The sequence below is a fragment of the Odocoileus virginianus genome, chromosome 7, assembly GCF_023699985.2.
Source record: "Odocoileus virginianus isolate 20LAN1187 ecotype Illinois chromosome 7, Ovbor_1.2, whole genome shotgun sequence".
NCBI classification, from domain to species: domain Eukaryota; kingdom Metazoa; phylum Chordata; class Mammalia; order Artiodactyla; family Cervidae; genus Odocoileus; species Odocoileus virginianus.
Genome location: NC_069680.1, coordinates 71,796,224 through 71,868,312, shown reverse-complemented (window position 1 = coordinate 71,868,312; position 72,089 = coordinate 71,796,224).

The window sequence follows — 72,089 nt, the reverse complement described above, 5'->3', positions numbered from 1 at the left end:
GTCTACTGCACAGTGTCAGAATCATGCAGCCTGCTGGAGGGTGGTACCATCTACAAGGTAGATGCAGGATTCAGAAAGGCAGGATTCTGCTTAGATTCAGAATCCAAGTCCCAGGCTCCAACCCAGATTCAGTAATGCATCCTGCATTGCAGTGTTCATCATCAGCTCAGCTTTTAATGACATAGGGATCTAAAAACTAGGGATCCCATCTAAAAACTAGGGATCCACCTATCTTGAAGGTTATGATGGGATAAATTTTGTTAAAACCAGATAAGGGACTTAGAGGAATTTCTGATGTAGGGTTAGTATAATAAATATATGTAGACTGAATGAACTACCTTGTGAAATTGGATTATTGTTATCCCCACTTTGCAGATGAGAACACTGGAGGTCAGAGAGGTTCTTCCACAGGGAGACAATATTAGAGCCAAAACTTGAACCAAGGCCAGCAGAGTATCCATTGCATTAGCAAATGCTATGTATTTATTAATGGGGAGAATATAGAGAAAAGTTCCTAAACATTTTCTTCCCCAATTCTCTATCACACAATTGAGAAGAGAGAGGGGAAGAAAGAGGGGGTTGAACTATTACTAACATGATATGGCGTCTGCAGATTCATTTCTACATTTGGGTTAAATCAATTGTCAAAGGATATTAAGAATTGAATGGGGTTCAGGGAGAATTGAGTCTGAGTGATTGGTAATGTTGATCTCTGACATAGAGAGTTGCTGACTAGTTTCCCCAAACTCAAGTCATATCAGTAAAACAGGAGGCATGCTCTTATCTGAAAGTGAGGAGGAGGAAGTGAGATTGGGAGCTTAAAAATTATGAAAGAAGCCCTGTTGAGAGAAATCAAATATTGCCTGGAGTCCTGCAGAAAAACCATACCACCATTCATGAGGCAGGTTCCATGAAAGGTAAAGGATGTAAATAGAAGAGGGAAGGAGAGAGAGGGACACGGGGGAGAGAGCAGTTGGGGAGAGGGGGAGAGAGAGAGATTATGCCAAATAAATAGTAAAATTTCCATATGAAAACGTTTACATTTCACTGAAATACACCCAGTAAAAGGCAGTCAGCATTTAGAGTGTAGAATCCTCTTTTTTGACTTTGTGTTCAGGGATAGTCAACAATTTATCATGAGCTCCGAAATTCCCAGGACACACTGCAGCCTTTAAATCTGCATTTTTGTCCCCACTCCCTGTCCTGAGAGATGTACCCACTTTCCATGGCTCTTGGCTGATGTGATCGTTTAGTCCAGCCAAAGCAGAACTGTACTTGACATTTTTCTAAGAGCCAATTTCTGCACAACTGCTTAATCCAGCTTCATAATTTAAAAGTATAACATGGGCCATGCTGAGAGAGAATTTTTAATTTAGGCAATTGTGCTTGATTCACAGAGATCATATGCTTCCTGTCATCAATGAGCTAGGACTTTTGACCTGCAGATAAGCCTAGCTCCTTCATTCTACTGTATGTCTGTAGAAGCAGACATATTTCAGTGTGTTGATAGTGGAAAAGAGATATAAATGTGACCAAAACCATGGCACTCTCCTCAGGATTGACAGGAGCCAAACTCATATGCGCTCTTGTTTAAAAACACTGTGAGGAAATCAATGCACAGGATGTTAACCAGGATCTATGCATTTATCCCCCCAGATGGAAAGGTAATTCAAAGTGAGTTCCAGGTTCCACCCTATGGGTTTTACAGCAGTCTGCTTGTGTCCCTCATTACCGTCTTCCCTTCTCTGTGTTTGCATGGTATCGTTACACAAGAGTACAGCAATGCTGCTAAAATAAAAAGTTAAATCGTGAGTGCTACTTTGTGGGGGATTCATATGAATGTTGTCAACAGGACATGAAGAACTGAGTGGGGCTCTGGGTGAGACCTGACCCTGAGAAACTGGGAATGGCAATATCACTTAGAATTATGAATTTTACTATAGGTCTATCTCACTTTTAACTTCCATAAGACCTGAGATGAGCTCTGAGAACCCTGTCTATGCAACATTATGTTTATTACATCATAAGTTTAGAAGAAGCATTGTTTTTGCATTAGAGAAGTAATGCTGATCCCCCATTTCCCTTGGGTTCTATTGTAGGATAACTAACTGCCCAGGACTTTAGAATGTTTTGGTTTGTTAATAATCTTAGCTGTGTGATGACATTGGTCAATCCATCTGCCACTTCTGTTTACCTCTTCTGCAGTTGAGTAATGGATGATTCAGGAATAGATCTTCAACAGTTTATAAAATTGGCAGTTTGCTGATGAAAATATCTTCAAACTGTAACAAGACACATGGAAAATAACTTATAGTCTTTATAGTGATCTGCTGGCTCTTTATTTTTTAATATCGCTAGACGTGGGTAGGTTTAGTGAATCAGGGGAATTTTTCAGTCAAGAATATTTAGAAAGTGGTATAATTTGGTTAATGGAATAACCAGGATGAATTGAAATTAAGAAAATCATATTTTCCTATTTGTTTCATGTGTTAAAGATACATGTGTGTGTGTGTGTGTGTGTGTATACATATATATATATATATATTTTTTTTTTTTTTTTTTGAGAGAGAGAGAAGTCCCCAGTTTGGTTACACTAAGAAACTAAAGAAGACATTCAGTTTTCTTGAAAAAAAGACTCATAACATAACTGTTTCATTCTTCCTTCTAATATCCATAGTGGACAACTGTCAGGAGCAGAGGTTGAGAATGAACTTGGCTTAGAATAAAGAAGTTTATTTCTTCTTCTTTCTTTTATTCCCATAATTGTTTCTCCCTCCTTACCTAAGGCATGTGAGAATTCTTATCTCTGAAACCTTCAATTTCCTTGGGATTTTACTTTCAGACTTTTACAAAACAATGACTGGATCTGGTTCAGGCTAAGAATGCTAACCTTTTTCTGTGAAATCTACTTTTTGCATTGCCATGCTCTTTGCATTGCTAAGGATTGATATTTTTCAATCCTAAAAATAGATAATTTCCTTATCTTTATTTATTTAAAAAAAACTCTCATTACTAGATGGGCTGAAGAAAAAGAGGTCCATCTCATGTGGGGCCAGAAGTCCAAAGTCTTTGTTGGAAAAAAATGGCAGAAGGTTTTTCAACCTGGACTGCTGTTGTCATGGGAGTTAGAAAAGGCTGTAGACAGGAGGGAAGATGGGGTTGGAAGAGTCTTGTTAAGCCTGTGACTCAACGCAAGCTGAGATGTGGCTGAGCAAGGAGACTGGGATCTTAAGGTTCCCAAGGAAGATGTAAAGCAAGGGAGGTCAAAAGGGTTCACCTTGAACAGAAGGAGAGACAAAGGGAGGCTTCTGGACAAAACAAGGGATGGTTGCCAGTACACACGAACATGTAAGTAGAAGGGCAGGGAAAACGTGTATGTTCAGCCTGAGGTATCCACTGAAAAGCCGAAAAGAATTAGAGCAGAGTAAGAGACTTGAGAGATGAAATACTTTTGTGCCCGTATTGCCTGAAGCTGCTCATTTTTCAATGGTCAGGTGAGAAAGCAGAACAGGAAAATGTATTAAAAAAAATTGTGTTGTGATACATTCTTATATGGGGCTTACCAGATTGTTTCAGACACTGCTTGAAATGGCACACATATAGTGACATCCCTAGGAAGTAGGGGCTGTGATTAACCCTACTTTACAAATGAAGAAGCTGAGATACAAAGAAGTTAAGTGGCTTATAGTCACAGAGCAGGTGCTTGAGCCAGGATTGCAACCCAAGTAGATATAGGTTCCACAGTAAATGTTCTTACCTATTATGTTGTGTCTCAAAGAACAACAAGCAGTGGCCCAATATATTATTTGCAGTTTTATCAGGACAGGATTTCAAAGTCAGGCTTTTATGTGAGTTGCATCCTGAAACTTTTTCCTCCTATTCTATACACAAGTAAACTCCTTTTTAGTTTGAGTCACATGGAACAGAAAATAAACAGTCTTTTATATATAATAAATATGACAGATAAATTTATATTTAAATTTATATTTCTATTTCATAAATATAATGAAAATATATAGTGACAGATAAACCATTATCTGTCAGAAACTCCCAAAATTGTCATTCAAAACACTTAATATTGTACATGTTTCCTGGATGATGCCATAATCTGCTGCTGCATTTTATAAATGCAATCATCTTTTTTTCTCAAAAGCCATAAATCAGCTAAATTTATGTCACTTGTATCCACATGTTCTTTCATATTTTCCCCCAGAAACATTACCACCTTAAAGGGCCCTCCATTTGGGGAGGGTTTTGATGAGTTGTGAGAGCTAGAAACCTGCAAAGATCAATTTATTTTGTTAAAAGGAAAATAATAGCTGTCCAACTCCTTTCCTCCCTGAAACAAAAATCCTAGACACTGGAAAAACTTCTGGTTATGAGTGTTTGTTGTGTGTGCATACTCAGTTGCTCAGTCATGTCCAACTCTTTGCAGCCCTATGGCCTGTAGCCCACCAGGCTCCTATGTCCATGGAATTTTCCAGACAAGAATACTGGAGTGGGTTGCCATTTCCTACTCCAGTGTATCTTCCTGACCCAGGGATCAAACACACGTCTCCTGTATTGGCAGGTGGGTCCTTTACCACTAGCGTCCATGAGTGTTTCTTAGAGAAGTTTTAGAGCTTTTGTATCTTTTCCTCAAGTTCATTCCTAATCCAGTCTGGTTTATGGCAGGCTCAGTCTGAAATCACCGTGGACAATGACTGTGCTGTGAAATTTTAAGATGCTTGCTCTCTGGAAGAAAAGCTATGACAAACCTAGACAGTGTCTTGGAAAGCAGAGACATCACTTGGCCAACAAAGGTCCATATAGTCAAAGCTATGTTTTTCCCAGTAGTCATGTATGGAGGTGAGAGCTGGGCCATAAGGAAGGCTGGGTGCCAAAGAATTGATGCTTTAGAACTGTGGTGTTGGAGAAGGCCCTTGAGAGTCCCTTGGACAGCAAAACGCTCAAACTAGTTAGTCCTAGAGGAAATCAACCCTGAATATTCATTGGAAGGACTGATGCTGAAGCTGAAGCTCTAATACTTTGGCCACCTGATGCAAAGAGCTGACTCACTGTTAATACTCTGATGCTGGGAAAGATCGAGGGCAGGAGGAGAAGAGGGTGACAGAGGTTGAGATGGTTGGATGGCATCACTGACTCAATGGACGTGAGTTTGAGCAAATTCTGGGAGATAACGAAGTACAGGGAAGCCCAAGGAAGCCTGACTCTCTTGCAAAGAGCTGGGCACGACTGGGTCACTGAATAACAATAGTTTGAAATACTGGCCACTGCTAGCCCGAGGGCTAGTGTCACACCACCTGCAGTGATATCAACTCCAGTCTTTGGGAAACCATGAAAGGGAGAACAGGACTGATTGGCATTTCCAGTATAGTGGCATCTGTTAATTAAAATGGCTTAAACTGTCACTGTGGGCTTTGACAGAAGGTCCCAGTTGCCAAGGGGAGTGAAATGCTGCCACAGAATTGAGTGATGTGTTCAGGCACATTTGACAGGGACACTCTTCTGAAAGGATCATGATTAAAAAAAAAAAAGATTTTGGGTTTATGTACAAGTTCTGTGATTAGATCAGTTCAGTTCAGTTGCTCAGTCGTGTCCGACTCTTTGCGACCCCATGAATCGCAGCATGCCAGGCCTCTCTGTCCATCACCAGCTGCTGGAGTCTACCCAAACCCATGTCCATCGAGTCGATAATGCCATCTAGCCATCTCATCCTCTGTCTGTGATTAGAAAGAGCCAAATTACTTTTATCCCTTTGCTTCTCTTCTGCCAAAGCAGCCTGTATAAATATTCTGGAGAGTCTTGCAAGTTATAAGAGATGACAAAGACTTTGGCATCACTGTGATATTTCAGTTGAGACCATTCAGTTGCTGTTAACCTGCTGATAAAATGTGGGGACTGAGAATCAGATACCCCTGGCCTCAAACTCTGGTTCAGACACTTCCTAAATGTATGACTTAGGTACAAAATTTCCAAGAGTAACTTTTTACAAACTGCTGAAAATTGGGGGCATAAGGAAATGGCAACCCACTTCAGTGTTCTTGCCTGGAGAATCCCATGGACAGAGGAGCCTGGTGGGCTACAGTCCATAGGGTCACAAAGAGTCGGACACGACTGAGTGACTTCACTATACACTATAATATTATATATATATCATATATCTCATATATATATGTATGTATATATATATACATATATACATATACATACATACATATATGTATACATATATATATATATAGGCCCCCCATGTGTTACTACTAATAAAGAACCCACTTGTCAATGCAGGAGACATAAGAGATGTGGGTTCAATCCCTGGGTCAGGAAGATCCCCTGGAGGAGGGCTCAGCAACCTACTCCAGTATTGTTGCCTGGAGAATCCCATGGACAGAGGAGCCTGGTGGACTATGGTCCATAGATAGTGAAAAAAAGAGTTGGACACGACTGAAGCAATTTAGCATATATTTGTATGTGTGTGTGTGTATGTGTATATATACTTGTTATAGAATAGATATTTGAAAACTGTTATTCTATTTACCCTTATCTTTTAGAATAGGCTACATTTTGGAGAAAGCTAAAAACATTCACCCCCCCCCCCCCCCACTTTTTAAATTGGAATATAGTTGCTTTAGAATATTGTGTTAGTTTCTGCTGGACAACATGAGCCATCTATACGTGTGTGCTAAGTCCCTTCAGTTGTGTCCGACTCTGTGCGGCCCTGTGAACCGTAGCCTACCAGGCTCTTCTGTTCATGGGATTCTCCAAGCAAGAATACTGGAGTGGGTTGCTTTGTGCCCTGCTCTAGGGAATCTTCCCGAACCAGGGGTGGAACCCTATATTTCTTCCCTCTTAGGCCTCTCTCCCACTCTCACCTCCATCCTACCCCATCCCACCCCTTAGGTCATCACAGAGCACCAAGCTGAGTCCCCTCTTCAGCAGCTTCCGGCTAGCTGTCTGTTTTACACAGTCAGTATACGTGTATACGTATACTGACTATACGTCAGTGTATATGTATACGTCAGTGCTACTTTCTCAATTTGTCCCACCCTCTTCTTTCCGCCCTGTGTCCACAAGTCCATTCCCTATGTCAGCATCTCTATTCTTGCCCTGCAAATAGGTTCATATGAAGCGTTTGTCTAGATTCCACATATATATGCTTTTTTTTTTCTCCTTCTGACTTACTTCACTCAGTATGGCAGTCTCTAGGTCCATCCACATTGCTACAAATGACCCAATTTCATTCCTTTTAGTTGATGGAGAAAGCAAAAAACATTCAAAATTAAGACTTATAAATTAGGAAATATTTCTTTTTATTTTAAAAATGAATAGGAGTCAATGTAGGAATAGTTTGTATGGTTTGATACAGCCATATGATAGAATATTTTGCCAACTAGTGTTTAAAAAAACATGTTGCAATGAATACTTCATGCCCTAAATATGTTTATGTGAGAATTTTGTGAAATTTTTAGCGCATTAAATTGTATATAAAATGTAATCATTTTTTTAATCTTTAAAGTAACATCAAGTGATTTTTAACACTTTTTAATTCCTGCTGATAGGCTTTTAGGAAATTTTAATTTTCTTATATCTTCTATGCTTTAATACAAAATATATAGTTTAGGAAAGAGAGAAAATGTAAAAATGACTCCAAAAATTAGAAATGACACCAAATGTGAATGAAATGGTTTTCCTGGATGGCTTAGAAAATATCTCTGGGAATGATTTTGAGAAAGGGTTAATCTAAAGTGATTTAAGTAGTGACGGTGCCATATTAACGAAGTTAACTATTTTGAAAGAGTCAAAGTCAGGAGTTTTTAACTTTTGATATAAAAATCCACCTTTCTATTTCATAATGGCCTTTTACAAAACTCCCAACAGTCTACAAGGAAGGGGAGTTTTGAGTTCTGGGGGAAAGGACACATATAACCTGGAATCTTCTGTGCTAGGTAATTCACTTACTTTTCTGTTTTATCCTTTCTGTCCTTGAGAAGAATCTTCTGTTATTTAATTTTTAAAGAGGAGGACACTTTTATTTAGCAGTTTACCTAAAGTCATGATTTCCCTGGTGGCTCAGGCAGTAAAGCATCTGCCTACAATGTGGGAGACCTGGGTTCGATCCCTAGGTCGGGAAGATCCTCTGGAGAAGGCAATGGCACCCCACTCCAGTACTCTTGCCTGGGAAATCCCATAGATGGAAGAGCCTGGTAGGCTGCAGTCCGTGGGGTCGCAAAGAGTTGGACATGACTGAGCGACTTCTCCTTACCTTACCTTACCTAAAGTCAGCAGCTAGCGTGGGAAACAGTAGGCGTGGAAAGATTTAACTTTAACCCTGTCCAGACCATCACCACAAAATTGACAGTAGGTGCTTCGGGTGTGCTGGCCAGTGTGTTTATTACTGCCCACATGTGCCTATTTGAATTTAAATTTGTTCAAAATAGATAAGATTTAAAACCAGGTTCAGGCTCACTAGCCACATTTCAAGTGTTCTACAGCCACACATGGATCGAACTGCCAAGTACTGGACATACGTATCCTCTCTGAAGGTCCCACTGGTCAACACTGCAAGTCTGGAAATTCACAGATGGAAGAAATGACTGATGGTGGATCAGAGTGGTCATAGAAAGGTCAGCTGGGGTAAAGGTCAACAACTTTATTTTTAGTATTTTTGCCTCTCCTTTCAGACTCCTTCTCCAATCCTTGTCCCTCACCGATTACCCCAAGTCTTGATATCTATTGCCCTCTTTCCTTGATGACAGGCCTGAGGACTATTATCCACTATTGTCAGTGTCCTTTCCCAGGGAACACAGGTTATTACTCAGGTCTTGCCACTGGTAATATGGAGTGAAGATCATCTTCAAATGTATAATAATAAAAACAAGGCGGTGGATATAATTTCTCAATTAAAAAATTCCATCCATAACTGTCCTTAAACATTTGACTTTCTGTTGGACTACGTGCCAAGCCCCTCTCACCCTGGCCCAGGTCATCTCAGAGCACTAGCTGAGGTCCCTGTGCTAAGAGCACATTCCCACTAGCTAGCTGTTTCACACTGTGGTGTTTATGTGTCAGTGCTGCTCTCTGTTGGCCCCACCACCCCTTTCTCTCCCCATGTCCACACATCCTTTCTCAGTATCTGCATTCTACTCCTTCCATGCAAAGAGGTTCATCTGTACCATTTTTCTAGATTCTGCATATATGCATTCTCTTTCTGATTTACTTCCCTCTGTATGACAGACTCGAGGAGCTCCATCCATGTGTCTACAAGTAACCCAATTTTGTGCCTTTTTATGGCTGAGCAATATTCCATCCGCTGAATGTTTCTAGCTCTTGCCCGAAGTCTACTGTGGTTCCTGGTTTTACCCCAGTTCTCGGGCTCCTCCATTTGCTCCTTCAACCTCGAGGGCACAAAGCCTTCCTGCTGTTGCTGAGTTCTCTGTCTGGTTCCCAGCAATTCATCTCTGCGCTACATTCTGTCTGATGTAAAACATATAGAGTGGCTTTGTTGATTTGACTTGATGTGACTGGTATACTTCATGGCCTGTCCCATGCTGACCTCTCTCGTCTCCTAGGCCATCTTTTCCCCATCAGTTTCTGAGTTCCCGTCACTTGATGCTTTGTTCATGAAGGCATCACTCTTCCCCTCTTCTGGATAATTCCTACTTATCCTCAATAGTTAAATCTTGTCTGCTAAACAACCATCCTGACTCTCCTAGTCTACCCTGGGTATCCTGCTCGTTCTCCCATTGCAGCCTAGCCTACCACTTACCACATTTTCACATAGCTCTGAGTTGTCCTCCTCCTCATGAAGAAAGCAGGAACTGTGAGGGTGTGGACCATGACTTCCGTTTTTTTTTTTTACCACTGTTCCAATCGCTTCCAACACAATGCCTGATACATGAGAGATGGTCAAAATATTTTTGAGTAAATAAATAAATGACACACAATGAGTGAATTTTAAAGGAAGACAAAATGTGTTGGTGGCTGATCTTGTGTCATAAATACACAGTCAAATTTTAAGTTCTGAAAATAATTCTTTATTTGAATGGTAGATTTGGGGCCAGTTCAAGAAGCTACAAAGAGTAGGTGCTCTGGCACACACAGATACCTTAGGACCACTGCCACCGTGTTTTTCTTCCCTCATATTGTCTTGCTGCCTTGTTTCACTGAACCTTGCTTTGGTGCCCATTTCTAATGGACTCACATTAATGGAATAGTGGGTGAATGATAACATATATTCAAAAGATCAAAGGCTTTTTGGAGAGCATTTGATTAAAAAGTGAAAGATAAAATAATGGGATTTTTCAGGCCCCAGTAAAAAAGGACTGTTGAGGATATATTTGGGATAAGAAAGCTCTTCCTGATCTCTCTTATCATACCATATTGCAAAGCCTATTTTACTGTTATTAGCTGTGTGTATGCTGCGTTGTGTCAGACACACAGGTTTTTGAGAGAGGGACAGAAAGAGAGAGAAAGACAGAGACAGAGACACACACACACAGAGAAAGAAGATATCAACAAAGAGAAAGGGGTTTCTTTTTTTGCTTTTATTATTGTTGTTCTGCTTATACTGCATTTTTGTGGTTGTTGTTTTCTTTAGTTTTAGTAGATCTAGAGTCTACTAAATGACCCATCTTTCTACAAATGACCCAATTTCATTCCTTTTTATGGCTGAGTAATATTCCATTATATATATGCACCACATCTTCTTTATCCATTCATAGGGGTGATGAGGAGGGGCTCCTTGGGATTAGCCTTTATTTCTTAAAATAGGTTTTATGTCCCTTTCTGTCTCTTTTAAGGAGAAAGTACTGGGTCACTTTTGGGAAGTTTAGTGATGCTGTGTTTTAGCTAGTATGTTACCTATTCATTGACTTTGGTTGGATCTAAGATCTAGATTTCAGAGATATGTGAGTAGAAGCTGGTGAACATGTGCAGAAACTATCTGTATACTGTGAGTCTGACTAAGTTTGGGCCCCGAGGATTCTTCCATCCTTAGGTTTATGTCAGTCTGTGTCTCGTCCCAGGAGCCACATGCTGGTCTTTGACATAGAGAGGGTTTAAGATCCCTGTATGTTGTCTCAGGGAATCGGTAGAGACTTGTCTGGGACAGAAGGTGTTAAGACACAGGATAACACTTCTTAGGTACAAGAGTGTCAAACTAATTATTTTATATACAGTTTCTCAATGAGACCTTACATTGTAAGCTATAGCTTTGGACAGTGATTAAAAGAAACATTTTATCCTCTAAAAATTTGCAAGTGCAAGAGCCATTTCCTATTACATGGATACTGCCTTTTTTTCCCTTTTGGCAGAGATATTAAGTTGGAGATAAGAAGTATTCCTCTATGAAAAGACATTTCTTCAGCTGCCATAATATTCCATATTTTGATGTCTGAGTCACTGCCTCAGATTGTAACCCGAGTCTCTTTTGATTTGGGATGCTGAGTCTCAATCCTCTTTCTCAGAGATTAGCTTTTTATTTCTTTTTTTTTTTCTGAAAATTAAGTTTTCCATCTGAGGCAGGACTCTTTTGCTTATAAAATGTTTTGGAGAATAAATATTCATCCATTATGGAAATGAAGCCTGAGAAAGATTACAGAGACCAGAAGGGCCTGTGAACATACCCCAAGTGTCAGCAAAGCTTGAAATCTCTGTCTAACTGACTTACAAGGCATGGCTGTTAAATAAGATCAAATGAGGAACTCCATTAAAACTGTTTTTAACAATGATCACTGTTGTACTGCTGGTCATGGTGTTTGCATTGCCATCTTGCAGTCTAGACCAGTCTTTCAGGGCTAGAAGATAGTCTCTTCCTTTCTAAAAGGAAATCTGTCTTTTAAAATTGGCCTCACATGTAGATGGAAACAAAAATAGTCTTAACAGTGCATTGTCTCCAATTACCTGAGGTTATTTATCAGAGCTCAGTTGTATGACTTGAGCAGTGCAAATTTCAGATTTCACACATTCTGAATTGAAGTGCCATTTAGAATTCAAATGGTCTTATAGCAAATGCAAAAATCAAAGCAGATTCACATGTGGTAATTTACCAGCTAAGCCTCCTCATTGTAGATTTCCTGTTTGCTCTCCCCTCAACCCATTCTTTCTGGCAAATGAGGTTCCTTGGAATGGAACCTATAATGGTAATATCATATTCAACATCATTATCAATCATTTGTATTATTGTAATCATTGCAGTCATTGTTTATTTCAGAGATTAGTACTGCCAGGAGGTCACTCTAAATGATAACCTGTCCAAGAGGCATGTGGAAATGCTATGGATCTGAAATGTTCAAGTTTGAGGCATTTCTTCTACAGACTGGGTCTTAGCGTTGTCAGCTTAACCATAAAGATACATCTAAAATCTTAAGATATCTGAAGGCAGAGTACACTTTGCAGTGGGCCTATAAGGACCTGGATTCTTATCCCAGCTCAGCAATTAAATTTGTATGTTCTATGAGTCATGATCTTCTCCTTCTGCAGTAGGATAAATGTTATATGGAGGCCTTAAAGTTGGACTGAAGTAAGTTTGTGTCTTGCTCTACCTTTGATGTAAACTTTTCAAATACTCAATTTTTTTTTTCTCCATGAAATGTAAATAATGATAGCATTGTTGGGAGACTTGAATGAGGCAAACATGCAAAAACATGTATCACCCTGCTTCATATATTTAATGTTGTTGTTGTTTAGTCACTATGTTATGTCTGACTCTTTGTGGATTCATGGACTTGGTAGCCTGCCAGGCTTCTCTGTCCATGGGATTTTCCAGGCAAGAATATTGGAGTGTGTGGCCATTCCCTTCTCCAGGGGATCTTCCCAACCCAGGAGCGAACCTGCATCTCCTGCACATGCAGGTGGATTCTTTACTACTGAGCCATTTGGGAAGCCTTATTTCATAGAAAAGGCTTACTCAATCTTAGCTGTTTTAAATTTTGTGTAATTTATTTATTTACTTTTGCCTGTGCTGGGTCTTTGCTGCCGCATGGGCTTTCTTTAGTTGTGGTGAGTGGGAACTACTCTCTATTTGCCGGATGTGAGCTTGTCATTGCAGTGGCTTCTTATTGCAGAGCACAGTCTCTAGGGCGTAAGGCCTAGTAGTTACGACTTGCAGGCTCTAGAGCGCAGGCTCAGTAGTTGTAGGGCCTGGGCTTAATTGCCCCGTGGCATGTGAAATCTTCCTGGAGTAAGGATCGAACCTGTGCACCCTGCACTGGCAAGCAGATACTTAACCACTAAGCCACTAGGGAAGTCCAGCTCTTGGTTTTATTGAACTGACAGAGTATGAATAAGTGATCTTGAACTTTCTGAGAAGATCTGATTTACATTCTTACTGAAAGTGCTTTATATGTATGGACCTCATAGGTAAGAATTATCTTGCAATTAGATAAATTAAGACATAATATTCTCTTGATCTCTAGAACAGAGGTTCCTAAAAGTATTTCAGCAGTAAATATGATGAAGGCAAATAGGAAACATGAACAGATTCTTGCCCATTAATTTTCTTAATATTTTTAGTGTGGGAAAACTGGAGTGGGTGGTTTTTTGACAACTGTGGTATTAGAGAGGTCCTCTAGTTCAGTGATTTTTAGGTAGATCATGCAGCTATATCTATTCTTGTTAACTATTTCCATGAACTTGTGCAAGTAGTTTGACCTCTTTGAGCCCCTGCTTTCTCATTGGAAATAATACCTGATTCATAGGGATTGTGGTGACAAGTTGCGTACTAAATGCTGAGTGCCTTACACAAGGCTAGACATCTAGTAGATGTGTTCAAATATTCTTAGACTAAGTCAAGATTATCAGGAAGTGGGAGGTGGGAAATAAGATAAAATATCCTTACATCAAACAAGTTGAAAAACCAATGTACGAGAAGATAACAAGACAAACTCCAGGAAATGAAGTTGTGTTACTCCTCCATGACTTTGTAGTTAGTTCTTAAACCCACTAAATTGCCTTTCCTAGCAACATCAATACATTGCCTGTTTGGTTTTCATCATAGATTTTGTGTCAATTTTTGTTTTATTGCTGTTGTTTTTTCAAATGAGGCAAATGCTATAGGCTATATGCTTGTGCTCCCACCAAATTCATGTGTTTAGGCCTTATCCCCATTGAGATGGTATTTGGAGATGGGGCCTTTGGTCATGAGAGTGAAACCTTCATGAATAAAATTAGTGACTTAAAAAAAAATATATATATATATATACATATATATATATATATTTAATTGGCAGGTAATTGCTTTACAGTATTGTGTTAGTTTCTACCATACATCAACATGAATCAGCCACAGGTATACATGTGCCCCCTCCCTCTGAACCTCCCTCGTATCTCCCACCCCTCCCCACTCCTCTAGGTGGTTACAGAGCACCCCTTTGAGTTCCCTGAGTCATACCGTGTCTTTTAAAAAGAGACTCCAGATAATTCCCTAGCCACTTTCATCATGTGAGGATACAGCAAGAAGACTGACTTCTATGAAGTAGGAAGTGAGTTCTTACCAAACACTAAATCTGCTAGCACCTTGATTTTAGATTTCTCAGTTTCCAAAGTGTGAGGAATGAAGTTCTGTTGTTTATAAACCACCAAGTCTATGGTATCCTGTTGAAACTCAATCAGTCCGACAGAAGGTCATTAGAGGGCTTTTTAAAAAATCTGAAACAAAATTTGTAGTCTTAAAATTCCCTTGACCCTTTAAAAATTTTTTTCAAACAAGCACATTTAGGACTCCATAACTCCAAATATTTCTTTGGATAATTTCTTGGGATTAGAATATGGGAAGGTTGTAGAGAGAGAGACAGGCAGGGTTCATGCTGTGTCTAAATTGAATCATTAACAAAAATACCTAGTACCCAACAGGAACTTAGGTTCTCACCATGAAATCCTGGAGTTCCGAACTGAGAATATTCTATTTCAGACATCATTTACAACATGTTTTCTGACCCACCTAAAACCGTGACACAAACACAGCCTTATGTTTCTCAGAGAAGCCTCTGAATAAAGATGCTTAAATCTGATCATCCACAGAAATCACAGACCTGGTTCTAAGGCTGCTTAGGGAAAAGATGTGGGGAACCTACCCTTCATCTCTCTCCTGAACAAGACATTACAAGATGCCCAATATTCCAGATGGTGATGTGATATTTTGATCATAGATATTCATGGGATGCCAGATCTGATTGAGACATTACATAACTATGACCTTGGGGAATCTATTTATCTTTTCTGAACCCCACTTTACACATCTAGAAGACTGAGATAAATGTTATTTACATGTAGCACTGTTATTAAGTGAACTTAAGTGAGTTATAAGCTGTTAATAGGGTACATGGTCACATACAGTTGTGAAAGCTAGACTGTAAAGAAAGCGGAATGCCAAAGAATTTATGCCTTCAAACTGCAGTGCTGGGGAAGACTCCTGAAAGTCACTTGGACAGCAAGGAGATCAAACCAGTCAATCTTAAGGGAGATCAACCCTGAATAGTCACTGGAAAAACTGATGCTGCAGCTCCAGTGTTCTGATCACTTGATGTGAACAGACAACTCATTGGAAAAGTCCTTGTTGCTGGGAGAGATTGAGTGCAGGAGGAGAAGAGAGCATCAGAGGATGAGATGGCTGGATGGCATCACTGATGCAATGAACATGAACTTGGGCAAACTCCGGGAGATGGTGTGGGACAAGGAAGCCTGGCGTGCTGCAGTCCACGGAGTTGCAAAGAGTAGGACATGACTGGGCCAACTGAACAAACAAACAAGCAATAGGTAGAAGCTACTTTTGATTTTTAAACAGTAAGTTAGTAGAGTGGATGTATGTGCAAGAGAGAATGGTGGTGAGTGGTGTTTGGGTTTGTGCTGTTTGGGTGGTTATTGAGGATGGTGTATGGGGTGGGTGTGAGGCACTCGATGAGGTCAGAGCTCCAACAGTGTAAAGATATATGTGACATGAGAAAGATCCATAAGTTGATTTGACACATACTCCCTGTGGGCCTGCCACGTACCAGTTTTTGCATGAGGGAGGAGTGGATGGCAGGAAACAGACGGAGTTCTTGTTCTTAAGGTGCGACATGTATTAGGGCGCTAGGAGCATGCCTAAAAGAGACAAGTCAAGAGGGAACTCTAACACGTGTGCATGGACAGGGAAAAAGGAAGTGAGATGGTGACAAGGTGTTAAATTGGAGGAGATGTCTGGGATTCTTAACCTAACCTTTTCATGGCACAGTACAGTTGTGAACCTAGGCAGGAAACAGGATGTGTTCACCAGGAATTCTCAATCTGTGTGACAACGTAATTGAGTAAAGTGGCAGCATCTTGTTTATTATAGGGAGATACTCGAAGTTGTATACAAATATATATTCTTTTTTTAAATTGAAATGCAATGGGAGAAGGTGAGGGTGGGATGTTTCAAGAGAACAGCATCAAAGCATGTATATTATCTAGGGTGAAACAGATCACCAGCCCAGGTTGGATGCATGAGACAAGTGCTCGGACCTGGTGCACTGGGAAGACCCAGAGGGATCGGGTGGAGAGGGAGGTGGGAGGGGGGACCGGGACGGGGAATACATGTAAATCCATGGCTAATTCATTTCAATGTATGACAAAAACCACTGCAATGTTGTAAAGTAATTAGCCTCCAACTAATAAAAATAAATGAAAAAAAGAAAGAAATGCAGTTGATTTACAATGTTGTGTTAGTTTTCAGGTGTACAGCAAAGTTATATATGTATATATGTGTGTGTATGTATATATATGTTCTTTTTCAAATTCTTTTCCCTCATAGGTTATTATAAAATATTGAGTATAATTCCCTGTGCTGTGCAGTATGCTCTTATTGGTTACCTATTTTTTACACGGTAGCATCCATATGTTCTTTTTTCTTTAAATTAATCTTTAATAGGTATAGTTGATTTACAATATTGTGTTAGTTTCTGCTGTATAGGAAAGTGAATCCGTTAAGAAGAATGAATCACTCTTTATTTAAACTTTGTTTCCATATGGGTCATTATAGAGTATTGAGTCGAGTTCCCTGTGCTATACAGTAGGTTCTTATTAGCTATCTATTTTCTATATAATAGTATGTGTACGTCAACCTCAATCTCCCAATTTATCCCTTCTCCTCCCTTTTCCCCCTTGGTAACCATAAGATTGTTTTCTGCAACTGTGGTGTGTGTGTGTGTATATGTTAATACCAAACTCCTAATTTATCCCTCCTCCCTGATTTCCCTTTGGTCATCATAAAGTTGTTTCCTGTGGTCTGCGAGTCTATTTCTCGTTTGAACATAAGTTCATTTGCATCATATTTTTTAGATTCCACATATAAGTGACATCATATGATTTTTGTCTTTCTCTGACTGACTTAGTATGATAATCTTTAGGTCCCTCTGTGTTGCTGCAAATGGCACTATTTTGTTATTTACAGTGTATATTCTTTACACTATAAAGTCTTCTAAAAGATCTTTTACATAGTTTTGATTTTTAAAAGCAGAGCTAGTAGTACTAGTATTACTGAGAGCAGGGTTCCTAAAACTATGAGCTGGTATATCATCTAAATTCCCCAGAGACTCTCAGGAACCCAGGGAGTGGATAAAAAGGAGGATTGAGCAGAACTCTAGCTGCTGCTCCTGCAGGTGATACACAGGTAAGAAAATATCAGCCTGTCTTTGAGGACAGACTGTTCAGGATCATAAAGTGCTAAAGCCTCTTATGACCCCTTTGGGTAACACTTATTTCACAGTTAAAGAAAGATGTGAAGCAGACCTCCGTTTTACTCAGATGGCATGTTTTGGAAGTCCTTTTGTTGGGACTACTAATAAGTACAGTGTGGTGGTTAAAGCTGCCTCCATCCCAGCCTATTGTAAGAACTACAGCTATGCATATCCTGGAGATGTAATTTTACCAGCAAAGAAATAAGTAAGATTTGGTGTTGTGGGTTATCGCAGCTTCAAGGCGAGGAATCAGTGGAAAGTCTGAAACACCAGCTTTAGTGCTTTCTAATTTATGTAGTCTGAAGCTCAGTTTCTCAATACACAGTATAGAGAGGATGATGATCTTATTTGAAACCCTATTATATATATATAATTATTATATATATAATTATTATATTTTATATTATATTAATATATAATTAATATAACATATAATTAACATATAATTATATTAATGTATCATTAATATAATTAATATAATATATAATATATTAATATATAATATATTTTATAATAAAATATATTATAATTTATAATTATTATAATATATAAAAATTTATATATTTGATATAAGAGTTGGAAACATTTCACATTAATATTGGCCAGAATGTTCAGATAGACTTTACGTTGGAAGTTGAACTTGGGTACTGAAGAGGGTTTAGAACTTCACTGAGAAGAAGGTATGGAAGGATAGTTAGTTTGAGTAGAAGAGCACAGACAACATAAGCTGGTGCAATGATGTGTATTCATTCAAGTGTGCTTTACAGATTTGGACCGTACCTTTCAATTTCTCTTAATACTATTTTTGTCTTTATCAGAGCAGAAAAAATAGTAACTTATGCTTCTGGCAATTTAATCAAATAAATACCTTGGTAGACCCTTTAAGTTAAAACAGTTAAAAATACTAGATTAAAAAGGTATATTTTGGGGTAGAGAAAAAAAATTAATCAATTCTTGGGGGCCAAAATTATGTCAAAGTGGGAAGCCACAGCACTAAGCAACTCCTACATGTTATTGTGACCTTATAGTCCAGGATGTAGGGCTTAAAAAAACAGACAGACAAAAACTTATTATTAGTCTCAAATGAGAATCTAGTAGGATGGTTTACATAATGTCAAGGTGAACTAGAAATAAGTCATTTGTTCCCGCACCCTCAAAGACAAAAAATAGATATACTTAGAAAACATTTCTTACTATGTTTCGATAAATTAAAGAAGGAATTTATGTCTAAATCTTTGGTGCTGGGCATGGTGCAAAATTTTTTTTCTTGGGAATAAGTAGACCATAAGCCAACACTCATGTGGTTTACAGCTCACATTGGGGGATGGTATAGTTGAGGATTTAGGTTAAAGTGGTTCTGAGTTGGTATTGTCCTCAAGAGCTAGAAGAGACAGATGTAAATACTCTTGTGAACAATCCACCTTCATCCAGGTTCTCAAAGAATTCCCAGGGCAAAATTTCAAGGGATATATGAGCTCATAATCAGAAACCAAATTTAAAAAAATAGAAAAAGCTATACAAGACAAGTGAAAGTGAGAAAAAAATAACAGTAGAATCATACTGTCAAAGACTTCAGGAATAGGTATAACTAGACCCAAATCTTCTTACTCTGTTTTTATAAATAAAGAGGGAGCAAATACTATAGGTGAGAAGCAGAAGACTATGAAATTTTTTTTTAAAATTGGATTCAAAAAATAACAAAGACAATTCCTAGAAATTAGCATTAAATATTAAAAGGAATAATAATAACTAGCAGAGTAAATGAAACTCCAAACAAAATTATGGAATTGGGAAAAGGTATAAAGAAATTATTTGGAAGGTAATGAAAAGAGACAAAGAGAATGTTGACAGGAACATTACCCTGAAATTTAAGAAACAACTAGAGTTTCTTACAATGTTAAATAAATGTCAAAGTGCAAAATATTACATGATAAACATAATATATTAAAATTATGTAGTCACTTAAAATTACTTGTTCACAGAAATAATTCACTCATTCAATATATACTAACTCCCAGTCAAAGTAGTAGATTCTGGTTGTCCAATGGGCAAAAAAGCATGTAATGTAGAAATTTTCACTGTATAATAATAACTCTGAAAGGAACTTCCAGAGACAAGAAATAAAAGAGAGAAAATTCATCATCAATGAAATAATGAAGAACGTGTATGCATGCTGTTGCTTCAGTTGTGTCTGACTCTTTGAGACCACATGGACTGTAGCCTGCCAGATTCTCTGTCCATGGAATTCTCCAGGCAAGCATACTGGAGTGGGTTGCCATTCCCTTCTCCAGGGGATCTTCCCTACCCCGGGATCTAACCTGAGTCTTCTGCATTGCAGGCAGATTCTTTACCCCTAAGCCAATGGGGAAGCCCATAATGAAAAACATTTTCCCAGAAATAAAATATGTCCCAGCAGTGAACAGGCTCTTTAATCATTCAATGTATTGAATAAATAGAGACAAGAAAATACCTCATCCCCTCGTATGTGGACATTTTTTAACTGTGGGGTCAAAAAATAGAGAGAGAGAGAGAGGGAGGGAGAGGGAGAGAGATGGTACCGATAGAGTGGAAGGAAAGACGGAGAGGCAAGAAGAGGAGAAGGGGGAGGAAAGAGGACTGTTTATACAATGAATCAAGAATCAAAAGGTCGTTAGCCATTAAACTCTTCATTGTATCATGAAGTCTAGAAGACGATGGAGGAATGCCTTATGAATAAATTATTTCTCACATATAATTCTATTTCTCGACAAACTATTGTGAGAATAGACTTAGAAATTTGTCAGAAATGAATACTCTTTTAAAAAGTAGCCTTTCATACACTCCTTTTCTCAGGAAACCAATAATAAAATACTTTGCCAAGTTTATGGAATAAACCAAGAGGTTGGAATATAAAGAATCAAAGAAATAGAGGCTCCAACATGACAAAAGCAAACAGAATTCTCAGGATGATCATACAGATCCTAAAATGGGAGAAGTCCAAGAATTCCATCTGTCCAGTTTGGGACATCTAAGAAACTGTGCAGGACTCTTCAAGCAGGTGAAAGATGGAACAACTGATGTGTCTCAACCATGTGCCATGAGAATTGCACAACTGGAAGAATTTGATTGTGAAGTCATGATATGCTCAGAGTAAATAAGCTAAAGAAAATCAGTGTACTGTTCGGACAACAAAAGTAATCAGTGATGAATTATGTTTACATGGAAATACCAAAGTGGGCATGACCATTGATCTAAACAAAATTAGAGTATACTGAGAAAATTATGGGACTGATAAGGAAGGGATGAGTGGTGGTGGGGAGGATCAATGAAAACCAGGTAAACCTCCATATTAAGTTTGGGAATTACTATCTAATATTTAAGACTAAAGTTTATAGAAGTAGAAATGTGTCCTTCAGATACATGAAGTCAAATAATAAAGATTTGGCTCACAGACTTAAACTAGTTGCTTATGAGGAGAGGAGGGAAATATAGTGGTATTTCTGTAACGAGCCTTGAAAGTTACTTGATCCTTTAAACTATGGAACAAACTACAGAAATATATAAAACAAAAATAATAAAGACAAGCTAAAAACTCTTTAGAATTAAATGGTAATGAGAGGACTACACATTATTTTAGGTGAAAGTACACATACAAATATGCAGGCATACAAACACAAACATGCATGCACACACAAACATAACCACATATGTAGAGACACACGTACACTACATATATTTGAATAAACAAAGACATATATACATATATCGATAAACACAAATATACAGAAGAACACACATACCCTAATGTATACATGGCATGTACACATATATACAAATGATTATACAAAAGTGCAAAAAACGTACATACACATACATTTACACATGATACATGTGCACATGCAAACTCACAGGTACACACCACTGTATGTGATATATACACACATACACATCTATCTATACATGTATATACTTATACACATAAAAACACACACACATATGAAATCCTAAACTTATAAAAATAAATGCATTTAACTATATTAATATGTATAGAAAAATTACTGAATTTCTATAAAAATATTAGTAAGAGTTAACTATGTATTGTGAAAGTATGTGTTATCTGAATTTTAAAATATTTTCCAACTTGTTATTAATATTTAGAAATGCACATTTTGAATAGAAATTTCTCTAATGACTATGTAGTCCACCTTACCATTTTTTTAATTTGGCCCTTAGCTTTCTAATTTCTTACAAATATAATTACATAAAACTACTTTCTATGAATGCTATATTCTTTGTCTTTTTTTTTGTAATCTCTTTGAACATTTTCTTTGAAAGGAAATATACTTATATTTTAAATTCTTTTTTGTCTATCAGTGAATAAACGAAACAGTTTTTAAGAAATGAAGCCTATGGATTAATTGCAGATAATTAAAACCATAGTGTTTGCAATTTTGAGATTTTCTATTAAAATATTTTTGACAATATTGCTTGTAATTTAGTTAAAGATTGGGCATAACTATTTTTAAAATCTTTATCTATTATCTGCAGAGTTGTCTGAGAGAAGGAAATGATCCTTACAAAGAAAGGAGGTCAGAATAGAAAGGGGAGATTTTGAGCATCTACATTGTCCCACTTTGGTGCAGACTCTGCATACTTCAACTCACCTAATTTAAATGATAAAGAGAGCTTGGTGGTGTGGAAAGAAATGGAGTTTAGTTTAACTTTGAGGCTGCTCTGCAAACTTTCTCCAGGGAATTGATATTTAACTTCAGAAAACTACTTTCTGTGTACATTTACAAAACCCAAGTGTGTTTTGAGAGAAAATCAATTTTAAAATGTGTTTTCTTAGTTAAATGAAACTTGAATTCTGTAAACATCGGCTCAGCCCTCCAGGACAATAAGACCTTGGGTTGTTGGTGTTTGTCTCTGGGGAAGGCAGCTGGACTAAGCAATCACCTGTTTCCTGTGGCCCTTGGTGTGCTATTAGAAAAGCAGCCACACATGATGGATTAACTCTCCAAAGCAAGGCAGCAGCGTGATGTGGCTGCCTGCTTCATTTCCTAAAGTGTCTCAATGGCTTTGCCAGCATATTAGTATCTCATCTGGTAAGGTTAGAACAAGATTTAAAAGCTGTGCCACTTCATATCAACCCATTGGTGACTATTAAGATGGTTCTGTGGGGTTTTAGGGGGCAGTACTTAAAGTGGAGGAGGAGGTTCTGAAATCGTTCTAGGCTTTGCACAAAAAAACATGCTGATCAACTAGCTATGTGGAAAAGGTGGAAGCAGTGACAGATTTTATTTTCTTGGGCTCCAAAATCACTGCAAACAATGACTGCAGGCATGAAATTAAAAGCCGTTTGCTCCTCAGAAGAAAAGCTATAACAAACCTAGACGGAGACATCACTTTGTACACAGAAAGTAGTTTTCTGAAGTTAAGTATCAATTCCCTGGAGAAAGTTTGCAGAGCAGCCTCAAAGTTAAACTAAACTCCATTTCTTTCCACACCACCGAGCTCTCTTTATCATTTAAATTAGGTGAGTTGAAGTATGCAGAGTCTGCACCAAAGTGGGACAATGTAGATGCTCAAAATCTCCCCTTTCTATTCTGACCTCCTTTCTTTGTAAGGATCATTTCCTTCTCTCAGACAACTCTGCAGATAATAAATAAAGATTTTAAAAATAGTTATGCCCAATCTTTAATTAAATTACAAACAGTAGAGACATCACTTTGTTGAAAAAGTTCCATACAGTCGAAGCTATAATTTTTCCAGTAGTCAGGTACAGATGTGAGAGTTGGACCATAAAGAAAGCTGAACACCGCAGAATTTATGCTTCCGAACTGCGGTGCTGGAGAAGACTCCAGAGAGTGCCTTGGACAGTAAAAAGATCAAACCTGTAAATCCTAAAGGAAGTCAACCCTGAATATTCATTGGAAGGACTGATGTTGAAGTGGAAACTCCAATACTTTGGTCATCTGATGTGAAGAGCTGACTCATTGGAAAAGACCCTGATACTGGGAAAGATTGAGGGCAAGAGGAGAAGGGGGTGACAGAAGGTGAGATGGTTGGATGGCATCATTGACTCAATGGACTTGAAATTGAACAAACTCTGGGAGACAAAGAAGGCTGATATACTGCAGTCCATGGGGTCACAAAGAGTCAGACAACTTAGCAACTGAGCAACAAATCAAGGGTGCAGAATTACAGGGGGCCCGTCTGATAGAGAAGCATTCATCCTCACCAGCACGGTAGGTGAGGCAAGGCACTGGACCTTCTCCAGCCCCAGTGTTCTCATTTCTAAAAACCCTATCTGACAAGGTTCCTAGAAATGTTACCAAACCAGGTTTGTTTGCTTGACATGCGAGCCAAAATGCTGGGACATTGAGGTTTGCGGCAAAGAAAGGGTTTATTCACAAGGTAGCAAGCAAGGAAATGGGAGAATGAGTCTCAAATATGACACCCCTCCAGAAGCAGGTGTCTCAGGCATGGGGAAAGGTAATTAGAGATAAGAAAAAGATAAGCTAATTCCTGTTCTGTACAGCATATCTAGAGTAAGTTTTTCTTTATTGGATAGATGTTAAAAAATGGAGGTGCTTAGTATGATCTAAGGGTGGAGGTTTTGGTCCTCTGTGTTGTCAAATGGTCATTCCTGTGACAGCCCAGTATTAGGGTTCATGTTCCATCAGCTTTATCTCCTTGAACTTGAACTAGAAACAGCAGACTTTGAGTTCCTGGTAAACAACATGGACAAACATCTTACTGTTTAGGCTATGTGAAGCTTGAAGGGTATGCAGTTGGCAACAAATAATGTTAATTTGCCTGCCAATGCAAGAGAAGCAAGAGATGCAATTTTGATCCCTGATTTGGGAAGATCCCCTGGAAGAGGACATGGCAACCCACTCCAGTATTCTTGCCTGGAGAATCCCATGGACAGACGAGCCTGGCGGACTACAGTCCATAGGGTCACACAGAACTGGACACGACTGAAATGACTGAGCATGCACAGCTATCATTTAGTTGTTTATTCCCAAAGCTAGCACAGGATAATAGAAAAAAAGTCACAGTTTTTTCTCCCTTTCAGAAATTTTTCTTGGGTTAGAAGTAGAGAATGCCACTAGGCCCGAGGTCAAAAGGATACACATCCTTGCCAACAGTTAGGTTAATACATGTGGAATTGACATTTCTAGACCTGTAGTATAAGCTGGTGTACATAGAATAGTAATAGCAGAAATTTCAAGATTGTTAAATAATTTCTAACATGACCAAACACACAGACAATTCTGGGTCTTTAAATGGAGACCTGGTCCCATACCCGGCTCCCTCTCTAGAGCCGTTGGACACAACATCCAAGCCTTTAACATGTGCAATCAAGACAAACAGTCTGCTTTCTTGACCTATGGCAGATGTGACTTTCATAGTTTACCCATTGGGAGTGGGAGAAATTATGTAAGATCCACGGAGGAGAATTTAAAGAACATGGACTTTGGGGTTATAACTAAGTTTAACTACCTGCTCTTTCATTTTGTGGCCCTGTGACATTGGTAAAAGCATCGTGTATTCCTAGGCTTGAGTTTCTCATCTGTAAAGTGGAACTGATAGTACCTACCTTTTAGGGTCACTATGCATTAATATGTATGTGCTCAGTTGTGTCTGACTCTTTTGTGACCCCAAGGACTGTAGCCTGTCAGGCTCCTCTATCCATGGAATTTCCCAGACAAGAATGCTGGAGTGGGGTGATATTTCCTACTCCAGGGAATCTTCCCAACCCAGGGATCGAACCCAAGTCTCTTGTGTCTTCTGCATTGGCAGGAGGATTCTTTACTGCTAGGGCCACCTGGGAAGCTGGAATTACAGCAATGTATGTAAAACTTGGAAAAATGCAAGGCACATATTTGGTATTCATAGAACGGAGAAATGCAAATGTATGGATCTTACTTGCAAAGAGCATTTAGTATTTTTTATTTTTTAAAACTTGAGTTTCATATTAAATATTATCATTCTTTGGAGCAAACTATTTGTGCTGAAATTTCATTACATATGTAAATCTGAGTTATGTTTTCCTACCTTCCAATACGATTAGTGCTTTGCCAAGTCACTAATTACTGAATTAGCAAAAACAGCTGGTTTAAATCAAATCATCGATGGAAGTTTAGGTGAGGAATAGCAATGTCAGGGCAGCATTGATTTGAGCAACAGACAGGCATGCCATGTTTAACCTTCAAGCTCAAATCACACTGTTAGGAAATCTACCATTGATGCTAATTGAGAAGAAGAGAAAATCAAATAACCCATTTGCTGAGTGTAAAAAAGTAGATCAGCATTATTGGGCAGCGACCCTCTTCAAATGAATTGTGTAACACAATTTAGAGTCTATGAAGCCAAAAGCCCAAGGTCTTTAAGAGGTGAACTGTTACTTTCAAACAATCAAACTGGGAAGGTACCCAACAATCACTGAGCCTCTCCTGTTTGTGTGGTGGCAAGGCCTCTAAGAGATTAATCCCTAGAGATGCTAGAATAATGACATGGCTTTCCATTTTATTGACTGTGGAGAAGAAAGACAAATACCCACTCAGTTCATTGAGATAAGAAGACAGATTAGCAAGTAGTTAATTCTTAATGGGCCAAGTATCTGGTTGTAGTTTTAATGCTCTAACTTGAGAAATTTCTGTTTCTCTTCTAATTTACCCTTAGGGTTTGAAGAACTCTTTTCTTTCCAAAAGCCCCTTGGGACTGGAAATTAATAATAAGGTTAATTTCCAGTCCCATGGGCTTTATTGGCAGGATATTATGGGTTTCCCTGGTGGCTCAGTGCTAAAGAATCTGCCTGCAATGCAGGAGACTTGCAAGAGACATGGGTTTGATCCCTGTGTGGGGAAGATTCCTGGAGAAGGAAATGTCAACCCACTCCAGTATTTTGCCTGGAAAATCCCATGGACAGAGGAGTCTGAGGAGCTCTAGTTCACGGGATCACAAAGAGTCAGACATGACTGAGCAACAGCAGGATATTGGGTAAGTTATTCATTATTGCAAAAGAATAATAATGGAGTAAAGATTTGTCTTATACAACTACCCCCAAATATGGTGATTTGAACAGAGAAGGGTGGTTGTCAGGTGAATTCAGGGTTCAGTGACAGCAGATCATGGAGATTAGATCAATTAGTTAGATACACATTTCTGAATTTCTGCTACAGTGTGATATACTGAAGGATTTCATATTATAATACAGTGTTTGAGTTTGAAGTAATCTGTGTGTGATGGCTAATTGTATGTGTCAGTTTGACTGGGTGATAGGGTGCCCAGACATTTGGACAAGCATTATTCTGGAATGTGTTTATGAGGGTGCTTCTGAGTGAGATAAACATTTAAATCAGAAAAACAAGTAAAGTGGATTTTCCTCCCCAACTTGGGTGGGCCTGAATAATACAAAAAGGCTGAGAAGAAGGAAACCCTACTGCCTGACTGTTTTCAGCTTGACATTGGTCTTTTCTTGCCTTTGAATGGAAACATTGGACCTTCTTTGGTTTTGAGCCTGCTGGCTTTTAGACTAGAACTTGTACCATCAATTCTACTGGTTCTCAGGCCTTAACATGTGGAATAGAGCTACATTGTCAGCTCCTGTGGCTCTCCAGCTTGCTATTCTTTGGACTTCTCAGCCTCTATAATTTTCTGAGCCAATATCTCATGATAAATTTTCTTACTCTTTCTCTCTATAATAATAATATGTATAGCCTATTGGTTATCTTTCCTTAGAGAACTCAGACTAATACAGTAACTCCCAGGATTAACTGGGAGATCACTGTTAATTAGATCATTAAGATCATTGTTACTAAGCCATCTTCCTTCACACAGTGATGGATTCTACATAGGCTATCTCATAATCTTCATGCCCATGATGTGGGAGACTGTATGGTGAAACTAGACGCCCAAGGGATTAATTGACTTCCTAGGACCATTTATTTATTAACTAAAAGTCAGTCCCTGTCTTGGGGATTTTTCTACTTTCAACATGAACTGCTGGTCAAAAAATAACCCACTGACCTCTCTTAACCTATTCCACTCACAATTTCTTATTTTTAAACAAGAGGAAATACAAAATTTAATTGAATCTGTAACTGTTTCTGAATTTTTTAAACTTTCAGAGCTTACTTCTCCCCCGCTCTATCTCCTAAGCACAGTTGACCATTGAACAGCTCTAGAGTTAGGGATGACATTTCACATAGGGGAAAATCTGCCTTTAACTTTATAACCGACCTCCATCAGTATCCTTGAAATCAACCAACCTTGAATCATGTAGCACCTACTTATGGAAAAAAAAAATCCCTCTATCAGTGGACCTGCCCAGTCCAAACTGATGTGTTTAAGGGTCAACTGTACCCTCCAAAGTGCTGAACTCTGTAAATAATGTCATTGCAGTGGACATTATGATGTTCTACTCATATAGACCAGGGCTTCCCTGGCGGCTCAGACTATAAAGAATATGCTTGTAATGTAGGAGGCCTGGGTTTAATCCCTGGGTCAGGAAGATCCCTTGGAGAAAGGAATGGCTACCCACTCCAGTATTCTTGCCTGAAGAATTCCATGGACAGAGGAGCCTGGCAGGCTACAATTCATGGGGTGCAAAGAGTTGGACTCAACTCAGCAACTAATACACACACGCCCATATAGACTGAAATAGGTCCACAAGACTGAAGGGCCTATTTCCCAAGCTACAAGGAAGACAACTGCCAAGACAGTGCCCAGCATTATCACTTTTCAGGAACTGCCTTGGCTGAGGAGAGTTGACTGCCCAAGATTATGCCTTCTTATTGCAGGAGCACCGAATGACTGATCTGCACAGAGGTTTAAGGAGTGAGGCATTTGTCCTAAATCTATGCAACTCTGAAGCACCAGATCAGCTTTAGAACTCTTCAAGGAGTAAGCTGAGATCTTGACTGAGACTTCGCCACTGCCCAACTTCTCTCTTCTTTCAGTTGGCTCCCTTTACTTCCATAGATGTCAATCCCAAGAACACTTCTTGGTGAACTTCCTGTACATTAATCTCTATCTTGGGCTTCCCAGGTGGTGACAGTGGTAAAGAACCTGCCTGGCAATGAAGGAAACATAAGAGACATGGGTTTGACCCTTGGGAAGTTGGGAAGATCCTCTGGAGGAGAGCACGGCAACCCAGTTCATTATTCTTGCCTGGAGAATCCTATAGACCTAGGAATCTGGCAGGCTACAGTCCATAGGGTCGCAAAGAGTTGGACATGACTGAAGCTACTTAGCAGGCAATCTCTATCCTCAAGAGTCTTTGTATTGCCTGGGGACCTCAACTTGCAGGAGTTATAGTGATACAAATTGAATAAAAAGGATCAACTATTTCTTAGGAGTTCTTCTGAATAGGAAGAAGGAACTCTTCTTCAGAAGGAACTTCTGAATAGGAACTCTTCTTAGGAGTTCAATGTTCTGAATAGAACTTGCTAAAACAGTGCAGGAATTTAGAATATCAAAGAACAGAAAGCAGGTGACAGGCACAGGGGAGGATTTGTTGATAGACCTCTGTAGCAAGTGTTTGGAAAATAACTATAAATGATCAGAATTTTTATGACAGAATCTCTGTTTCATTCTTCATGTTAGGAAGTTTTTAACCATAATATCCTCAAATATGTTTTTGAATCCCCTTCTCTCTCTCCTTCTGAGACCCCTACAGTGCAAATGTTGGTATATTCAATTTTATTACTTCAGAGATCTCTTAAACTGTTTTAATTTTTTAAACTCATTTTTCTTTTTGCTGTTATGATTGGGTGATTTCCATTGTTCTGTTTTTTCACTTATGCAAGCTTTGCTATCACTTAATGTGCTATTCATTCCTTTTAGTGTGTGTTTTTCTTTAAATTTCAGTTATTGAATTCTTTATTTCTAATTGAGTCTTTTTTATATTTTCTAGTTCCTTGTTATAGTTTTCACTATATTCATCTATTCTGTTTCCTAATTCTCTTAACATTTTTCTTACCAATGCTTTGAATTCTTTGTCTGATAAATTTTTAATTTGTTTAATTATTTTTTCACAATTTGCTCTTGCTCTTTCAATTGAAAGCAGTTCCTCTGACTTTTCATTTTGTTTAACCATCTCTGACAGTTCAGAATTTAGGTGAAGCGGCTACCTGCTGCAGTCTTGAAGGGATATTCTTGCCTGGGGGCTTCCACGTACCGACTGCTAGTGGTCAGTATCTTTGGAGTGCTGGATTTGACAGGGAAGCAAGTCACATCTTTCCTCAGGGCGTGTTGACCACTGTCACCTTGATAGGGGCTGGGGCTGGGATGGAATGGCTAGTACTGGGGTCAGGCATGAGGCAGTATTTTCCCTCTTCTCTGTGGCTGCCACTACCCCATCAGGAGCGAGGTCTGATCCCAAGCTGCTGGCGCAGAAGCCTTGAGGGCACGAGCTTGCTCCGTTTTCTTTAGGCATGTGTCTACCCCTCTCCCAGCACTGGGACACTTGCCACAGATGCAGGGAGTGCTGAAGCGAGGCAGGCCCATGCCAGCTCTTGGCTTGTGACAGCTGCAGACAGAGGTCCAACCTGTCTGCCATGCGCCGCGTGTGCAGGCTCCTGTGATTGTTGCCCTTGCTCTGCTCAGATGCAGCCTCCAGGGCAAGCCCCCTTTGTCCTCCACAACGATCCCTTCCCCCAACACCCCCCGCATGCCTTGGTGTGGAGCTGCGCTGCAGGCTGGGGGGGCCCACGCGAACTCTCGGTGAGTATCAGGCTGTGAGCTATGGTGGAGTGTCCGTCTTCAATGCTCTTGGTTTATTCTGATGTGCTGCACAATGGCCGCCAACCACCCCACCCAGGCCTTGCCCTGGGACTGTGTCATCTCTGAGTCCCATGACCAAGTCTAGGCCCTGGTTGTGGCTGCACAAATCCAGTGCTATGCTGTGACCTGGAGTGAGCAGGGCTGGAGGATTCAGGCAGCTTGGCCCTGGGCACGTGCTGAGGCAGTTACAGGAAACCCAGACGCCCTTAGAACAATCCTATCTGTGCTGTCTATACCCCTCTGGGGACAAGCCAGCACTCTTGCATTCATCTTGAGCAAAATCCAAGCTTCTCGCAGCTCTCCTGTTAGACCCAGCAGTCCTCTAGTCACCCATGGGGGCTCATCTTCTCCGACGTAGGACCCCAGGACTAGGACACCTTTTCTGTGCTTCTTACTTCCCACTCCTCAGGGTGGGGTCTTTGTGTGGAATCTCCCTTTTTCTGAGTCACCTCCCAGTGGCACAGGTCCCTGCCCAATTATGTGTGGATCTTACTTACAGCCTTGGTTTTACAGGAGCCCACCGGCCAGTTCGTGGTTAGTTTTCAGAGAAAATTCATTTACATATCAATGTATTTTTGATGTGTTCATGGGGAAGGTTGGTTCCCTGTCCTCCTACTCCACCATCTTATTCGATCCACCTCAATGCCCCGGAAGCAGACAGCTCTGAGTTTAAATCAGAGATTGGATCAATAATAGTAATGTGTCTATGGACAAACCATTTAACCTTTGTGCTGCAGTCACCTCTTCTTAAAATGGAGAAGCCTTGCCTTATAGGGATCTTAAAATATGCAACAATTATGTAAGCAAACACACAGCTCTGCATCTACCATATTGTTAGCAATCAAAATTGGTCAAACCTGGAGCCTAATAAAAATAAGTTGGTGACAAAATTTACCTGATGAAAAAGGAGGCCTAGTCTTTCTGAGAGAGAAGGACTCCTGGCCGGGCTGAGACTGAGGTTTCAGTGACCTTATTAGAAGGTGGACCCAGACCAGGTGACATTCTGTGATCTGAGACACAAGTTTAGCTGCATAGGAAAGAAGAGTTTTCTCTCTGAGAGTGAGCACAGTGACACCACCCTTAGAGCAACTCTGTGAGTGCTCAAAATTCTGTGCATGTTAAATCTGTGGGTTGCAAAGCTCACTATCTATATTAGGAAGGAAATGCTGAGCTCTCAGCTTGAGGTCTCTTCATAACTGCCTTGGAAACCTGTGGTACATTAGTGGCTGGACTGTGAAGAAGATGGATCAGGAGGGAAGAAGCTAAGGTTGGTGAATAAACCAAAGTTATAAATTTGAAGCCCTTAAATTTGGGCTTCCCTGGTAGTTCAGATGGTAAAGAATCTGCGGGAGACCCTGGTTCAATCCCTGGGTTGAGAACATTTCCCCTGGAGAAGGAAATGGCAACCCACTCCAGTATTCTTGCCTGGAGAAATCCATGGGCAGAGGAGCCTGGCAGACTACAGTCCATATGGTCGCAAAGAGTCAGGCATGACTGAGTGACTAACACTTTCACTTTCATCTTAGTTTTTGTTATCAAAGTCATTTTCTTTCTCAATCTGGGGCATGGTTCCCTCTGTGACTGCATTAGGAGGCAGAATGTTGCTGAATGAAATGAAATTAAAGTACAGTTGCAGGGAAGCATGAGGGACATTTCACTGAGGTAGTATTCACACAGGCTACATGAATCAGGACTCCATGCAAAGCAGCACCATTGTAATGATGCAGGTAAAACTGCTCTGTAACGCAATGCTTATTTATTTTGTGCTTAAAGGTATAGAAAAGTAGAGAGAATAATGGAAATCATTTTCATGTTCCTACTTTCTAGAATTAATTAACATTTTGCCATTTTTGCCTGATATGAGTACATACTTTTATATAAAATTGCATATAATGATATATGTACTTTAATAAAACATTATAGGGAAAGCCAGTTTTTGTTACTGCCCTCAAACAATTTGCCTCCCTCCCTCCTTCTACCAACCTGAAGTTGGCTTCACATATTTCCTGTGAATGTTTTGAGATTTAAACATTATGATATTAGTCAGGGTTCTATTTCTTAACCCTGTGCCATTCTCCTCTCACGCTCTCTCTCTCTCTTTATGTATATATATATACACACACAGACACACATATATAGGTGCATAAGCTGTCTAGCCAAAATGATGCAGAATATTAATCAGTATATATACTGTACATGTTCATGCTATATTTAAGAAGAGTTACTATATGTTTCTTTCTGTATTTTTGTTTTAAAATTTCACAGAAATAATTATTCTTTATGCAACTTGAATTTCCTAATGCTAGATGTTGCAATTCTTTCCATGCACTATATATAAATTAAGTCTGTTCATCTTAAGTGCTATATGGTATTTCAACATGTGAACATTACACAGTTTATTTTATTGATGGATGTTTAAGTACTGTACATTTTTTATTGTGCTCTGTTATAAAAAACATCCTTGACATGACTACTATTGTTCACATGCAAGATTTCTCTAAAGTACTTGCCAAATGTAGGATTGAGGGGTTGTCATTGCAAGCACAGTCAAGTTTTTAAATTTACTAGACCAGATGTTCTCCATAGTGGATATTTCCTCTAGTAGATGGCAGACTTCTTTTTTGCTTACAATCCTAGCCAACTTTAGGTATGCCATGTATTTTTCTACCCCAAGGATGATAAAAAAGTAGCTTGAAAAAATAATTGGCTTTCTTCTCACATGATTTTTTGCGATTTGGCTTCCTCCTTTGTGAATTGCTTTTCATATCATATGACCAGCTTTTTCATGTGATATTTTAAAAATCTATATGTTGTCTTCTAAAATTGAAAGTTGAGTTCTTTGTATGTTTTTGATAATAACTGTTATATATGCTGTAAATACCTTCTCCAAATATATTTTTAACTTTGTTGTTTATGATCTCTCTGTTATATTTGTTTTATCAGTGTGTGTGTGTTTATCTTTCCTTCCTTATAGATGCAAAAATATTCTATATATTCTTCTAAGAGTTTCACAAAGTTTTTTATGTTGTGTTGTCATAGAAAACAAAGTCTCTGCATTGTGTTTTGGAGTAACCTTTTAGAATTTAAATGATTTTTAAAAGGAAAAATGATTTTACATACTCTTTTAATTGTACAAGCAACTACAGTATTTTTTATATTGTTGAGATATTCTTATCAGTATAAATGATTGTATAAAGAGCAGATTTATAATCACAAAATGTGTAAGAGTAAGCACCCATGGAAAATAATTTACAATTCTATGTGGAGAGACACATTTTTCTTAACAAACATTCTGATACCTAGTTTCTTATATTAAATATCCACAATTGCAAAGTCAGAAGGCAAGTCTTTGGCTTTTTATAAACAAACTTTATAATTTTAGGAAAGTGTTCTCCCTCTTTTAAGAAGCAGGCTTAGGCAGAAGGTAAATTTTATGATGCTACAATATATCTCATGGTAACTAGTATGTAAATAATCACTGATCTTCTTATCTACTCAAGCAAAGGCTAATGGTTAATCCAGGGCTTTACATTCTCCAAAGTATTGTAGCCTCTCAAGGTTCCTAATACCCAAACTAGTGCTCTTTATTAAAATAAGTTTTAATTAATACTGAATTTAAAATATTGAAGTTTTGTTTTTTGTGTTTTTGATTCATTTGAAATTTATTTTTAATCTGTAGTATAAAATGACTTCCCTGGTGGCTCAGATGGTAAAGAATCTGCCTGCAATGCAGGAGACCTGGGTTTAATCCCTGGGTTGGGAAGATCCCCTGGAGAAGGGAATGGCAATCCACTTCAGTATTCTTGCCTGGAGAATTCCATGGACAGAGGAGCCTAGTAGGCTACAGTCCATGGGGTCACAAAGAGTAGGATACGACTGAGCGACTAACACTTTCACACTTTCACAGTATAAAATAACAGATATTTTAATATTTGATACAAAATAGGGTTTTAATTTCATTGTTATTCTCATTATTACTCATTGCATGAATGTATAAAGTCAATTGTCTGTCTACCTCCCCTTTTTGTTTTTAATATTCCATTTCCCCAAAGATTCAAATTTCCATTTAAATCTGAAAGTCACTTGACATTTGTTAAAAGCAGCAAGACAGATTTTATTGAATAAAGTAGGGAATAAACTATTGCAGTAGGGGAGAGACAATAAACTCCAAATTCAATGGGATGGTGGTGGTTTAGCCACTAAGTCATGTCTGACTTTTGCAACCCCATGGACTGTAGCCCACCAAGCTCCTTTGTCTATGAGATTTTCCAGACAAGAGTACTGGAGCAGGTTGTCATTTCCTTCTCCAAGGGGTCTTCCCAACCCAGGGATTGAACCCATGTCTCCTGCATTGGCAGGCATATTCTTTACCACTGAGCCACCTGGGAAGCTCCCAAATACAATAGGGACCAACAGAGATTTAGTTACTAAGAAGGACTTCGTTAGGTGTCACAGGTGGGAAGGAAGGGGGACTTGATTTGATATTAATGGTGGAGGAAGAGGAAATTGATTGAACATCAAGGGTGAAGGAATCTTTATGTGACTATATATAGGGACGTAGAAGAAATAAAAGTTAAGTGAGATTATAAGGTTGGGGCCATAATTCAGTAGAACTAAAAGTGGAAGTGTTAGTCCCTCAGTTCTGTCTGATTTTTTGTGACCCCAGGGACTGTAGCCTGCCAGTCTGTGAAATCAGTAGAACTGGTGCCCTTATAAGAAGAAGAGAAACCAGAGTTCACTTGCTCCCTTTTTCTCTCCACAGATGCTGCAGAGGAAAGGCCATGTGAATACGCATTAAGAAGGTGGCCGTCTTCAAGCCCGGAAGTGAGCTCTCACCAGGAATGGAATCAACTGGCACCTTGATCTGGAACTTTTGATCTCCAGACCTGTAGAAAATGAACCTGTTGTGTAAGTCACCAAGTATGGTATTTTGTTATGGCAGCTCTAATTCAATCTATTTTTTTATTTATTGTGTTAATACCCCAATATTTTAATTAATTATAATACCAATAATTGTGAAGGAAGATCTAATCCTGTTCCATTCTTTTTAGGTTATCTGGTTCTTTTTCTACTTATTAGTATAAATTGATTTTAGTGCAAGTTTCTCTAACTTTACAAACTACCACTGAAGTGCATTGAACTCTATTGGTATTAGATATTACTTTAGTCAGAATTGAAAACTTTTGTTTTCAATTGGTTCTTCAGTATTGGTTCTTCCTATCCATGAAAACAGTAAATCTACCTATTTACTCAGATGTGCTTTTCTAATTATATACCATTTTATAACACATACATGTTTATTCCTTCATATCTCAGAGTTTGTTGCATCATAAATGGTGTATTTTTCTTTATTACATTTTCTACTTGGTATTTGATAATGCATGGTTGATATAATGCCACTTTTCTTTAAATACTTCAACACATACTTCCTTACAAATCAAGATCATTCTCTTTCATAATCATAATAAAATTTAAGGTTTCCAAAATTCACATCTGTGGATATTATTATAATTTTCTATTTCCCTTGCTCAAATCTCACCAACACTTCTAATAACATACTTTATGGTCAAAGGTATGGGTAAATTAAATAACTATTTTTCCAGTCCTGTGTCACTCCAGGATCGCATACTGCATTTAGTTGTCATGTCCCTATGGAATGGAAATGGAAATGGAAAAAATAGTTCTTAGTTTTTCCTTGATTTTCATGAGGTTTGCACTTTTAAAAATTCAAGCCATGTATTTAGAGGAATACCCTTCATTTTCATTTGGTTATTTCTTCTTGACTAGATTAAAATTATGACCCAGATAACCACAATGTTGTGATCACTCATCTAGAGCCAGACATCCTGGAATGCCAAGTCAAGTGGGCCTTAGGAAGCATCACTACGACCAAAGCTAGTGGAGGTGATGGAATTCCAGTTGAGCTATTTCAAATCTTAAAAGATGATGCTGTGAAAGTGCTGAGTTCAATATGCCAGCACATTTGGAAAACTCAGCAGTGGCCACAGGACTGGAAAAGGTCAGTTTTCATTCCAATCCCAAAGAAAGGCAATGCCAAAGAATAATCAAACTACCCTACAATTGCACTCATCTCACATGCTAGCAAAGTAATGCTCAAAATCCTCCAAGACAGGCTTCAACAGTGTGTGAATCGTGAACTTCCAGATGTTCAAGCTGGATTTAGAAAAGGCAGAGGAACCAGAGATCAAGTTGCCAACATCCACTGGATCATCAAAAAATCAAGATAGTTCCAGAAAAACATCTACTTCTGCTTTATTGACTATGCCAAAGCCTTTGACTGTATGGATCACAACAAACTGTGGAAAATTCTTAAAGAAATGGGAATACCAGACTACCTTACCTACCTCCTGAGAAATCTGTATGCAGGTCAAGAAGCAATAGTTAGAACTGGTCATGGAACAACAGACTGGTTCCATATTGAGAAAGGAATACGTCAAGGTTGTATATTGTCACCCTGCTTATTTAACTTATATGCAGATTGCATCATGCAAAATGCCAGAGTGTATGAAGCACAGCTGGAATCAAGATTTTCGGTAGAAATATCAATAACCCTCAGATACGTGGATGACACTACCTTTATGGTAGAATGCAAAGAGAGACTGAAGAGCCTCTTGACGAAAGTGAAAGAGGAGAGTGAAAAAGTTGGCTTAAAACTCAACATTCAGAAAACTAAGATCATGGCATCCAGCCCCTTCATTTCATGGCAAATAGATGGGGAAACAATGGAAACAGAGACTATTTTGAGGGGCTCCAAATCACATGCAGCCATGAAATAAAAGATCCTTGCTCCTTGGAAGAAAAGCTATTACTGACCTAGACAGCATATTAAAAAGAAGAGATATTACTTTGCTAACAAAGGTCTGCAGAGTCAAAGCTATGGTTTTTCCAGTAGTCATGTGTGGATGTGAGAGTTGTACTATAAAGAAAGCTGAATCCCAAAGAACTGATGCTTTTGAACTGTGGTATTGGAGAAGACCCTTGAGAGTCCCTTGGACTGCAAGAAGATCAAACCAGTCAATCCTAAAGGAAATCAGTCCTGAATATTCATTGGAAGGACTGATGCTGAAGCTGAAACTCCAATACATTGGCCACCTGATGAGAAGAACTGACTCATTGGAAAAGACCCTGATGCTGGGAAAGATTGAAGGCAGGATGAGGAGGGTAAGACAGAGGATGAGATGGTTGGATGCCATCACTGACTTGATGTACATGATGTTTGAACTCATGTACATGATGTACATGAGTTTGAACAGGCTTTGGGAGTTGGTGATGGACAGGGAAGCCTGGCATGCTGCAGTCCGTGGGGTTGCAAAGAGTTGGACATGACTGAGTGACTGAATTGAACTGAACTGAGATTATACATTTTGGGCAGAAATTTTATAGCAGTGATGTAATAACTATACTTTTCAGTGTGCTATACCAGTGAGAACATACTGTCATCTTGTACCATTACCGACAATAACTTTGATACTTGGTAATGTGTATGTTTTCCAGATTTCTCAATTAAGATTATTATTTTTTCCATTTGTAATTAAAATACTTTGAAACTATGTAAATATTTAAATTCTCATCATACTTTTACCCATAGGTTTTAGAATCTATTCATGATTCACTAAATTAATTATATAATTGTTATCAAGTGGCAATTTTCTAATTTCATTATCCCTTCTATATTTATTAGTTCACATTCTAGTGAAAAAATAGATTTTCCTTCCATCTAACTTGTTTATGTACTTATTTTTAAATGTATTTTTAAAATACAAAATGTTTGCATTTATTTGTGTTTCCACAGGGTCCGAGATTTTTATTTTATCCAATAAGGAATAATCTGTAACTACTATTTTGATAATCATTTTCCATAATTCGGCCAGTGGGCACACCTTCAATCAGGCTTCTGTGTTGTGTTGACATACCCAACAATTCTTTGAGCATTTCCTTACTTTCTGGCATAAAAAGATATTTCTGATTCATCTGAACTTTTCCAGCCCAATCTGAAATCAGCAATTTCGAAGGATCACAGGATCCTTGTATAGAAGTATGGCATTTAGAAACTAAGAACTGCGTACTGTCTATATACATCATTACTAGGCTGTCCTCACTGCTAAGTCCTTTCTCACAGACGGAACCAGGAAATACACATACCCACACACAAACACACCTCTTTATTTCCATACTTATGAGTCATCTATGATAAAACCTCTAAATTTTTATTGACACTTCCATTTCTAATACTAAACTACAGGGTTTGTTTTAACTATCTTTCCGTATTTGTAATCAACTTCTTTCCTCTCATCCTGGTTGATTTCCTTCTCGAGGCTGATTTCCTTTAGGAAATCTCATTTGATTTCCTTGCTGTCCAAGGGACTCTCAAGAGTCTTTTTCAGCACTACAGTTCAAAAGTATCAATTTTTTGGTGCTCAGCCTTCTTTATGGTCCAACTCTCACATCCTTACATGACTACTGGAAAAACCATAACTTTGACTATATGGACCTTTGTAAGCAAAGTGATGTCTCTGCTCTTTAATATGCCATCTAGGTTTATCATAGCATTTCATCCAAGGAGCAAGGGTCTTTTAATTTCATGGCTGCAGTCACTGTCAACAGTGATTTCGGAGCCCCCAAAATAAAATGTTTCCATTTCCCCCCATCTATCTGCCATGCAACCATGGGAGGCTCTGAGTCTCAGAGACTTATTTTTCCCCTGTCATTTTTCTCTGTTGTTTAGATTAGAAAATTTCTGTTAATCTGTCTTCATGTTCACTGACTCTTTTCTTCTGGTATTTCTATTTTTATATTGAGCCATTATGAAGAATTTAAAAAAATATTTTATATTATGGTTCTCAAAGTTGACTCTTTTTTATAGCTATTAATTCTTTGTTGAGAAGTTCTATCTTTCCATTCTATCCAAGAGTGCTTGTCCTTATATCTTGCAATATGGTTATGGAAGCTTCTTTAAAGTCTTTGCCTCACATTCTAACATTTGTATGATTTCATACTTTGCATCTGATGAATGTTAGGTTTTGCTTGTTCTGTTTGTGATGAATAATTTTGGATTATGTCCTGGGCATTTTTAATAACATGCTATGAGATCCTGTGTCCTTTAAAAATCTTCTGGAGAATGTTGATTTTCCTTTTGCTTTAGCAGATTGTCAGTGTAGAGTATAGAGTGTCCTGCACCCTAAGCTACCAGGATTGGAGGAGTGGAGGGGTACCTAGGTAAACTGGTGCCAGGGATTGGTTAGTGAGGGAAGCCAGGACAGCCCCATCCATAATATCAATAACTCTCCAAGAGCTGAGCTGTTCTCTCACTGTGTTGACTGAATTGATTCAGAAAGAGAAGACCTGACTAAAGAAGCTAGAGTTAGGATCCCACAGTCTAGGCATGTGTCCCAGGAGTTGGAAACCCCTAGTCTGCAGTCTCCTATCAGTGGATGTTGGGATGGACACTATGAGCCACTTTTGTGCATATGTTCACTAAGCCTTTTCTGCATCAGCTTGTTGATTTCTTCCCATGTTTTCTTGCCTTCCCCACCCCTTCCTCCAACACACACACAGACACACACAGACACACAGACACACAGACACACACACACACACACACACACAAACACTGTGCATGCCTTCCTGTTGCCTGCCTATCACTACATTAGCCTTATCTTCTCTGATTGGATTTTATACAATATATTATAAATTCTTTTAACAGTTAACAAATTTTCATCTTCTTTGTCATGATTTTTGTCTATTTCATCTGTGTAGTACTACCTGCCCATAAAGCAAAGACTTTAAAATTATATTCTGCATGCTCTTGCAGCAAATATTTTTCAAATAAACCTCTTTAGGCTAAAGGTTACATAAAATGAGGCACTTATTTGAAGTACAACAGTTTGGCAAGTTTTGACAAATGTATACACTCTAGAACCCACCAGTTTAATTAAGTTATACCCATTTCCATCATTCCAAAACAAAGCCCAGTGTCATCTGAGGTGGCCTTGAAAGGAAGGAGACTGAAGGAGGCTCATGACCTGTGCTGCTTGATCTTCCCTCTCCCCTTAGCATCTGCCTGGTGGCCTCCATCCTGACACCTCCTCCTTTCCCCTCCAGCCACTGTCTCTCCTACTGGGCCCTTGTAAGAGCCAGGTCCTTTGGGTTGCTCAAGGGGTTCTGAGTTGCTCCAGCACCCTGGCTTTGAGCTATCTCAAAGGGGAAAGGGCTGGCTGATGCAGGCATAGGACCAAAGATGGTGCATAGGGTCTAACTCTAGGGAGCCTGCAAACTCTGTGTCTAGCCTTGGTCTCTTCTACTTCTGACCACCCCTCCTCTCCTAGCACCTCAACCCTCTCCTTCATGCCCTCCTTCTTTAGGATGGGGTCACCTGTGCCTCTGTGTGTGGATCCTCCTCCCTTGGTCTTCTAGACCCCACCTCCAGCCTCCCACCACACCTCAGATTCACCATCGAGCCCATCTCTGATTTCTCAGTCACTTACACCTTCACAGCCAGCATATCTGACTCATCCAGCCCGCCTGCTTTGGACTTTGGTGTAGCTGACATGCTGTGCTGTGCTTAGTCGGTCAGTCATGCTTGACTCTTTGTGACCTCATGGACTGTAGCCTGCCAGGCTCCTCTGTCCATGGGGATTCTGCAGACAAGAATACTGGAGTGGGTTGCTATGCCCTCTTCCAGGGGATCTTCCCAACTTAGGGATTGAGCCCAAGTCTCCCACATTGCAGGTGGATTCTTTACCATTTAAGTGACCCTGGTAGCTTTACGCTAGTGGTAAAGAACCCATCTTCCAATGCAGGAGACATAAGAGATGTGACTTCAATCCCTGGGTCGGGAAGATCCTCTGGAGGAAGGCACGGGAACCCACTGCAGTATTCTTGCCTGGGGAATCTCATGGACAGAGGAGCCTGGAAGGCTATAGTAGTTCATAGGGTCACAGAGTCAGACACGACTAAAGTGGCTTAGCACTTATAGCTGACATAAACACCACTTCGCCCTCCAGGCTTTCATCTTCAGAGCTTCCTCAGCTTGCAGGTGAGTTCCCTCCTATTTGTCCAGGCCCACTGCACTGTGGAGAGGTATCCCCATCCTACCTGCATTTGTGGTCAGCAGCCCCATCATACTGTTGGCCCACATTGGGGGCCCCTGATGGGCACCAGCCAGGAGTCCCTCTGCCCAGTGCCTCCGTAGGCACAGAGTTCTTCATCACTGCCAGCCCCTCTGCCTCCACTCCATAGCCACACCTCTGCGTCCAAGCCTGCCTTTAACTCTGATGAAATCGATAAAGATACCACTCCCCATCCCGTGGCTGCCATCTCTAGGTGTCTCCCCCGGCTCCAGTGAGAACTTCTTTCCATTGTCTGTGGAACTTCTTGTTCCAAGAATGTGCTGCCCAATGGCTGCACTGCTTCAGTGCTAGGCTTCACCATCTGTCTGCCCAGTCAGCCAGTGACCTCAACAAATTTCAAACCTTTCCTTTGACCCAGGAGAAGGTCCCACATTTAGGTGTCTTGGCGGGCCTCACCCTGAAGCCACCAGCTGTGACTGCTCTTTCCCTTTTGGGATCTCAGCAGCCTCAGCACAAGCTCCAGACTTAACCTCTCTTGCAGCCCAGCCACCCACTAGCAGCACAGTTCTGCCTGTCTCTTGACTTCCCTGTGTTCCCCTCTGGCATCCCTGTCAGTCCCCAGCTGGCCTTTTATGACACTTTAAGTGTTTTCCTCACTGGTGCAGCCACTACTTCTGGCTTTGGGTCTGCTATCAAAATACCCATTACTGAGGGCAGGAGCTAACCTTTAGCCTACACCCATTTTCTGTTATGGGATCTGTAATTCCTGTGAGTAGCAACAGCTCTGGGGTCAGTGTGGCTGCCTTGGGTCCCAGTGCCATGTCTGGAGCCCTGAGTGCGATCCAGGACTGAGAGGGACACGCTGCACCCCTGCTCATGTTGCGGAAGGCTTGGCCTCAGTGTCAGGTCCTGCAGTGACTGCAGTTGGAGAGGCCAGCTCTATGGAAAGAAAACCTGTCTCAGGAGACACTTTCCTTCCTGCCTATGGTCAGAGCACTTGGGGCTCCCTTCTCATCTCCCCATGACCCTTCAGAGCATACCTGATACTAGTGGAGGAGACAATACCACTGAAAAGAAACAAGTTCTAGGAGATAGTTCTTTTCCTTCTTGGTCAGAGCACACTTCTAATCAGAGGGGTGGACTCCATATTTGTATTTGGAGATACTTCTGCCTTTTGTCAGAAGACCTGAGGCCTCCCTGAGCATTGCACATCTGAAGCATTCAGAGGGCCTGGCACCATAACTGTGCTTGGAGCCATCATTCTTCTTGCCTAAAGTCAGAGCACCTGGGGCCCACCTGTCCAGAACACAGGTGTTGCAATAGGAGGGGAGAGTACCATAACTGTGTTTGGAGTTGCTTTTAGTCCCCACTTCATTCATAGTACCTGAGCTCACCTGTCCAGAGTATTCGTGGTACAGTGGGAATTGGCTGTATCATCCCTCTGACTGGAGTCCACTATGCTCCTGCCTTCTTCCATCAGAACACTTAGGACCCACTTTTTCGAAGCACAGGGTGTGCATAAGGAGGGCCAGCATTGTATCTGTGCCTGGAGACACTACTGTTCATACCAGTATTCAGAACACATGGGGAGCTATAGCCAGAGCACATCTGCTTCTGTCAGAGGGGAAGATTCCCTGCAGTTTAAGTAAGATACATCTAGTCTCATGTTCTGTCCAAACACCCAGCCCAGCCAGAGTACCCTCCTTTGACTTTGGAGAAGCTAGCACTGCTGAATAAATACCTGTGTTTTGAAGTACTTTTGCCTCTACCTTTGGTCAAAGGAACTATCCCTCCGGTATGCATGCAGGCAGCTTCAGCTACCCTTGCTTTGAAGCAAGTAACCCTTGTTACTTGCACAGGGTTATATTGGAGACAAATGTGAGGCCTGCAGCCAGTTCATTTTCTTCTATTGTGATATCCAAGATCACATCGACTAAGCCGGAGAGGCTTCCTTTAGAAACCAAGCATTGAATGGATGCAGAGAAGAAGAAAAAAAACGTATGGGAAACTTTGTAATGCCTCAGTCAAAGATCTGATCATGAGTTTCCAGTTTGTAGGAACTGGCAGTGTCAGTGGTGAGCAGACAAAATAAGCAGGGGTCGTGAAGTAGGTGACTGCGATGATACCAGGCCTGTTCTAGCTGGCTGGCTTGGATAGATGGATGTGAGTAGTTTTAGCAAAAATATAATCAGTTTAATTTTTTTTTTTTTTTTGTTGTGTTGTGTGGCATATGAAATCTTAGTTCCCTGACTAAGGTCAAACTCATGCCCCCTGTATTGGACTACCAGAGAATTCCTCAGTTTAATTTTTAGTAATGTGAGATGTTTGTGGGAGATTTAGGTAATATAAAGTTCATTTACTCATTTCCTTATCAATTTCCTATATGTATTTTGCCTCTGGGATGTGCTTAGGGCTCTTAGGTAGTAGTGTCAGTTATGAAAAAGATTAAATCCCTGCCTTTGTGAAGCCTGCATTATACTAGAGGGGAGGAAATAAACAGCAAACATAATCAGTAAATTATCTGGTAGGTTATCAGCAAAAAGTGCTACGGAGGGTAGACCGTTTGTGTCACAGGCCTTGACCCTGGCATAAGGGCCCACCCAGTCTGGCTCAGAGGGCAGACATTGCTGGCTCCCATTGGTTTTTCTAGTTCTCTAAGAAGACTGCCAGTGATGTTTAAGTGTTATCAATGAACTGTTTGGAAGTGAGGGCAGGCTAGCAGGTGGACAGAAGGGAATCAGGAAAGGGCTGATGCTTAACCTGAAGCTATAATTCTTTGGTCACCTAATGCAAAGAGCCGATTCATTGGAAAAGACCTCAATGCTGGGATAGATTGAAGGCAAAAGGAGAAGCCGGAGACAGAAGATGAGATGGTTGGGTGGCATCACCAACTCAATGAGTTTGAGCAAACTCTGGGAGATGGTGAAGGACAGGAAAGCCTTGTGTGCTGCAGTCCATGGAGTTGAGGAGGCAGACGTGGCTGAGCAATTTGGACAACAAGAAAGTCCAGACCCAACTCCCTTAGCCTTTGGTTTCTTGTGCTAGAGTGTCATGGGGGGTTTGTAAGTTTTGAGACTGTGTGGAATCACATTATGAGAGAGTGGCCAGGGATCTAGGGGCTAGATGTGTCAGGATATAAAGAAAATTCTCATGGATATATGTATCCACCTACCCTGGGTGATCAAAAATTCAAAGCTTTTAGGTAAAAATCATTTTATTCTGTTGAGCTTTCCTAGCCCTAACTGTGCACAGAACCACACACAGCCCTCACTGGAGCAGGGTGCCTTGGTCGGGTCTGACGTTTCATACATCTGTCCTCTACCGGAAAGGAGAGGAGGCACATGTTACAGCATTCTGGACTGGGACTTCCCAGGTCGTCCAGTGGTTAAGACACCTGGCTTCCACTGCAGGGGGCATGGGTTCCATCCCTGGTTGGGGAACTGAAATCCCACATTCTGTGAGTTGTGGCCAAAAATCCCTGGACTCTCTTAAAATGGCTCGTAAGGAGAAGGTTTGAATTAGCTTTAGAAATGCCCTGCACAAAACTCAGAGATACCACACTGCCTCTGTCAATCTCACCTTCCTTATCTGCACAATGTAAGAATACTCCCTGCCTTTCAAAGCAGGTAGATTGTGTGCAAATGATTTGGGAAATGTAAAATGCAAAAGGTAGAAAGTCAGAGAGTCTGAATTTGAATCGTGCCTCTAGCCCTTGAGAGATCTTGGCAGAGTACTTAATCTCTCACTAAAGTAGGACTAAAAATAGTGCCAGATTTATTTGTTTGTTGTGAGAATTTAGGTAATATTATACATAAAGCACTTAGAGCACTGCCTGGCATGTAAAAGGTGAAATACAGGCATTTGCCATTTCATTAGAAAGTTAATAATTCATAGAAATTACTAACATAAGTTTTGTTAATATATAATCCCTTCAAAACTTGTATGATGGTGCTGTAGCTCGGGATCCTAGAAAAGACTTAATCATCAACTGACTGAGAAGGTTTGTTGGGAAAATAAGTAGTTGATGTTTATCACTTTTTTTTTCTAAATTACCAGCTATGTTAGGCTCACTGGAGAATAATTAATATTAATAAGAGGCAGCAGAGAACTGAATATTCTAGTTTGAAATGCTTCTCAGATGGAGACCCCCACCTCCAGATTAAATTGTGCGTCAAGTATGAAGAAAACCTGCCCCCATGTGCACCTGGAACGGAACCCCGTGTGGTATCCTGGGGTGCTGAAGAGCGGAGCACCCACAGTATGGAAGCTGGGGCAGTGGCTTTATCGCTTCCTCTCCAGGAAGGGCTTGTTAACGGAGCTCCACACTTTTGCTGAAAGGTCAAGTGCAAACAGACAGATCTGACAGGAAAGAGTAATTCCACATGGAAAGCCTAGAGGAGAAATGTCTGTCACATCTCCCAGTGGTGGCCAGCAGCTCGCTGTCTCTGGTGTTGCAGTGACATGTCTCTTTGGGCATTTCAAAGCTGAATTGTGCATTGGGCTCAGGAGGGGCCCTTCTGGGTGAGGGGATGGGATAGGTTAAAGGCAGAATTTGTTTCAATTTTTGTAAATGAACATGTGCTATTCCCACTCCATCCTTTCCCTCATGTTCAGTTCAGTTAAGTCGTTCAGTTGTGTCCTACGAACCACAGCATGCCAGGCCTCCCTGTCCATCATCAACTCCTGCAGTTTACACAAACTCATGCCCATTGAGTCGGTGATGCCATCCAGCCATCTCATCCTCTGTTGTCCCCTTCTCCTCCTGCCCTCAATCTTTCCCAGCATCAGGGTCTTTTCCAATGAGTCAGCTTTCGCATCAGGTGGCCAAAGTATTGGAGTTTCAGCTTCAACATCAGTCCTTCCAATGAACACCCAGGACTGATCTCCTTTAGAATGGACTGAATGAATCTTCTTGCAGTCCAAGGGACTCTCAAGAGTCTTCTCCAACACCACAGATCAAAAGCATCAGTTCTTCGGTGCTCAGCTTTCTTTATAGTCCAACTCTCACATCCATACATGACTACTGGAAAAACCATAGCCTTGACTAGATGGACCTTTGTTGGCAAAGTAATGTTTCTACTTTTTAATATGCTGTCTAGGTTGGTCATAACTTTCCTTCCAAGGAGTAAGCGTCTTTTAATTTCAAGGCTGCAATCACCATCTGTAGTGATTTTGGAGCCCAGAAAAATAAAGTCAGCCACTGTTTCCACTGTTTCCTCATCTATTCGCCATGAAGAGATGGGACCAGATGCCATGATCTTAGTTTTCTGAGTGTTGAGCTTTAAGCTAACTTTTTCACTCTCCTCTTTCACTTTCATCAAGAGGGTCTTTGGTTCTTTTTCACTTTATGCCATAAGGGTGGTGTCATCTGCATATCTGAGATTATTGATATTTCTCTTGGCAATCTTGATTCCATTTGTGCTTCCTCCAGCCCAGCGTTTCTCATGATGTACTCTGCATAGAAATTAAATAAGCAGGGTGACAATATACAGCCTTGATGTACTCCTTTTCCTATTTGGAACCAGTGTGTTGTTCCAAGTTCAGTTCTGTTGCTTCCTGACCTGCATACAGGTTTCTCAAGAGGCAGGTCAGGTGGTCTGGTATTCCCATCTCTTGAAGAATTTTCCACAGTTTATTGTGATCCACACAGTCAAAGGCTTTGGCATAGTCAATAAAGCAGAAACAGATGTTTTTCTGGAACTCTCTTGCTTTTCCAGTGATCCAGCTGATGTTGGCAATTTGATCTCTTTTTCCTCTGCATTTTCTAAAACCGGCTTGAACATCTGGAAGTTCATGGTTCACATATTGCTGAAGCCTGAGTTGGGGAATTCTGCACATTACTTTGCTAGCATGTGAGATGAGTGCAATTGTGCAATAGTTTGAGCATTCTTTGGCATTGCCTTTCTTTGGGATTGGAATGAAAACTGACCTTTTCCAGTCTTGTGGCCACTGCTGAGTTTTCCAAATTTGCTGGCATATTGAGTGCAGCACTTTCACAGCATCATCTTTCAGGATTTGAAATAGCTCAACTGGAATTCCATCACCTCTACTTGCTTTGTTCGTAGTGATGCTTCCTAAGGCCCACTTGACTTCACATTCCAGGATGTCTGGCTCTAGGTGAGTGATCACACCATCGTGATTATCTGGGTTGTGAAGATCTTTTTTGTACGGTTCTTTTGTGTATTCTTGCCACCTCTTCTTAATATCTTCTGCTTCTGTTAGGTTCATACAATTTCTGTCCCTTATTGAGCCCATCTTTGCATGAAATGTTCCCTTGGTGTCTCTAATTTTCTTGAAGAGATCTCTATTCTTTCCCATTCTATTGTTTTCCTCTATTGCTTTGCATTGATCGCTGAGGAAGGCTTTCTTATCTCTCCTTGCTCTTCTTTGGAACTCTGCATTCAAATGGGTATATCCTTCCTTTTCTCCTTTCCTTTTCACTTCTCTTCTTGTCTCAGCTATTTGTAAGGCCTCTTCAGAGAGCCATTTTGCTTTTTTGCATTTCTTTTTCTTGGGGATGGTCTTGATCCCTGTCTCCTGTACAATATCACAAACCTCCATCCATAGTTCATCAGGCACTCTGTCTATCAGATCTAGTCTCATAAATCTATTTCTCACTTCCACTGTATAATCATAAGGGATTTGATTTAGGTCATACCTGAATGGTCTAGTGGTTTTCCCCATTTTCTTCAATTTCAGTCTGAATTTGGCAATAAGGAGTTCATGATCTGAGCCACAGTCAGCTCCCAGTCTTGTTTTTGCTGACTATATAGAGCTTCTGCTGCAAAGAATATAATCAATCTGATTTTGGTATTGATCATCTGGTGATGTCCATGTGTAGAGTCTTCTCTTGTGTTGTTGGAAGAGGGGGTTTGCTATGACCAGTGCGTTCTCTTGGCAAAACTCTATTAGCCTTTGCTCTGCTTTATTCTGTACTCCAAGGCCAAATTTGCCTGTTATTCCAGGATTTTCTTGACTTCCTACTTTTGCATTTCAGTCTCCTATAATGAAAAGGACATCTTTTTTGGGTGTTAGTTCTGGAGGTCTTGTAGGTCTTCATAGAACCATTCAACTTCAGCTTCTTCAGCATTACTGGTCAGGGCATAGACTTGGATTACAGTGATATTGAATAGTCTGCCTTGGAAACAAACAGAGATCATTCTGTCCTCTTTGAGATTGTGTCCATGTACTGCATTTCGGACTCTTTTGTTGACTATGATGGTTACTCCATTTCTTCTAAGGAATTCCTTCCCACAGTAGTAGATATAATGGTCATCTGAGTTAAATTCACCCATTCCAGTCCATGTTAGTTCGCTGACTCTTAGAATGTCAACATTCACTCTTGCCATCTCCTGTTTGACCACTTCCAATTTGCCTTGATTCGTGGACCTAACATTCTAAGTTCCTATGCAATATTGCTCTTTACAGCATTGGACCTTGCTTCTATCACCAGTAACATCCACAGCTGAGTGTTATTTTTCCTTTGGCTCCATCTTTCTGGCTTCTTTCTGGAGTTATTTCTCCATTGATCTCCATTGGCATATTGGGCACCTACTGACCTTGGGAGTTCATCTTTCAGTGTCCTATCTTTTTGCCTTTTCATACTGTGAGTGGGGTTCTCAAGGCAAGGATACTGAAGTGGTTTGCCCTTCTCCAGTGGACCACATTCTGTCAGACCTCTCCACTATGACCTATCTGTCTTGGGTGGCCCCATGCGGCATGGCTTAGTTTCATTGAGTTAGACAAGCTGTGGTCTGTGTGATCAGATTGGCTAGTTGTGTGATTGCAGTTTCAGTCTGTCTGCCCTCTGATGCCCTCTCTCAGTGCCTACTGTTTTACTTGGGTTTTAGGATCACTGATAAAATGAAGAAAGAATGTAAAAATGGGGGTGGTGGGGAGGGTGGTTCTTAGTGAGAGTGACACAGATCAGAGCCCTTGGTGGGTGATATGACAAAACTAGCTCTCTTGTCCCTCTTCTAGGAGTCCTTTCCACCTTCCTCTTCAGAAAACAGGATAGTGCTTTATGAGTGGTGTCTCTGAGGAATTGTACTGTCAGACCCAGTTTGTTGGAATAGAGGGGCAATACGATAGCTAGTCTGCAAAGACAGCCTTCCAATGAACCACACCGTTCAATATCCATGCTCTCTGTACTCTCTCCTACTTTGTTGACTTGAAGCAAAGGAGATGGGCCTCATAGTCAGAAGGTGCAGTGGTTAGGAAATTGAGGCACTACAGTAGACCAAAATGACAAAGAAAAGTATGAGATCGAAAGCACAATTGTCACAGGAACCCAGAACAATGCACGAGTCAAGGCCTATCAGTTCAGGTGAATCATGTGAGTATGAGATTCTGTACCATAGCAACCTTTCTGTGTATGTTTTAGAGTGTGTGTGTGCACATGCTAAATTGCTTCGGTCATGTCCAACTCTTCTTGATGTTATGGACTGCAGCCTGCCAAACTCCTCTGTCCATGGGATTCTGCAGGCGAGAATACTGGAGTGGGTTGCCATGACCTCCTTTGGAGATCTTTCCAACCCAGGGATCAAACCTGCATCTCCTATGTCTCCTGCATTGTCAGGAAAGTTCTTTACCACTAGCACCACTTGGGAAGTCCTTGAGGTTTTCAAAGTTCAGACATGACCAGAAATGAAAAATTTGGAGCCGTAACCTAAACCTACTGAATCACATACTCTTCGAGTGGGGCTGGCATTTAATTAGACTTCAGGTGATGCTCACTGACGTTTAGGAACCAGTGGTTTAGATATTCGTTATTCAAAGTGTGATCCACATAGCTTGTTAAAAATGCAGACTTCATCTTAATTAGAATCTGCTTGTTAACATTGTTCCCAGATAGATCCTGTGTACTTAATGTTTGAGAAGCATTGGCTTAGAATGTTTATGCCAGATTATAGGTAGTGCCTTCAAAACTGATGTGTTTGCAAAGTAGGCAATGTGGAGAACCTAGCTGTGTTCTCATACAAAGAGGGTTTGGCCCTTAATAGAACTGAGCCATGGTTGAGTTAGTGCTTGAACCTCTAGTCTAAAAACCTTACCTGGAAAGATCTATAGTCTCTACCATTCCTAGGATGTAAATCAGGCTCAGGTCTGGAATATTGGAATGGCCTAAAGATGCCTGAGTAATAGTATCTTTCCAATCAGAGAGAGAAGGCTCCTTGTTTTTGGACTCAGGAATATCTCTGAGATAGTAGGAGTTGGCTCAGAGATGAGCAGTCTGGGTAATGCCTCTTTTCCCAGAGTGTGGGTTTTTCTTACGGTCTTTTTTCTTTCTTTTTTTTATTTTAAATCAGTGAAGGCACCCCCTTTTGCTGTTGAGCTCATTTGCTGAGCTCCATTATGTGTAGGGCATTATGCTCTTTCTTTATAAGATTGATAGCCTTGTTCTGTATAAACATCCTATAACATGGACACTGTTTGCTAACTGATTAATTTATACAAAGTTTAAGAGCTTATCCATATTCCACCTATGAGAAGCAGTTTTTGTTTTTTTTTTAGGTTCTCTCATTTTTTGATACAACTTGCAGGTCTTTTCATCATTAGATAACTCAAGATGACTATAGCAGCATCTTGCCTAGAAGATAGGCGAGGATGAACTTTTTGTATAAAATTGTTTTATTATCTTCTTAAGGAATATCTAACAAGAAAAAAATCTATAGCCCTCTCAAGATGCATCTGATAGGCCTGCAGATTGGTACCTTCTGACAACCACATAAGTTTTTGAAAAATAACTTCCAAGTCTTTATTTTGTGAGGGTAAGTGGTGAGGAGGCAGCACAGAATAGGAAGAAAGTATTGAGCGTGGATTCAAACTTCGGGCTATATAATCTGAGTTTTTCAGTTCTTTAGAAGAGTGCCACTGGTCAAGGTTAACACCTTGAGCCTCATATTTTTTTTTACATAAAATGCCTGAGATGTAATAGATCCTAAATTAATGTTGGCCCTCTTCCTATATTTTATCCTCTAGAATGGACCCTGGAGCAAAAATGTGGTAATAACTTCAGCTTGACCTCATTCCCTCATGACAAATTGTTGAGCTCAAGTACCTGGAGGACGTAGAATGACAGCACTTTCTCTTAATATACTTTTTTTCATAGTATACAGTGACACACATTTGCTTATTCTATTCATTTATTCATTCAATTTCCATGAAGTAAACTGTATTAGACTCAGTGATACAATGGTAGGCAAAGGTAGATTTCAATGAGGAAAAATCTGAAAGATGGCAGATATTTAGCAAATAATCACACAACATGTGTAATTGTAAACTGAAGTAAATATGGGAAAAATGTTTAAAATGCTCTAAAGATATATAACACAGGGATCATATCTTCTCTGGGAAGTTAGAGAAGGCTTCCCTGAGGGAGTGAAATATGATCTGAAGAAGAAAGAATAATTAAGAGTTAAGACATAATTAGACCTTTAGTAGAAAACATAGGGAAAAAGGTAAGCAATAATTCTTAGATAAAAGACAAAAATGGTAATTGATTAAAAAAATAATAAAGTGGATATCATCAACATTTAAAATATTTGATTTTTTGAAATCCTGTTGAGAAAAAAGGAAACCACAGACTAAGAAAAATATTTGAAATATATATCAGAATATTGTACATACATATATGTGTATATGTACATAATATATCAACATATTGTACATGCTCAGTCATGTCTGACTCTTTGTGACTCCATGAACTGTAGCCTGCCAGGCTCCTCTGTCTGTGGAATCTTCCAGGCAAGAATACTGGAATGGGTTGTTCTCTTCTCCAAGGGATCTTCCTGACCAAGGGATTGAGCCCACATATCCTGCATTGGCAGGCAGATTCTTTACCATTTAGCCACCTGGGAAGCCCAGAATATGTTAACAATTCTCAAATGTGGAAAATGAGAAAATAACTTATTTTTAAAGTGGGCAAAGTATTTGAAGAGACACTTCACCACAAAGGGTCTTTAAGTGGCAAATGAGTATATTATAGGTGTTCAAAATTATTGGACTTCCCTTGTGGCTTAACTGGTGAAGAATCCACCTGCAATGTGGGAGACCTGGGCTCGATCCTTAGGTTGGGAAGATCCACTGGAGAAGGGAAAGGCTACCACTCTAGTATTCTGGCCTGGAGAATTCCATAAACTGTGTGGTCTGTGAAGTTGCAAAGACACGACTGAGAAAATAGCTTAATTTTTAAATTACATTTTAAAATAACTTAAATAAATAAAACAAATTAAAATTTAAAATCACTTAGTTTTTAAAGTGGGCAAAATATTTGAAGAGACACTTCACCACAAGGGGTCTTTGAGTGGCAAATGAGCATATTATAAGTGTTCAAAATTATTAGTCATTAAAGAAATTCAAATTAAGACACAAGTTCTGGTTACAATACAGATTCATAGGGAATCTTTTACACCTTACTGGTGGGTATAAAAAATGGTACATTGTTACACTCAGGAAATGTTTGACAGTTTCTTATAGAGTTAAACCTACACCTATCATATGGATCTGCAATTCTACTTCTAAATAATTATACTAGAGAAATGAAAACTTATGTTCACACAAAAACCTGTATATAAACCTTTTTAGATGTTTTTAGTAGCTTTACACATAATCACCAAACCATGATATGACCCAAATGACCTTAAGTGAATAAATGGGCAAACAAATTGTGGTACAACCTACAATGAAAATATTGCCCTATGGCACAAATGAAGAAACTACTGATATGTAGTACAACTTGACTGAATCTTTAATGCATGATAGTAAATAGAAGAATCCACTTATATGATATTCTGGAATTGTCAAAGAGGATGTGTTCTGATGACATTTTAAGGATTAAAACAAGATGAGTGTGGTGGGACTGTAGAAATAGGGAAGAGGGAAGTACAAAATAAGAAAAGTCAATATAGAGCTAAACACTAATAAATGACCATTTTTAAACTTTTACTCTGTGCTAAGTACTTTACAGGGAGACCAGGTATGCTGCAGGCCATGGGGTTGCAAAGAGTTGGAGATGACTAGGTGACTGAACAAGAAGAAGAAGAAAGCACTTTCCATGGACTGTAGTTTAATCCCTACCAAAGGAGTTTCACAACTATTACAACCTATAGTAGAAACTATTTTTTTATGCATGAAGAAACTGAGACTAAGAGAAATAAAGTAGCTAATTTATGAAATTAAGGACAGATAAATAGGGAGATGCAGGCTTTAACCTAGTAGGCTTCAGAGTTGGATCTTTTAAACTATACTGGCAAGCATGGAGGTCGTGGTAGTCATATTTTGGTCCAAAAGTAAATAGAATATGTGTAAAGATTTTATGCATGTCCATTGTTTTATCAAATTGCATTTTTTAAAAGATCACTTTAACTACAATTTGGAGTATAGACTGGTTGAAGTGGGGCTTGATGGGCAATACAGAGTGGGGCATGGTTTACATGGCTGTTAGGAAATGAATTGCGTCCCCTCCAAATTCATATGTTAAAACCCTGTCCCCTGTTACCTCAGAATGTAACTATATGTTTGGGGATAAGGCCTTTCAAGAGGTGACTGAGTTAAAATGAGACCATTAGAGTGGGTTCCAAATTAACCTGACTGATATCCTTACTAGAAGAGGAAAGTTGGACACAAAATGAGACACTGGGGATGTGTCTGCACAGAGGGAAGACCATGTGAGGACACGGTGAGAAGGCAGCCATCTGTAAGCCAAGGAGAGGAACCTTAGGAGAAACCAAGTCAAACTCTCTTCATCTTGGACTTCTAACCTCCAGAGCTATGAGCAAATTTCTGCTGCTTAAGCCACTCAATCTGTGGTAATTTATTATGGCAGCCCAAGCAAACTAGTAATATTAATAGATATAATTTGTATAAAAATAATACCACAAAAGGTGGCAAAGGAAATGGAGCCATTTGAAGTAGCATTTCTTTGTATCCCTTGAATTGAGCTTGTATAAATCTGAAGCTGAGCTTGACAAAATGCATATGGTAAATCCTACAGCAACCACTAAAATAGATATCAAAATTATAGTGTAAATTAATTAAATTATAATTATAAATTAACCATTAATTAAATAAAAATACTTTATTAGAAAATATTCACTTAACGAAAAATTATGCAGTAAAGAAAGAATTGAGAAACCTAAAACACTTGATCTTTTATGTAGAAAATCCCAAGGAAGCCACTGAAAATTTTCTAGAATTAGAAAATGAGTTCAGCAAGGTTGCAGGATATGATTAATACACAAAATCAGTTATTAAGAAAGCAATTATATTCACAATATCATCAAAATGAATAAAATACTTAGGAGTAAATTTAACAAAGAATGTGTAAAACTTATACTCTGAATACTACAAAACACTGTTGAAATAAATTTAAAAAGCCCTAAAAAATGGAAAACATTTATGTTCATGGATGGTAAGACCTAATATTGTTAGTATGGCAATATTCCCCTGATCAATTTATGATTTAACGCAGTCTCTGCCAGAATCTCCGGTGACTTTGTAGAAATTTAAAAGCTGAGTTTAAAATTCTTGTATTAAAAAAAAATAAAATTCTTGTATCTAATAGATTTGCAAGGGACCAAGTATAGCCAAAACTTTCTTAAAAAAGAACAAAGTGGGAGGACTTTCAAACTTTCAAAACTTTCTACAAAGCAACAATAATCAAGATAATTTGGGACTGGCATGAAGACAGACATAAAGATCAAAAGAATAACAAAGATCAGAGGAATAGAGTTGAAAATCTATAAATAAATTCATAAATCTATGGTAGTCTGATCTTAAACAAGGGTGCTAATGAGAAAAGGCTATTGATATTATCTTTTCAGCAAACAGAATGGGACAACTGGATAACTACATAGAAAAGAATGAAATTGGACTTTAACTCACATGGTATATACAAATCAACTCAAAACCGATTAAAAGCTAAGTATGAGAGCTTAAACTATAGAACTGTTAGAAGAAAATATAAGGATAAATATTCATGCTTTCAAATTTGGCAAAGATTCTTAGATATAATGTCAAAACCATGAGCATCAAAAATAGTTAAGTTGCACTTCATCAATGTTAAAAATTTTGTGCTTCAAATGACATTATTAAAGAAGTGAAAAATGAAGCCTCAGAATGGGAGAAATTATTTTCAATCATGTGCTAATAGTGGATTTGTATCTAGAATAAATAAAGGACTAATAAAAAGTTTTACAGCTCACTAACAAACAGAAAGACAAATAACCCAACTGAAAATTTTCAAACACCTGGAAAGGAAGGTATTTCCCCAAGTAAGATATAAAAATGGCTAATAAGTACATTAAGAAATGTTCATTATCATTAATCATCAGGGAAATGCAAACCACAATCACAATGCGATACCACTTTACAACTGTAGAAGGATTTCTGAGTCAGACTTCTTAACACCTAAGACCTGGTCCTGCCAGTATCAACCCCTGGAACCTTGGATAACTTGCCTCAGTTTGTTCTTTTGAAAGACAGTGAAACAATGCCCTTTTTATAGTATTGTTATGAAGATTAAATGAAATGATGGTACCTGTCACTTGGTATGAGAGAGTATATGTATAAATAGAGAATATTTTCCTTGATAGCTCAGTTGGTAAAGAATCTGCCTGCAATGCAGGAGAATCCGGTTCAATTCTTGGGTCAAGAAGATCCCCTGGAGAAGGGATAGGCTACCCACTCCAGTATTCTTGGGCTTCCCTTGTGGTTCAGCTGGTAAAAACAATCTGCCCGCAATGCGGCAGTCATGCCTGGCAGTCGATCCCTGGGTTGGGAAGATCCCCTGGAGAAGTGAAAGGCTACCCACTCCAGTATTCTGGCCTGGAGAATCCCATGGACTTAGAATTCTCCACTGTATAGTCCATGGGGTCACAAAGAGTTGGACATGACTGAGCGATTTTACTTTCATATGACAGTTAGGACATGACAGGACAAGTGGAAAAAAATGTCAAACAATAGAGCCTTGACTCAACCTCTTCAGTTAGCATTCCAGGGTGTCAAACCATAGCTTCTGCAGCAGTCAATCCACAAGGGTCAGACCTTGCTCAGTAAATAACATCTTTCTTATTTTCTGCCTCTGCTTCAAACTCAGGAGCAACCAGGTAAAGCCAAATACGCTTCCCAAATCAAACACGGAGGATGCATCCGCTTTGTTAGCCACCTCCAGTTTCTACACCAACAACTTCCAATAAACTTCCTTTTGCCCCACTTTTCTATGCCTGCTTTTTTTTTTTTTTTAACGAATATTTATTTATTTATTTGGCTGCGCTGGGTCTTAGTTGCAGCATGTGGGATCTTCAGTCTTCATTGTGGCATGCATGATTTTCAGTTGCAGCATGCAAACTCTTAGCTGTGGCATGTGGCATCTAATTCTCTGACCAAGGATCCAGCCTGGGGCCTGCTGCATTGAGAGCATGGGGTCTAGTCACCAGACCATTAGGGAAGCCCCTCTGCCAGCTTTTGACTTTTTACCAAAGTGGTGGTAGCTGACTCCTATGCTTTAACGAGCTATGAACAAATTCTTTTCTTTTGGGTGATCTTTGTTTACTTTCACAAGTAGTTATATAATAAATATTATTTTATTCCCCTGTGTTCCCTTTTCTCCTCTACCTATGAGCATTAAAATGTTCTTTTTAGATCTTCCTTTTTACTTAGGAATCAGTTACAAATACTTCTGAAGTTTGAAGGAAACCTCTCTTTAAACCTCTCTTAAAGATACAGTTCTGATTTTCCAGACCAGATGTTTCCCAGGACACTGTTAGCTAAAGAGTGTCCCCCAAAAGTTTGTATTCCTGGTTGGGAGGGTTGGAGAGACAGGGATTGAGATTGGGAAGGGTGGTCCTTGCCTGAGTAGAGACCAAGTTGCATGTGTGTTTTGTAAACTAGGCCTACTTTTCTCATTCTTCTTTTTTTTTAACTTGTCACTGACCAGCATAGGTTTCCAGGTAGAGAAGCTGTGTTCACTTAATCCTTCAAAATATATTTAAAAAAAAAGAAAGAAAAAAAAAGCAACTTTCCATAAAATGACCATAAAAAGTCTCTGTTAAGACTGCTGTGAATCTTTTGCTCAGGGGTCTTTCTTCCCTTCCAACTGCAAAAATAACAACTTGGGGGAAAGCTGTCAGGCAGAACTGAGCTTCTTGGTTTCAACCTGCTGTGTGGCCTGGGTGTTATTTACAGAGGGATTTTGCAGATATTATAAACACTGGCAAGATTTCTTTGGAGTCCATTGGGCAGAGGAGATGTGCATGCATCATCACTTCCAGGGCTGAGCAGGGCCTGGGAAGAGGGATGACTTTTCACAGGGGCCCAAATTATCTTGAAAGCAGCTTGCTGGAGTCCTGTGATTAGGTTACTAAGATATGCACCATATGCTGGCTTGGGCACACTAATTCCCCAGTCCCTTCAGGGTTGTAAGAGGATGATGGCACTGACTACTCCTATGCAGACAGCTCCCAAAGCCAGGCACTGCTTGTCTGCATTTCTCTGTGTTTCTGGAGGAGACTCTCTGTGTTTACCTAGGTTGCCTGACCCCAAAGATCCCTGTAATTTTGGAAGCAAATGATTCATCTCTCATGTTAAGCAGCATGAAGATTTTGTGAATCAGTTGTGTATCTATTACAAGGCAAATAGACAGTGAGAACCTTCCCTTTCAGGATAAGTGGCAAACCCTAAAGGCCAGATTCTATGCTGGATGAAAATAGAATCAAGCCTCTTGAAATAAAGAAGGGACAACAGGCAAAGCTGGTTTGTGGTCCACGCTTAGTCACTCAGTCATGTCCGACTCTTTGCGACCCCATGGACTGTAACCTACCAGGTTCCTCTGTCCATGGGGATTCTCCAGGCAAGAGTACTTGAGTGGATTGCCATGCCTTCCTCCAGGGGATCTTCCCAAGCCAGGGATTGAACCCAGTCTCCTACATTGCAGGCAGATTCTTTACCCTCTGAGTCACCAGGGGGAAGCCTCAAGCTGGTTTGGAATGGGCAAATTACCTACTCATTTGATGTCCCTTTCTGCCCCTGTCCAGAGTGTTGTCTCTGACCACAAAGATTGTTCCTTCCCTTGGGAGGTCAGCTTAAAGCACTGGTTCTTCAAGGGGCATATTAGCCTCTCTGATGGAAGAGAATGTCAGATACAAGTGGAATCTTATAATATGAAACTAGTTTTTCTCATCCATTTCTGTGTAATGGTCTGTTTCTAAGGGAGGAATATCTTTCCTACCATCTTGGCTTTGTTTTTGGTCAGAGGGATCATAGCAGAGGCAGCACAGTGGTGTTATAGTTTGAGTGATGGTGTCCAATTAATATATGAAGCTCTGTTCCCCAGTGTGATGGTATTTGGAAGTTGGATTTTTGGGAGTTAATTAGACTTAAATTAGGTTGTGATGGGGAGGCTCCCATGGTAGGATTAGTGTCCTTAAAAGAGGAAGAAAGACCAGAGCACCCTCTGTCTCTCTCCCTTTGCCCTCTGAGAACAAAGAGGAGGCAGTCATATGCAAACCAGAAAGAAGGTTCTCACCAGGAACAGAATCTGCTGGCACCTTGATCTTTGACTTCCAGCTTCTAGAGCTATGAGAGATAAACATCTGTTGTTTAAGCATCCTGAGCTGACTAATCCACATGATAACTCCTAAAGCTGCTTATTGTAATCTGTTTAAAGTTCATATGCATTTATTGCATGTTTCCTTTATACCAGTCATGGTACTAGTTGGGTGCTTAGGAGAATAAAAATAAAGTTTCTGGTGGCAGAGGCAGACCCATTACCTAGATCAATTACTCCATGCATTGAAGATTCTAACAGAGAGAAACGAGGTTGTGTCAGGATCACAAAGAACACAGTGTTATACTGCCTATGATTTATTTGTCTATAGAGAAGGTAATGCACGTGAATGTAAATAGATACACAAAATAAATGTTTTTCTTGAATGATCTATCAAGGTCCTCTGTAATTCTTTGATATTACTGAAGCACTGCTAGAAAGAAACATGTCTTTAAAGGAAAAGAAAAACCCATGATGTGGGTAAGAAAAGAATCATGGACCAAGGAGGAGAGTTTTCGGCATCCTTCACAACTTTATCGAGGAGTCATTTATTGAGGGCTTGCTCTCTTACACAATTATTTAAGCACAGTCTAGACAAGACAAATAAGAAAATAGGCTGTATATTATGGCAACACAATCCCCTTTTAATTTCATTTACCTCATCTTAAATGGAAGCTAAATATCAACAATTGTAGGAGATTTTGAAGAGTAAAGATAATGTTTGTAAAGTGAACAAGCAATTCAGTTTCTGATAAATAATAGGCATTTAGGGAACAATGGTTATTATCATCATTATCATTAATGACAAAATTTTGGCCTCACAGTAGGGGGACTGCATCAGGACAAGTGGTGGCCTGGAAGGGGTGGGGCGAGTATCGGTGTTTGAGAGACAAGGGAGGGTGTCATTAAAGTGCTGAAGAATGAATTCTGTCCCAACAAGGAAAGAACAGTGTCAGTTTCAAGATCGAGTCATCGTTTGTGCAAAGATACCGAGTTTGAGAAATGGAGGCTTCAAGTAGTTTGGATAACTAACATGAGGGATGAGAACATTAGAAGATAAGCCTATAAAATAGGTAAGGATTGGATCAGGTAGGAAGAAGGTGAAAGAAGCTAGTAATTCTTGTGTATTCCCACTCACTATGGCATATTAATATACTATTTAATTTTAACTATTTAATTTTGCAACAAGCCTGTAATATGTTGTTATAAAAGCTTACATATTACTCTTTAGGTGATAGGGAGTCTGTGAGAGCCTTTAAACAGGTGAATGGCATCAATTTTACAGTCACCAAGAAAGCCAGCTTCCCTGGAGAGCCTCGGAGAAATGAGACCACAGAGTTACCTTGCAGGTTATTTCAAACAACATGTTGAAAGACACATGGTTGGAAGCAGGCGTGTCTGTCAGCAGAAAGGCTTGGCTTGACTGGCTCCAGCTGGGGAAGGCTCTCCTGGGGAGACCTGTCATCCAGGGGCTGCTGGCTTGTTCCACATCCTCTCCTTGTTCTGCCCACGTCCCTTCCCCTGCCAGACACAGGTCTCACAGGATGACTGCGACAAGCCCATAATTGTGGGGTGAGAAGTTAGTTTGAGCTACATCACTGCTGCGGAACAGGAGCAACGTCAACTCAGATTGTTTTCATTAACAGCTGTTCCTGAATAGTGGACTCAGAGCTTTCAAAATAGTTTTTAAGTGCAACCTGGAGTAAACAGCCAGAGGCAAAAAGAGTAGTGACCAACCTAAGGGAAAACAAAAGCGTAGACAAAGCCCAGAATTTCAGAATGGACACTGAAGATACTGCAGGGAAGATAGCTGGGTTCTGAAAAATGTGGCAGCTGGAATTTCTTGATGGGATTGGCTTGCTGATGCCAAGAAAAAATGATCTTAGAATTGCCTTTCTATGCCCGCCTGCAGCTATTTGTCTGTGGCTGGAAGCTGCGTCTGCTTTCGTAGATAAAGAGTTGGTTCCATGTGAAGAATGTGGAGCTGTGAAAAAAAGATGAAAATGAATCATAAAAGGCTTTAGAATTGATCCATCGCTAAATAGTTCATTTAGTTTCCTCCCTTCCTTTATGTTTGAGGAAATTGAGACTCAGAAAAGTAAATTGATGTGTTTCAGATCAGATAAATTGATTTACTCATTGTGACCACCAAAATTATGGGAGAAAGATGAGTCCATGAATCTTAAATCTAGCCTATTTTGTGTAGTTAACATCATCCCTCCTCATCCCCATGGTTATCAGCTATACTCCAGGCTGCTACTAGTAGGGAGAGGATGTTAGGTGGGAGGTGTGGAAAGATTCCTGGTCTCGGGGGCCCAGGTCTTTGAAGAATGCTAGCCTAGCAGCTCTTCTGCCTCACTCTGTTCTGCATGCTGGACTGACATATTCTTCTACCTTAATATACATATGACTAAGTAACACACAATTGGCTTCTTATATATGTTAGTCGCTCAGTTGTGTCCAACTGTTTGTGACTCCATGGACTGTAGCAAACCAGGTTTCACTGTCCATGGAATTCTCCAGGCAAGAATACTGGAGTGGGTAGCCATTCCTTTCTCCAGGGGGTCTTCCTGACCAGGGATTGAACACGGGTCTCCTGCATTGCAGGCAGATTCTTTACCGTCTGAGCCACCAGGGCTTCTTATGAAGAGCCTGCAAATTCTCTTGGATATTTTCATATCTAAATCAATAAGTTTGATAAATGAGACTATCACAGTGGGAGACTCTATGACAGGATGAATCCTAGTCTGTTTTTCAAAGCATATTTAAGCTTTCTTTCTATTTTTTATTGGAGTATAATGTTTTATACTTTATATGCTTTATAATGCTTTATATTATATTTATATATAATATACATATATTCATATAAATTTATATATATTATATGCTTTATAGTGTTGTGCTAGTTTATGCTATTCAGCAAAGTGAATCAGTTTTATATATATATATATACACACACACCCCTCTTTTTTATATTTCCTTCCTATTTAGGTCACCAGAGATCACTAAGTAGAGTTCTCCATGCTTTACTATAGGTTCTCATTAGTTTTTTATTTTATACAAGGTAATATATTGGAAAAAATGTCTTCCCTTTTTTTTGTAAACCACCTCTTGCTGATATTTCTTATCTGCCTAAAAAAACTATAAGATGATTTTCCCTTTATAACAAAACATTTATAGTGTTCTCAGAGGCTGACAATTTTACTATTCAATGAGAACAAATATCCTGGACATGTCTAGCATGATGGAGGTTCAGTGGTTTGTCCAATTAGAGTTTAAGGTGAAACTCCATCTGACTTATTTTATAATTAGTAAGAAATTCATGAAGATGAAAGTTAAAAACCTCCCAAGTTCAAATGAGTGTGTCAATGTTGGAAATAGAGACAGCAGTTTTTTTTCTATTATTTATTGAATACCTTCTATTCTATCCCTGGTGGCTCAGAAGGTAAAGAATTTGCCTGGAATGCAGGAGACCTGGGTTCAATCCTGGGTTGGGAATTTCCCCTGGAGAAGGGAATGGCAACCCACTCCAGCATTCTTGCCTGGAAAATTCCATGGACAGAGGACCTGGCAGGCTACAGTTCATGGGGTCGCAAAGTTGGGCATGACTGAGTGACTAACACAAACATACACATTTGGTCAATTGGTGAGAACAATGATGGAAGAGGCATGATCTTTGCCTTCTAGGTGGAAGATCACTGACATTACTGAGGGTGTAATATGTGTTAGACGTCTGTCTTATACATATACATAGATGACTTTTATTACTTAAGTTAATTCATTGACTGGAATTAACTCAAGTAATCCTATGAAGAATTTTCCAACACTGTAAAAATAAGAAAACCAAAGTTCCAAGAGGTTAATACACTTGAGTAAAGTTACAGTTTTCCTCAGAGCCAGAGTTAAACCCAAGTCTGCTTGATTCCAGATGGATAGTGTCTCTATCACATCAAGTTGGAGAATTATACATCTACCGAGGCCCAGGCAAGAATAAGAGTGAATGCTAGAGCCATACACTGTACACATCTGACACCTGTTGGCAGATCCCTTCAACAACATGTGCTCATGGCTCTGCCAAGGGGCCCACAAATCCTCTTTGATATCATCATACCTGCAAGCTGTAACTTTGATGAATGAGGCTATTCCAGTGTGAGAGTGTATGATAGACCCGAAAGGCCTGATCTTTCTCATCTATGATTAAAGTGGGCAGCTGAGAATAATATACTTAAATGGCTTTCTTCAGGGTTCATCCCTTCCAGATGTGAAGACTAAGAGAACATTGTGTTGTGTTCTGAGATCAAGAGACCTTGATAAGCCCTTTGGCCTGGCTTTGTCCAGTCACTCCTGGTGTGAAAAGTTGTTCATCCTTAGAGTAAATGAGATGGTAGTCCTGGATTCAATTTGTTGAATAGGATAATGTGTCTGGAAGTCTAGGCTCAGAAGTGGCACAGTGTCCTTTCTGCCTCATTCATTCATTTACTTATGGCTGCACTGGACTTTCTCTAGTTGTGAGTGTGTGGGCTTCTCCTTGGGCTGGCTCCTCTCATGGTGGCAGTAAGGCTCGAGAGCACTGGGGCTTCAGTAGTTGCTGTGTATGGGCTCAGTGGTTGTGACAGACAGGCTCTGTTGTGACAGTGGTTGTGACAGACAGGCTTTGTTGTGGCAGTGGTTGTGACAGACAGGCTTTGTTGTGACTGTGGTTGTGACAGACAGGCTTAGTTGTGACAGTGGTTGTGACATACAGGCTTTGTTGTGACAGTGGTTGTGACAGACAGGCTTTGTTGTGACAGCGGTTGTGACAGACAGGCTTTGTTGTGACAGCGGTTGTGACAGACAGGCTTTGTTGTGACAGTGGTTGTGACAGACAGGCTTTGTTGTGACAGTGGTTGTGACAGACAGGCTTTGTTGTGACAGTGGTTGTGACAGACAGGCTTTGTTGTGACAGTGCTTGTGACATACAGGTTTTGTTGCCCTATGGCACGTGGAATCTTCCTGGGCCAGGGATAAACCTTGTGTCCCCTGCCTCAACAGGCAGATTCTTAACCACTGGACAAACAGGGAAGTTCCTCTGCCTCATTTTTTTGACTAAAGCAAATAACAAGGCCAATTCAAATTCAAGGATTGAAAAAACAGATTTAGATGTTCTGCCAAAAATTGTATACTGCCTGGTAATCCCCTTCCAAGCAGGTATAAGACATTTTCATCAACCCAGAATGTTTTCCTATATCTCTTTCCTACTGATTTTCTTTCCTACCACTCTATTCTTTCAGGAAACCACATTTTGATTCTTAAGACTGCAAATCGTTTTAGTATGTTTTTGGATAAACAGAATTGTGAATTAATTTCTGCTTCTTTTGCCTAACAGTGTTTTCCAAAGTGATCCATCCTGTTGTGTGTACACTTTTTTTTTAAAGTTTATTGGTTTTCTCTTTGAAATTTTCTTCGGATTCTAGCTTTTGTTCTTCTTGTTCATCATTACATCTCTCAGTGCTCATCCCAGTGCTATATAAGTAGTGATTATTTTACATACAAATGATATGAGACAGATTATTAATCATAGAACATGTAAAATATATTTTAGAGCAAAAAATGGTGATTACTAATAATTTCACTAAGAGTATTATCACAGTTAATTTACTGAATTTCTTTCCTACTTAAAAAAAACTATATTATTTGCTTATAGATACATAATAAGAATCATGCATTTGCAGACTTACATACATTCTTCTTATATTTTTGATGTTATACAGTGACTATTTACCAAAATATTAAATACTCATTCCTTTAGGCTTTATCCATTTTTTTTCTTTTCCTACACTGACATATGAGTAGTCTTCTGTCCTTTTTTTCTTTCTTTCTTCCTTCCTTTCCTTCATTCACATTCTCTCTTATATAATGATATTTACACATTTATTCATTTTTCTCTGTGTACACTTTTGACTGATCTCTGAAGTTTTATTGGTTTCTTATTGTAAAATGCCTGTAATACCAGTTTTAATTTTATTTTTGCCTGCCTCTTAACATATTTATTAACACATATTTTTATTTTATTTTATATTCTTAGTTATATTTTATGTTTATTTGGTTCAGTTCAGTCACTCAGTCGTGTCTGACTCCTTGTGACCCCATGGACTGCAGCACTCCAGGTTTCCCTGTCCATCACCAACTCCTGGAGCCTTCTCAAACTCATGTCCATCAAGTTGGTGATGCCATCCAACCATCTCATCCTCTGTCATCCCCTTCTCCTCTTGCCTTCAATCTTTCCCAGCATCAGGGTCTTTTCAAATGAGTTGGTTTTTCGTATCAGGTGGCCAAAGTATTGGAATTTCAGCTTCAGCATCAGTGCTTCCAATGAATTTTCAGGACTGATTTTCTTTAGGATTGACCGGTTGGATCTCCTTACAGTTCAAGAGACACTCTAGAGTCTTCTCCAACACCACAGTTCAAAAGCATCAATTCTTGGGCACTCAGCTTTCTTTACATTTTGTCTAACACTTACATCCGTATATGACTACTGGAAAAACCATAGCCTTGCCTAGATGGACCTTTGTTGACAAAGTAATGTCTCTGCTTTTTAATATACTGTCTAGGTTGGTCATAGTTTTTCTTCCAAGGAGGAAGCATCTTTTAATTTCATGGCTGCAGTCACCATCTGCAATGATTTTGGAGCCTCCCAAAATAAAGTCTCTCACTGTTTCCATTGTCTCTCCATCTATTTGCCAAGAAATGATGGGACCAGGTGCCATGATCTTAGCTTTTAGTCAAAAGAATTGTTTGCCTATTTTCTCTGTTCTGACATTTATTGATTATGTATGTGAATGTATTATAGACATTTAAAAGAATGTGTACAGTCTGTATCGAGGTGCAAGATATATTTATACCTCTTCAGTCTGAATTATGAATTAAGAGACTACAACAAAGCACTTAAGAGCTAAATCTCTGGAGACAGGTTGCCTCTGCTCAATATTTGGCTCAACCAATCTCAAACTGTGTAACATTAGTCCAACTACTTAATCTTGCTTGTATTAATTTCCTCATCTGTAAATGAAATTATAATACCATCTTTCTAGAGGGTCGCTATGAGCAGTAAATGAGTCAATAAATATATTAATACATATGATAAATATAGCAGTGCCTGACACATAGTAAATACTATAGGTATTAACTTTTATTATATTATCTTATTCAGGTCATCTAGCTCTATCAATTATTTTATATTTTCTTTGTTAAAAATTGAGTTATATTCAGGTCCTCAATGTGGCTTTAATTTTATCAGCTCTACCTTGTATCTCTTCATTTTGGCTTTAAATATTTTAATGTCAAATTATGTGAAAAATAATTGCTCATAATTGCTATGTATATACATTCATTCATTCATTCATTTGTTATTCGTATAAGGAATACTCATTTCCCATTTGATGGTTTTGCCTTGATGGATGTCTACAATACTGATATTTCCAAGGCTGCTTTCTTTTCACATGTAATTGCCTGGTATATAATTGTCTGTCGTTTTTATGTTTACTTTTTCTGCTTCATTCCCTTTTATTGTGTCTATTATTCACACCATATAATTGGTTGAGGTTGTTTTACCAATATGAGAGGAATTTAATTCTTTTACAATAACTGCAATAACTGGTATTTTTTGTTATACTTTTGCCCTCTTATTTTATGCTTTCTACTTTTAGACTATTACTCCTCTTTCCTAGATCATTCTGTTTCAAACAAGTTCTTTATGCTTTTTTCTTCAGTGACTTGAATCTTATGCTTACTAATTATACTAAGTATAGTTACCTTCCCCTCAAAAATAAACAAGTTTGAAATTTCCTTATTACCTTGAGAAAGAACAGTATCTTGATGGAATAATATCTATCTATGATAGTATGATGTAATTACCACATAGTGGTGCTGGTGGTGATTTAGTCACCAAGTTGTGTCCAACTCTCACGACCCCATGGATTGGGCTTGTCAGGATCCTCTGTCCATGGGATTCTCCAGGCAAGAATATTGTTGTGGGTTGCCATTTCCTTCTCCAAACCACATAGTAGGAGAACATGTTATTTCTTTCTTCCCCTTGACCCCAATTTTTAATGAAATAGGATTTTAAACCTGGATTATCATTTGTTAATAAGAAATAATTAGTATACTGTGTATTATATCAACTGTAATCACATTATATTTATATATTAGAAATACGGATATTTCCCATGTTCTAATGCTATACAATTTATTTTATACTATCTTTTATACTCCTTAACCCATGAATATTTTAAGTTACCAGTAAGTTGCAAAACATCTAGGGATAATATTTTCAAACAGTATTTGTGGAGGTAATAGATTCCTGATTATTAGATCCCAGAGAACTTTTAAAAATCTTATGCATGAATGATATACCTTAAAATATCATCTGGTTAAACCCACATTTTTGGGGAGTTATTATTTAACATCCTTTATACTTCTTAGTTTTCTCATCACCACTGTGAATGGAAATTTCATGATCTTTAAAATGTTTTATAATTTATTTATAAGTGAATTTGTCTTGAAGCCCTCTCAAGTAGCTTTATAATTGAAGCTGTTAGTGGCTTTTATCAGTGTTAACTGGATAAATTCTACTTGTTCTACTTTCAGTCTTGCCCTTTCTAATCTACCTCACCACTACTCTCACTTTAATTTTTGAAAAGTGGAATATGATTATTTTTTCTCCTGCTCTGATAAGTTTTTTCAGTGGTTTGTCATTTCCCTCAGGATAAATGACAATGTCAAAGTTTTTGCTATTTTAAGTATCCTATGAGATGGGAGCACAGTTGGGGAAAAGCATAGAAATGAATTGTAATAGCTTTGATTCTTTGTTTGCTTTCTTTTTTAAAAATTAAACTATTTCAAACTAGACATTATTAATCTAAAGAACACTGATTCTATAATAAGCAAGTTGTTCCCAACACATACAGTAGTGGGTATTTTCATGTTATGAAACATTGGTTATGAAGTCATGCATACTTGCTTTCAGATGCCAGATTGGTAATTATTATCTGTTGAACAGTATAAAATAATATACGTCAACTTGTAGTATACACTGAGAATACAAACAGGAAAGTGAGCCCTGAACATAGAATAAAATAGAAATAATGAAAAATTTGCCAGTAAGGAGCTTGACTACTAGGCCGACATTCAAGGGTTTAAATAGGCCGCTGGGTTGGTTATATTTGTCATTTACAGAGTTTTCAAAGAAGATTGCATGAGGATGCTTTGGATGGAACAAGACCAGTTGGCAAGCTTCTGCCATTTTGTAGGTGAGAGACTAACTACAGCAATGACAGATCAAAAAGTTTAGATTCAACTGATACTTATATGATGAAATTGAAAGAAATAGGATTGAATTTTTATTTTAATAAACTTTTAAAATTATATATATATACAGAAAAGTGCAGAAATCAAATATATATATATATAGCTTAATGTATTTCACAAAGTAAACTCAGTCTCAAGTGACTGACATGGGGACCAAGAATTAGAAGATTCCAGATCCCCACCATCATTTCCATGCCCTCACTCAGTCATTACCCATAAACTCAACTTCTGAAATCATGCATTAGATTTGTCTCGTTTTGTGCTTATACTAATATAATGATACAACACGTACTAGTTTGTGTCTCAACTTCTCTGGCTCAAAATCATGGTTGACAAATACAAGCATTTTGTTATGCACTGTTATAGGGAGTTTCTGTTCATAGTTTCTACAGTTGTATGGATACCCCACACATATTTATCTGTTGTACTGCTGAGAGTTTTCAGTTTGGGGCTCTTATAAAAATGCTGATATGACTACTCTTGTCCATGTCTTTTGGTTATAAATATATATGCAGTTTTGTAAAATATATGGCAATGAAGGGAATTGTTGGGTCATAGAATATGCACATGCTTTATTATGGACAGTAAGAGCTTTCTGAAATTTTATCAAATATACTTCTACTCTTCAGCACTGTATAAGAGTTGGGTTGCCTCACATGGTCACCCACACTTACTTGGTATCATCAGTCTTTTCCATTTTAGCCATTCTGTTTTAGGGTAAAGGTAGCAGTATTTTACTGTTTCAAATTTGCATTTCCCTGAAGATGATTCCTTTTGATGTTTATTTGCCAGTTGAACCTCATCTTTGCTAAAATGCTTGTTTAAAACTTTAACCAATTTTTCTATTGTACGTCTTTCTTTTTTCTTATTTCTTTCATATACCCTTGCATAGTAACACTATTGTGAATATCCTCTCCTATTTTGTGGGCTGATTCTCTACATTCTTAGTGTCATGCATGTTAATCAGCAGAATTTTAATGTAGACCGATATATGAATCATTATCAATAAGGTTAGTTCTTTTTCTGCTTTGTTTATAATAGATTTCCTTATCTTCAAGGTTATGAAACTCATCTTTTAAACTTTCTCCATAAATTTTATCAGTTTCTATATTTAGATATATAATTCTCCATGATTTGATTTGTGTGTATAGGGTTGCAGGTTTTTAATATGCATGGCCACTTGAGCAGCATGATATGTTGGTAGATCATGCTTTCCCATTGTTCTGCAGTGGCATCTTTATCACAAATTAAGGGAGTGGAGTGGTCTATGCATATACAGGTGTAGTTCTGGACTATTTTTCTCTTCCGTTGAGTGATGTGCCTGTCTTTGAGTCAATACTACATTGTCTTAACTTCTAGAACTTTGTATTTTAGTATCTACTGTTTTAATTCCTCTAAACTTTTTCTTCTTCAAGATTTTTTTCTGAATCTTTTTTTGACTTTGATTTCAATGTTAAGTTGGGTATCAGCTTGTCAAAATTCTCTCCCAACATGTACTCATGATTCAGAAGACCTGATATTGTAAATAATACTGTATAATCTCCTTCCAATTAAGCTATATGTTCAATACAACTCCAAACAACATTTAAATACTATTATTGGAGAAAAGGGTAAATTGTATTAAATCTATAGATCAATTTTAAGAAAATTATGTAGGATTATTTATAGCATTGGGTCTCCTAAATCTATACAAGTTATGTTTCTCCACTTCTTTATTTAATAATTCACAATAATGTCTTATGATTTTCTCTGTAGAGAGCTAAGGAGAAAATGAAAGAAGTTTAAAGATAACTTCCAGAGGTTGATTTTGAATGACAAGGTCCATGATGCTTAGACCATGTAATAGATGTGTGTATATGTGTGTGTATAACAGCAGGAATGGAGAGAAGCATTAAAATCATTTTCAGATGCTTTTAGAACATACAATTTGGCATATCTGAGAATAAGTTGGAAATAACTACAAAGTCTAGAACTTAGAGAAAGTTTTATTCATTTATTCACTCAGCACATATTTAGTGAATATCTGTTGTATTCCATTAACTTTACTAGCACTGAAAATGTTATGCAAGACAACTACAAAAGGCAAAGATTCAAGAAATATTTCTGCAAGGGAGTGTTCATAGCTTGAAATTGGATGAAAACTGGTTGCAATAGTTGCAGAATAAAAAGGTTATTATAAGGTGCCAGAGCAAGAGAGCGTGATAAGAGATGTGACCCTAAGGGTCTTGAATGTATGCTAAGGTGTGTATCTCAGAAACAGTAGGAGAAACAGAAAGGTTTATACAATATGACCACCATTTTAGATGGCATAGATGATAGAGCATTTCAAACATTGGAAAAAGTTCCACTGGACTATTTTTCTACAGAGGTTTCATTTATCAGCCAAGTACAAACAAGTGGAAACTGAAACTTAGGCATTGACAAGCTTGTTACAAGAGAGGTGAATTAGCAGATGACATTGTTTTGAGAAACTCCAATATTTAATGGCTATGAGGAATAGCATGATCCTAAAAATTGAAGCAGAGAAGGAGGAGTTTGAAGAATGGGAAGAAACTCAGTAGGGTGAAGTCCAAAGGAATACTAAAAGGCGTGATTCACAGTACTACAAAATTCTCCAGACAGGTCAAGTAAAGTGAAGATGGAGTATTCCTGCTGGATTCAGCAATGGGCCATGGATGTTATCAGGAGCTGTATTACTGGAGCGGTAGGGGTAAAATACAGAATACAAATAAATACATGCATATAGATAGCTAGTTGAGAAGTTTGGATGCAGAGCAAAGAAGAGAGATGGCAGAGTCTAAAGAGTATTGTAGGATTCTGATATTTTTATGGCTTTTTTTTTTAACAAAGGGCTTCTGGGAGAAACAACTGGCTTACACACCAGTTGAAAGGATGTATTGAAAAGGGAGAAGATAAATTTACAAGAGGAAGAATAAAATAATTTAAGAATCAAGAGACTTGAAATCCATGGATTTATAAGAGTGCTTAGATTTCTAATTAAGTCTTTTTCCCCAGGATATCTGTATATCTGAGATAGAGTAGAGAATAGGAATGTAGAATACACAGAACCAATTTTAGGGGTTTGTATAGGACAAGCACAGGTATGTGTATAACAAAGGTGACAGGGCTCGAGAAAGGGCAGTTCCGGGGAGAAATGGTATTAAAAGTGAGATCAATTTGTATCCGAGGAGACTCGGAGTCAGGAGTTGAGGTGCTTAAGGGCTCACTGCAGTTATGAGAGCATGTTTGTGAGTTAAGGAGAGAAAAATGGGTAGGGTAGGAGACTGAGGCCAAACATGAAACATTAAATTTGAAATTCAAAGGTAGAGCATATCCAGGTGCTGACACAGTGAATTTTTAAGGAATGACTATGAAGGTTTCCAGATTTGAAAAGATTAAGGTGTTGTAAGAATTAGACTGGAGGGTAAATCATTAAACATCCCAAGAGGTAAAATATACCACCATATGGCAGGGGTTGAGGTAGAAATGAAAATAGTTGATGGGAATCTAAAGACTCCAGTGTGTGTTGAAGAGCCTTACAAATGATCAAGCGTTAATGAAACTATATTCAAAATGAAGAGTGATTTGGTTATGAGTCAACTATTTGCCCCAATGAGGATTGGTTTTTCCATTTGTAAA